At 43.8% G+C, this 72,089-nt stretch overlaps 1 protein-coding gene across 1 annotated transcript; it reads left to right on the top strand.

Moving 5' to 3' along the window:
• Nucleotides 1-56,497: 56,497 nt before the first annotated feature.
• On the top strand, nt 56,498-58,967 carry SSTR1 (somatostatin receptor 1). Its single transcript, XM_069745621.1, has one exon. The coding sequence runs from the start codon at nt 56,949-56,951 to the stop codon at nt 58,053-58,055; it is 1,107 nt and encodes a 368-aa protein (XP_069601722.1). The 5' UTR covers nt 56,498-56,948; the 3' UTR covers nt 58,056-58,967.
• The last annotated feature ends 13,122 nt before the right edge of the window (nt 58,968-72,089 follow it).

Below are 72,089 nucleotides of genomic sequence, written 5' to 3'. Positions count from 1 at the left end.
CATATATCATGCTGAAAAGAAACTTATGGGTTTATAGATCACGGAGGAAAGCAGTCTCCATGACACATATCTTCCCTCACATATCGTGCCAGTGACCCTGTCACACATTCCCCCCCCTCTGCCCAAAGCCGGGGGCTTTGGCACCTTCAGACACCAAATAGGGAATTCAGGAGAGGGCATCTGCATTCCTGTGTGACTTCCCGGGCTGGTGTTCTACATGGAACTTGAATTCCTGGAGACCTAAGAACCACCTTGTCACCCGGGTGTTTTTACCCTTTTTCACCCTTAACCATCTCAGAGGGGCATGTTCGGACTCAAGTTTGAACCTCCGGCCTAGTAGATAGTACCTCAACGTATCCACGGCCCATTTTATGGCCAGACACTCCTTCTTGATGATGGCGTAGTTCTTTTCGCATGATGAGAGCTTCCGACTCAAATACAGGATTGGATGTTCTTCTTAATTTATTACTTGAGACAGCACGGCTCCCAAGCCAACTTTTGACGCATCCGTGTGGACCACAAACTCTTTGCTGAAGTTTGGTGCGACCAGAACCGGATGTTTACACAGAGCTCTCTTCAGTCTCTGGAACGACATCTCTGTGTCATCAGACCATTTAACTATCATCGATTTTGTGCCTCTAAGAAGATCTGTCAATGGCGCGGTGATCAAAGCGAAATTCGGAAAGAATCGCCAATAGTACTCCACAATTCCAAGAAACGCCCTGACTTGCTTCTTGGAAAGTGGTTGCGGCCACTCTTGTATCACCTAGATCTTGTTGATTTGCAGCTTAATTTCTCCTCTCCCAACAACATAGCCGAGGTACTTGGCCTCTTCCTTCCCTATGGCACATTTTTTCGGATTTATTGTGAACCCCGCATTTCTTAAAACATCCAGAACCACCTGTACTTTTGGTAGATGACTAGCCCAGTCAGGGCTAAAGACCACTATGTCATCGAGGTACACTGCTGCATACTTCTGATAGGGAGCCAGGATTCAATCCTTCACCCTCTGGAATGTGGCCGGGGCCCCATGTAGACCGAAGGGCATCCTGGTGCATTGAAAACAGCCATCCGGCATTAAGAAGGCTGTCTTCTCCGTGATATTCTGGGATATGGGGATCTGTCAATAGCCCTTCTTCAGGTCTTGGGTTGTAATATATCTTGCGGGAACAAGTGTTTCAATGGATTCGTTCACACGAGGTGTTACAGAACCCCCCAGCACCAAGAATGTTATGCAGTATATGTATGTATAATAGTTTCCATGTGAAATGCATCAGTCCACAGGCTGCGCCCCTGGACAAGATATTCTCTTTCTGACCTCCCCCCACCTTTGTAATTCCCACAGCAAATATTGGCAGGCTCCGGCCCCCTGCGGCTATTGTAATGTAGGTCTGGCCTGCTGTGTTCCTATTGGCCTGCCCTGTGTATCTGTGTTATATATTCTGTGTGCTGTAAATAAAGAGTGTTCTTAGACTGGACATACGTGGGGTAGCAGTCAGCTTTTATATGCTCTCATGTAATCAAGAAATTTCAGCCAGCGTCCTTCATTCAGAATCTACATTAAAGGCAGAGTGGACTTCCTGAAACACGGGGTGGTACTGAAAGAGGTACCCCAGCTTGGTAGACCCCGTTACACTGGTGGCAGACAGCGGGATGTGATATCCCTTCTGCAGGAGGAAAGGAATGAATGGAAGACAACTACCAGAAGTTAAAGAGGACTACATTAAAAGATCTGATGGAAGCCCGAGGGTTAATCGCCAGCAACAAAACAAAAGCGGATTTGATAGCAGCCATCATGGAACACGACAGTGCAGCGCCCCCAATGTGAACGTGGAGGACACTGAATTCCAGAAGGAGGTAAAGAACAGACTGGCGTTCTATGGCCCAAACCCTGCAGTAGAGATCATACGAGAGGTGATGGCTGATGTGCGTACTGATCTGAAGGAAGAGATGGCCGAGCGGACCAGGATAGAGCTAACCAAGATGGAGATGGCAGAGCGGACCAAAGTGGAGCTGGCCAAGATGGAGATGGCAGAGCGGAGAGAGGAGAGTCAGCGAGCAAGGGGAGCTCTGGCCTCCGCCCAGGTACCTTCAACAGTAAGCCACAAAAAGATCCAGTATAATGCCTTCCGACAGTTGGGGGAGGCAGAGGAAGACATTGATGGCTTTCTGCAGGACTTTGAGCGGCAGTGTGCCCTTCATCAAGTGAAGCCGGAGGAACGGGTTCAGATTCTGGCCAGCAAGCTGACAGGCCGGGCAGCGAACGCCTATCGCACAGTACCCGATGAGGACTGTATGGACTATGAGCAGATCAAAGAAGTGATCTTGGCCCGGTATGCGCTGACACCAGAGGCATACCGCCAAAAGTTCCGCGGACTTATAAAACGAGTAACCGATACCCACGCTAAATGGGCCTGTAAATTACGGCGGTCACTGCTACAGTGGGTACAAGGGAGCCAAGCAACCACTAAGGAGGACGTCCTCCAGCTCTTCTTGTTAGAACGATTCTTTAATGGACTAAACCCCGAGACACAGGAATGGCTTCGGGACAGGCGGCCAATGACTCTTGAGGAAGCCGCTCGTCTGGTCGATGAACATCATGGCGCCAGGAGGCCTCAGTTGTCCGGATCATAGATGGTCACTAGGGGTCCGCCCATGGACCTGGAGGGCCCCAAACCACCGAAGATTGTAGGGGGACCAGCTAGAAACCCGGCCTACCACAGTTCCCCTGGGGCGCGATGCCACACCTGCCGTCAGCTGGGCCACCTGCAAAGACAATGTCCCAACCGGACTCAGCATACCCAGTGGCCAAAGGCGGGAACAGCTACCTTCCGCCGGGCCACTGTACACTGCTACCAAGGCGAAGCTGACCCGGCATTGGGGGCTACAACTAACCAAGGGGTGGAAGACATGGAGGAAGTGCTGCATGAAGTAGACCCCGTGCAGGCAGCCTGGGCAGATAATCGACAACAGCATCGGCAGGTTCTGTGAGTTAATGGGAAACGCATGCAGGGACATGACATAAGAGATTCCGGAGCAACTTTGACCCTTGTGAAGCCTCATGTCGTCCGGGACCAAGAGAAGACGGGCCTGACAGTGGCAGTCCGTGTAGCAGGGGGAGCCATACATCGACTGTCCACTGCCAGGATTCACCTGAACTGGGGAGTTGGGGATGGCCTTGTTGAGGTCGGCTTGATGGAGGATTTGCCTGCAGACGTTTTGCTGGGAAATGACTTGGGGCCCATGTTGTCTGCCTTCTCAGTTGCCCCTCTGGCTGAGACATATCCTGTGACCACCCGGAGACAGACTCGAGCTGCGGAGGCGGAATCACACTCAGAGGAGGCCCATGTAAGACATCCCAGCCCTACACGTATTCCCATAGCCAGACACATTTCTTGGGCCACCCCAGATTAATTTAAGAGGGAGTTACTTGAGGATCCTTCATTGGAGGGATATCGTGGGAAGGCACAGGAGGGGAGAGGTACTGGAAGGGGAACAGTTTATATGGAAGCAGGGACTCCTCTACCGGATCACAGAGCAGCACCACACAGGGATGAGCCCCACTATAAAACGACAGCTGGTAGTTCCCAAGAAGTATAGGCAGGAGTTACTGCGAATCTCTCATGACATACCCTTGGCCGGGCACTTCGGCGTCAGTCGCACCAGGCATCGTCTGACACAAAACTTCTTTTGGCCGGGGGTAACCTATGATGTTCGTCAATACTGCCAGACCTGTGACAGTTGCCAGCGCATTGGCAAGAGGGGAGATCGATGCAAGGCAAAATTACGCCCCCTCCCCATTGTGGAGGAACCATTTAGCCAAGTAGCGGTCGATCTGATGGGGCCGTTAGCCAAACCCAGTCCGTCAGGGAAAAGGTATATATTGACAGTGGTAGATTATGCCACACGGTATCCAGAGGCGGTTGCGTTACCTAACATACTGGCAGAGGCGGTGGCGGCTGCCCTGCTCCAGGTTTTCTCACGGGTTGGATTTCCCCGGGAGATTATCTCAGACCAGGGTATCCAGTTTACAGCAGAGGTGACCAACCAACTGTGGAAGCTGTGCGGCGTAAAGTCCATTAGAAGCGCCCCGTACCACCCGCAAACCAATGGGTTGTGTGAACGCTTTCACGGGACGTTAAAACAACTCATTGGGACTTTTACCAGGACCTACAGGGACTGGGAGAAATTCTTGCCTCACCTCCTGTTTCCTATCGAGAGATGCCCCAAGAATCCACGGGGTTCTCCCCATTCAAACTGGTATATGGGAGATGGGTAAGGGGACCTCTAGACTTAGTGCTAGAACACTGGGAAGGGGAGGGCACCATAGAAAGGGTAACTATTGTACCCTATGTGCTGGAATTTCGGGACCGCCTACAGGAGCTGACCAAGGCTGTACGTGGGAATATGCAGGTGGCCCAGCGGCGCCAGCGTGTATGGTACGATCGGAGGGCCAGAGAGCGCACCTTGGAAATAGGGCAGAAGGTCCTGGTGTTAGAGCCCACTAGGCAGAACAAGTTCCAAGCTGCATGGCAGGGGCCCTACCAGGTAGTGGGGAAAATAGCCGACACCACCTATAATGTTGCCGATTGTGACGACACCAGGGTTATCCGCATGTTCCACGTGAATATGCTGAAGCCCTATCGGGAGCGCCCTGAAGAAGTAGTGGCCATCTGTGCACCTGAAGCAGAGGATTTAGCCGGACTTCCCTTGCCTGATGTCTTAGGGGAGAGGACTCAGTCTAAAACATGGGACCAGGTATACTGGTGTGAAGACTTAGGTCCCCGGGAGAGACAGCAGGCGGAGGAGTTGTTGAGGCAGCGACAGAGGATGTTTTCTGGGAAACCCGGGTACACTCATCTGGCACAACACAAGGTTGAGACCCAGGATCAGACCCCCCTGCGACAACCCCCCTTCCGTGTCCCTGAGTCTGTACGAGAAGGGATGCGACAAGAGATACAGGAGATGTTGCATTTAGGGGTCATTGAAGAGTCAGATAGTCCCTGGGCATCCCCCGTAGTGTTAGTGCCCAAGAAGGATGGGACTACACGGTTTTGTGTAGACTATCGTAAGCTCAATGAGAAAACAGTGACGGATGCGTATCCCATGCCGCGTGTGGATGACTTGTTAGACCGGCTGGCAGGGGCAAAGTATTTGACCACCATCGATCTATGCAAAGGCTACTGGCAGATTCCCCTTAGTCCTGATGCTATTCCCAAGTCGGCATTTGTCACCCCGTTTGGCTTATTCCAGTTTCGAGTTATGTCATTCGGGATGAAGACTGCCCCGGCGACCTTCCAGAGGCTGGCTGACTGGTTTCTGGATGGTCTCCAGGACTATGCGTGTGCCTACCTGGATGACATCGCCATCTACAGCGCGACATGGGAAGAGCATCTAAATCACCTAGAGACAGTATTAGACAGGATCCACAAGGCCGGATTCACCCTGAACCCATACAAGTGTCACGTGGGCAAAGCAGAGGTTCAGTATTTAGGGCATTGGGTGGGAAGTGGGAAACAGAGACCAGAACCAGCCAAGATTGAGGCCATAGCCAAATGGCCCACCCCACGCACTAAAACCCAGGTCATGACGTTTCTAGGGACAGCGGGGTATTACAGGAAATTTGTTCCCAATTACAGCAGCGTAGCCAAGCCCCTCACTGATCTGACCCGTAAGAACCAACCCCGCCAGGTAACCTGGACCCCAGAGTGTGAGGAAGCCTTCTGCCAGCTAAAAGACGCCCTCACCAATACCCCTGTATTGGCCGCACCCGATCCAACTAAATGTGTATGTTTGGATTGAGGGCAGTACTAAGCCAAGTCGGGCCGGACAGCCAAGAACACCCGGTAGCTTACCTGAGTCGGAAACTACTGCCCCGTGAAGTGAGCTATGCGGCCATCAAGAAGGAGTGCCTGGCAATAGTATGGGCACTCAAAAAGTTACAACCATATTTGTATGGACGACAGTTTTCCCTCCTAACGGACCATAATCCCCTAGTCTGGCTTAATCGGGTCTCCGTAGACAACGCCAGATTACTGCGATGGAGTTTAGCCCTACAACCTCTGGACTTCACCATCCACTACAGACCCGGCAAACAAAACGGTAACGCCGATGGACTAAGTCGACAAACGGAACTTGTACCAACCCCATAAACTTCGGTCATCCCCAAACCGATTCGTTAAGGATCAGACTGTGTATGCCGATCGCGTCGCTGAAACGGGGAGCCGTGTTACAGAACTGTTATGATCAGGTGACCTTGGAGCAGCATGAAAAACGTTCCCTGGAGTAGGTGGTAACTATACAGACCGCAAACCCTGATCTTAACACCGCAACTAGAAGTAGCCGTGGGGTGTGCCTAACAAAACCTAGACACCTCGACACAGTCGGAGGACTAAATACCCCTATAGATGGAAATAGGAATACTATCTTGCCTCAGAGCAGAACCCCAAAGAATAGGCAGCCCCCCACAAATAATGACTGTGAGTAGTAGAGGAAAAGACACACAGAGGCAGGAAACAGGATTTAGCAAATGAGGCCACACTAGCTAAATAGGAAAGAATAGGATAGGATGCTAAGCGATCAGTAATAAAAATCCTTCCAAAAAAATCCACAGCAGAAAATACAAAAACTCCACCATCTAACTAAAGATGTGGAGTGTATATCTGCAACTCCAGAGGATCCAACAAGACTGAGAAAACACTGACACAGTCTAAGCTGGACAAGAGAAAACAAATGAATAGCACAGAATACAAGCACACTGCATGCGTGCCACGGAAAAAGAAAGAGACACTTATCTTTTGCTGAATTGGCAGCTAAGCAGGAGAAGCCAGAAAGTGATCCAACACTTCACAAGAAACATTGACAACTGGCAAGGACTAATGAGTCCTGCAAACCTAAATACCCCAGTCAGATTTGCAATCAGCAGATACACCTGTCCAGAACTGCAGGCCAGGGACAACTGCATTACCAACTACAGCCACCGAAGGGAGCCCAAAAGCAGAATTCACAACAGTACCCCCCCTTGAGGAGGGGTCACCGAACCCTCACCAGAGCCCCCAGGCCGATCAGGATGAGCCAGATGAAAGGCACGAACCAAATCAGCAGCATGTACATCAGAGGCAAAAACCCAAGAATTATCCTCCTGACCATAACCCTTCCATTTGACAAGGTACTGAAGCTTCCGCCTCGAAAAACGGGAATCCAAAATCTTCTCAACAACATATTCCAACTCCCCATCAACCAACACAGGGGCCGGAGGATCAACAGAGGGAACAACGGGCTCCACATATTTCCGCAATAAAGATCTATGGAAGACATTATGGATAGCAAAAGAGGCCGGAAGCGCCAATCGAAAAGACACCGGATTAATAATCTCAGAAATCTTATAAGGACCAATAAACCGAGGCTTAAACTTAGGGGAAGAAACCTTCATAGGAACATGACGGGAAGACAACCAGACCAGATCCCCAACCCGAAGCCGGGAACCAACACACCGACGACGGTTAGCAAAACGTTGAGCCTCCTCCTGAGACAACACCAAATTGTCCACCACATGAGCCCAAATCTGCTGCAACCTGTCAACCACAGAATCCACACCAGGACAGTCAGAAGGCTCAACCTGCCCAGAAGAAAAACGAGGATGAAAACCAAAATTACAAAAGAAAGGCGAAACCAAAGTAGCCGAACTAGCCCGATTATTAAGGGCAAACTCGGCCAATGGCAAGAAGGCCACCCAATCATCCTGATCAGCAGACACAAAGCATCTCAAATAAGTCTCCAAAGTCTGATTAGTTCGCTTGGTCTGGCCATTTGTCTGAGGATGAAATGCAGAAGAAAAAGACAAATCAATGCCCATCCTAGCACAAAAGGCCCGCCAAAACCTAGAAACAAACTGGGAACCTCTGTCGGACACAATATTTTCCGGAATACCGTGCAAACGAACCACATGCTGAAAAAACAACGGAACCAAATCAGAAGAGGAAGGCAATTTAGGCAAAGGCACCAAATGAACCATCTTAGAGAACCGGTCACAAACAACCCAGAAAACAGACATCTTCTGGGAGACCGGAAGATCAGAAATAAAATTCATCGAAATATGCGTCCAGGGCCTCTCAGGGACTGGCAATGGCAAAAGCAACCCACTAGCACGGGAACAACAAGGCTTGGCCCGCGCACAAGTCGCACAGGACTGCACAAAAGAACGCACATCACGCGACAAAGAAGGCCACCAAAAGGACCTACCAACCAAGTCTCTGGTACCAAAAATGCCAGGATGACCAGCCAACACGGAACAGTGAACCTCAGAAATCACTCTACTAGTCCATCTGTCAGGAACAAACAGTTTCCCCACAGGACAGCGGTCAGGTTTGTCAGCCTGAAACTCCTGAAGAACCCGTCCTAAATCAGGGAAAATGGCAGAACGGACCACCCCTTCTTTCAGAATACCGACCGGTTCTAAGACCTCAGGAGAATCAGGCAAAAAACTCCTAGAGAGGGCATCAGCCTTAATATTCTTAGAACCCGGAAGGTACGAGACCACAAAATAAAAACGGGAAAAAAACAAGGCCCATCGAGCCTGACTAGGATTCAACTATTTGGCAGACTCGAGGTAAATCAGATTCTTATGATCGGTCAAGACCACAATACGGTGCTTAGCTCCCTCAAGCCAATGTCGCCACTCCTCAAACGTCCACTTCATAGCCAACAACTCCCGATTGCCGACATCATAATTGCGTTCAGCAGGCGAAAACTTTCGGGAAAAGAAGGCACACGGTTTCATTAAGGAACCAACAGGATCCCTCTGAGACAAAACGGCTCCTGCCCCAATCTCAGAGGCGTCAACCTCAACCTGAAACGGAAGAGAAACATCCGGTTGGCGCAACACCGGAGCAGAAGTAAATCGACATTTAAGCTCCTGAAAGGCAGAGACAGCCGCAGAGGACCAATTCGCCACATCAGCGCCTTTCTTCGTCAAATCGGTCAAGGGTTTAACCACGCAGGAAAAATTAGCAATGAAACGGCGATAAAAATTTGCAAAACCCAAAAATTTCTGAAGACTCTTCACGGATGTGGGCTGAATCCAATCATGAATGGCCTGAACCTTAACCGGATCCATCTCTATAGACGAGGGAGAAAAAATGAAGCCCAAAAAAGAAACCTTCTGCACCCCAAAGAGACACTTAGACCCTTTCACAAACAAAGCATTGTCACGAAGGATCTGAAATACCATCCTGACCTGTTGCACATGAGACTCCCAATCATCGGAAAAAATCAAAATATTGTCCAAATATACAATCAAGAATTTATCAAGATAAGTCCGGAAGATATCATGCATGAAGGACTGAAAAACAGATGGAGCATTAGAGAGTCCGAATGGCATCACAAGGTATTCAAAATGGCCTTCGGGCGTGTTAAACGCAGTTTTCCATTCATCACCCTGCTTAATACGAACAAGATTATATGCCCCCCGAAGGTCAATCTTCGTAAACCAACTAGCTCCCTTAATCCTAGCAAACAAATCGGAAAGCAAAGGTAAGGTAAGCAAGGGTAAGCAAATCGGAAATCAAAGCAATTGAAACTTGACCGTGATCTTATTCAAGAGGCGATAATCAATACAGGGTCTCAAGGAACCATCTTTTTTAGCAACAAAAAAGAACCCCGCTCCCAACGGTGAAGAAGATGGTCGAATATGCCCTTTCTCCAAAGACTCCTTAATATAGCTCCGCATAGCGGTACGTTCAGGCACAGACAGGTTGAAAAGTCGACCCTTAGGAAACTTACAGCCTGGAATTAAGTCAATAGCACAATCGCAGTCCCTGTGCGGTGGAAGGAAACTGGACTTGGGCTCATCGAATACATCCTGAAAATCAGACAAAAACTCTGGAATTTCAGAAGAGGAAGAAGAGGAGATTGACATGAAAGGAACATCATTATGAACCCCCTGACAACCCCAACTAGTCACAGACATGGACTTCCAATCCAACACAGGATTATGTACCTGCAACCACGTAGCATCATGCAAATTATGCAACACCAGAAATAGACAATCTTCCTGATGGGCTGGCGCCATGCGCATGGTCACCTGTGTCCAAAACTGGGGCTTATTTTTAGCCAAGGGTGTAGCATCAATGCCCCTTAAAGGAATAGGGTTCTGCAAAGGCTGCAAGGGAAAACCACAACGCTTGGCAAACTCAAAGTCCATTAAGTTCAAGGTGGCGCCTGAATCCACAAACGCCATGACAGAAAATGATGACAATGAGCAGATCAGGGACACAGATAACAAAAATTTAGGTTGTACAGTACTGATGGTAATTGAACTGGCGATCCTCTTTGTCCGCTTAGGGCAGACAGAAATGACATGAGAAGCGTCGCCACAATAATAACACAACCTATTCTGACGTCTGAAACCTTGTCGTTCTGTTCTAGACAGAATCCTATCACACTGCATTGGCTCAGGAATTTGCTCTGAGGATAACGCCACAGCGCGCACAGTTCTGCGCTCCCGCAAGCGCCGGTCAATCTGAATGGCCAGACACATAAAATCACTCAGACCGGAAGGCGTGGGAAACCCCACCATAACATCTTTAACAGATTCAGAAAGACCCTTTCTGAAAATTGCCGCCAAAGCATCATTATTCCATTTAGTCAACACCGACCATTTTCTGAATTTCTGACAATACAATTCTGCCGCCTCTTGACCCTGAGACAGGGCCAACAAGGTCTTCTCAGCTTGATCCACAGAATTAGGTTCATCATATAACAATCCCAAAGCCTGAAAAAAGGAGTCTACATCAAGCAAAGCCGGATTCCCAGATTCCAGGGAAAATGCCCAATCCTGCGGGTCGCCATGCAGCAGGGAGATGACGATTTTAACCCGCTGAATGGAATCACCGGAGGATCAAGGTCTCAAAGCAAAAAACAGTTTACAGTTGGTTTTAAAACTCAAAAATTTGGACCTGTCACCAAAAAACAAATCAGAAGTAGGAATCTTCGGTTCTAAAACAGGAGTTTGAACAATATAATCAGAAATACCCTGTTGTTGTGAATTCTGTGGCAGAGCTCCCTCCTGTGGTCACAAGTGGTACTTCGGCTGATTCTCTCTGTGAGCTTCTGTTGGTGGAGGGAAGTAGTACTGCGGCTTCTGAGTTTCCTCCCTCAGGTGATCTGGTGAGGTCGTTAGGTGCTTCTCTACTTAACTCCACCTAATGCTTTGATCCTGGCTTCCTGTCAATGTTCCAGTGTTGGACTTGCTTTTCCCTGGATCATTCCTGTGGCCTGCTGCTCTGCATAGCTAAGTTCTTCTTTGCTATTTGTTTGCTATTTTTTCTGTCCAGCTTGTCTAATTTGTTGCTGGAAGCTCTGGGACGCAAAGGGTGTACCTCCGTGCCGTTAGTTCGGTACGGAGGGTCTTTTTGCCCCCTTTGCGTGGTGTTCTTTAGGGTTTTGTGTAGACCGCAAAGTTACCTTTTCTATCCTCGATCTGTTAAGAAAGTCGGGCCTCACTTTGCTGAATCTATTTCATCTCTACGTTTGTCTTTTCATCTTAACTCACAGTCATTATATGTGGGGGGCTGCCTTTTCCTTTGGGGTATTTCTCTGAGGCAAGGTAGGCTTATTTTCTATCTTCAGGCTAGTTAGTTTCTCAGGCTGTGCCGAGTTGCATAGGCAGAGTTAGGCGCAATCCACGGCTGCCTCTAGTGTTGTTTGGAGAGGATTAGGGATTGCGGTCTGCAGAGTTCCCACATCTCAGAGCTCGTTCTATGATTTTGGTTCTTGTCAGATCACTGTATGTGCTCTGACCGCTATGTCCATTGTAGTACTGAATTGCCTTTCATAACAGTACAGGAAGCCAAAAGTACTAATGATTCTCAATAGAGGGAAAAAAGAAGTTCTGAGACCATTTTTTTTTCTTTGCACTGTGTTTTGCCTATTTTTTCCCCTAGACATTTGGGTGGTTCAGTACACAGGTGTAGCGATGGACATTAGAAGTCTGTCTTCATTTGTGGATCAGCTCTCGGCAAGAGTACAAAAGATTCAAGACACTATTGATCAGAAAGCTATGTTAGAACCAAGAATTCCCATTCCTGATTTGTTTTTTTGGAGATAGAACTAAGTTTCTGAGTTTCAAAAATAATTGTAAATTATTTCTGGCCTTGAAACCTCGCTCCTCTGGTGATCCAGTTCAACAGGTTTTGATTGTTATTTCTTTTTTGCGCGGCGACCCTCAGGACTGGGCATTTTCTCTTGCGCCGGGAGATCCTGCATTGAGTAATATCGATGCGTTTTAACTGGCGCTCGGATTGCTGTACGATGAACCTAATTCAGTGGATCAGGCAGAGAAAAATTTGCTGGCTCTTTGTCAGGGTCAGGATGAGATAGAGGTATATTGTCAGAAATTTAGAAAGTGGTCCGTGCTCACTCAATGGAATGAATCTGCGCTGGCAGCTATGTTCAGAAAGGGTCTCTCTGAAGCCCTTAAGGATGTCATGGTGGGATTTCCTATGCCTGCTGGTTTGAATGAGTCTATGTCTTTGGCCATTCAGATCGGTCGACGCTTGCGTGAGCGTAAATCTGGGCACCATTTGGCGGTATTACCTGAGCTTAAACCTGAGCCTATGCAGTGCGATAGGACTTTGACCAGAGTTAAACGGCAAGAACACAGACGTCTGAATGGGCTGTGTTTCTACTGTGGTGATTCCACTCATGCTATCTCTGATTGTCCTAAGCGCACTAAGTGGTTCGCTAGGTCTGCCACCATTGGTACGGTACAGTCAAAATTTCTTCTGTCCGTTACCTTGATCTGCTCTTTGTCATCATATTCTGTCATGGCATTTGTGGATTCAGGCGCTGCCCTGAATTTGATGGACTTGGAGTATGCTAAGCGTTGTGGGTTTCTCTTAGAGCCCTTGCAGTCTCCTATTCCATTGAGAGGAATTGATGCCACGCCTTTGGCCAAGAATAAGCCTCAATACTGGACCCAGCTGACCATGTGCATGGCTCCTGCACATCAGGAGGTTATTCGCTTTCTGGTGTTGCATAATCTGCATGATGTGGTCGTGTTGGGGTTGCCATGGCTACAAGCCCATAATCCAGTATTAGATTGGAAATCCATGTCGGTGTCCAGCTGGGGTTGTCAGGGGGTACATGGTGATGTTCCATTTCTGTCAATCTCGTCATCCACCCCTTCTGAGGTTCCAGAGTTCTTATCTGATTACCGGGATGTATTTGATGAGCCCAAGTCCGATGCCCTACCTCCTCATAGGGATTGTGATTGTGCTATCAATTTGATTCCTGGTAGTAAATTCCCAAAAGGTCGACTGTTTAATTTATCCGTGCCTGAGCACGCCGCTATGCGCAGTTATGTGAAGGAATCCCTGGAGAAGGGGCATAGTCGCCCGTCATCGTCACCATTAGGAGCAGGGTTCTTTTTTGTAGCCAAGAAGGATGGTTCGCTGAGACCTTGTATAGATTACCGCCTTCTAAATAAGATCACGGTTAAATTTCAGTACCCCTTGCCATTGTTATCTGATTTGTTTGCTCGGATTAAGGGGGCTAGTTGGTTCACCAAGATAGATCTTCGTGGTGCGTATAATCTGGTGCGAATCAGGCGAGGAGATGAATGGAAAACTGCATTTAATACGCCCGAGGGTCATTTTGAATATCTAGTGATGCCATTCGGACTTGCCAATGCTCCATCAGTGTTTCAGTCCTTTATGCATGACATCTTCCGAGAGTACCTGGATAAATTCCTGATTGTGTACTTGGATGACATTTTGATCTTCTCGGATGATTGGGAGTCTCATGTGAAGCAGGTCAGAACAGTTTTTCAGGTCCTGCGTGCTAATTCTTTGTTTGTGAAGGGATCAAAGTGTCTCTTTGGTGTGCAGAAGGTTTCATTTTTGGGGTTCATCTTTTCCCCTTCTACTATCGAGATGGATCCTGTTAAGGTCCAAGCCATCCATGATTGGACTCAGCCGACATCTCTGAAAAGTCTGCAAAAGTTCCTGGGCTTTGCTAATTTTTATCGTCGCTTCATCTGCAATTTTTCTAGTATTGCCAAACCATTGACCGATTTGACCAAGAAGGGTGCTGATTTGTCAATTGGTCTTCTGCTGCTGTGGAAGCTTTTCAAGAGTTGAAGCGTCGTTTTTCTTCTGCCCCTGTGTTGTGTCAACCAGATGTTTCTCTTCCATTCCAGGTCGAGGTTGATGCTTCTGAGATTGGAGCAGGGGCTGTTTTGTCGCAGAGAGGTTCTGATTGCTCAGTGATGAAACCATGCGCTTTTTTTTTCCAGGAAGTTTTCGCCTGCTGAGCGAAATTATGATGTGGGCAACCGAAAGTTGCTGGCCATGAAGTGGGCATTCGAGGAGTGGCGTCATTGGCTTGAAGGAGCTAAGCATCGCGTGGTGGTATTGACTGATCATAAGAACTTGACTTATCTTGAGTCTGCTAAGCGGTTGAATCCTAGACAGGCTCGTTGGTCACCGTTTTTTGCCCGTTTTGACTTTGTGATTTCGTACCTTCCGGGCTCTAAAAATGTGAAGGCGGATGCTCTGTCTAGGAGTTTTGTGCCCGACTCTCCGGGTTTGTCTGAGCCGGCGGGTATCCTCAAGGAAGGAGTAATTGTGTCTGCCATCTCCCCTGATTTGCGGCGGGTGCTGCAAAAATTTCAGGCTAATAAACCTGATCGTTGTCCAGCGGAGAGACTGTTTGTCCCTGATAGGTGGACCAATAAAGTTATCTTTGAGGTTCATTGTTCGGTGTTGGCTGGTCATCCTGGAATCTTTGGTACCAGAGAGTTGGTGGCTAGATCCTTTTGGTGGCCGTCTCTGTCGCGGGATGTGCGTGTTTTTGTGCAGTCCTTTGGGATTTGTGCTCGGGCTAAGCCCTGCTGTTCTCGTGCCAGTGGGTTGCTTTTGCCCTTGCCGGTCCCGAAGAGGCCTTGGACACATATCTCTATGGATTTTATTTCTGATCTTCCCGTTTCTCAAAAGATGTCAGTCATTTGGGTGGTCTGTGATCGCTTTTCTAAGATGGTCCATCTGGTACCCTTGTCTAAATTGCCTTCCTCCTCTGATTTGGTGCCATTGTTCTTCCAGCATGGGGTTCGTTTACATGGCATTCCAGAGAATATCGTTTCTGACAGAGATTCCCAGTTTGTTTCAAGGTTTTGGCGAGCCTTTTGTGGTAGGATGGGCATTGACTTGTCTTTTTCCTCGGCTTTCCATCCTCAGACTAATGGCCAGACCGAACGAACCAATCAGACCTTGGAAACATATCTGAGATGCTTTGTTTCTGCCGATCAGGATGACTGGGTGTCCTTTTTGCCTTTGGCTGAGTTCGCCCTTAATAATCGGGCCAGCTCGGCTACCTTGGTTTCGCCATTTTTCTGCAATTCTGGGTTCCATCCTCGTTTCTCTTCAGGACAGGTTGAGTCTTCGGACTGTCCTGGTGTGGATACTGTGGTGGACAGGTTGCAGCAGATTTGGACTCATGTAGTGGACAATTTGACCTTGTCCCAGGAGAAGGCTCAACGTTTCGCTAATCGCAGACGCCGTGTGGGTCCCCGACTTCGTGTTGGGGATCTGGTTTGGTTATCTTCTCGTCATATTCCTATGAAGGTTTCCTCTCCTAAGTTTAAACCTCGTTTCATTGGTCCGTATAGGATTTCTGAGGTTCTTAATCCTGTGTCTTTTCGTCTGACCCTTCCAGATTCTTTTTCCATACATAACGTATTCCATAGGTCATTGTTGCGGAGATACGTGGCACCTATGGTTCCATCTGTTGATCCTCCTGCCCCGGTTTTGGTGGAGGGGGAATTGGAGTATATTGTGGAGAAGATTTTGGATTCTCGTGTTTCTAGACGGAAACTCCAGTATCTAGTTAAATGGAAGGGTTATGCTCAGGAAGATAATTCCTGGGTTTTTGCCTCTGATGTCCATGCTCCCGATCTTGTTCGTGCCTTTCATGTGGCTCATCCTGGTCGGCCTGGGGGCTCTGGTGAGGGTTCGGTGACCCCTCCTCAAGGGGGGGGTACTGTTGTGAATTCTGTGGCAGAGCTCCCTCCTGTGGTCACAAGTGGTACTTCGGCTGATTCTCTCTGTGAGCTTCTGTTGGTGGAGGGAAGTGGTACTGCGGCTTCTGAGTTTCCTCCCTCAGGTGATCTGGTGAGGTCGTTAGGTGCTTCTCTACTTAACTCCACCTAATGCTTTGATCCTGGCTTCCTGTCAATGTTCCAGTGTTGGACTTGCTTTTCCCTGGATCATTCCTGTGGCCTGCTGCTCTGCATAGCTAAGTTCTTCTTTGCTATTTGGTTGCTATTTTTTCTGTCCAGCTTGTCTAATTTGTTGCTGGAAGCTCTGGGACGCAAAGGGTGTACCTCCGTGCCGTTAGTTCGGTACGGAGGGTCTTTTTGCCCCCTTTGCGTGGTGTTCTTTAAGGTTTTGTGTAGACCGCAAAGTTACCTTTTCTATCCTCGATCTGTTAAGAAAGTCGGGCCTCACTTTGCTGAATCTATTTCATCTCTACATTTGTCTTTTCATCTTAACTCACAGTCATTATATGTGGGGGGCTGCCTTTTCCTTTGGGGTATTTCTCTGAGGCAAGGTAGGCTTATTTTCTATCTTCAGGCTAGTTAGTTTCTCAGGCTGTGCCGAGTTGCATAGGCAGAGTTAGGCGCAATCCACGGCTGCCTCTAGTGTTGTTTGGAGAGGATTAGGGATTGCGGTCTGCAGAGTTCCCACGTCTCAGAGCTCGTTCTATGATTTTGGGTTCTTGTCAGATCACTGTATGTGCTCTGACCGCTATGTCCATTGTAGTACTGAATTGCCTTTCATAACACCCTGTACCCTAGCAGCAAGCTGGTCTACACGAGAAGCTAATTCCTGAACATTCATGCTAGCACAAGGCTCTTCAGCCACCCAGAGATAAAGAGGGAGGAGAAGACAAAGTAGACTGAAGAAAAAAAAAATGGCTCAAGATCTTTCTTCCCTTCTTCTGAGATGCATTTAACTCATTATTGGCCAGTTGAACTGTTATGATCAGGTGACCTTGGAGCAGCATGAAAAACTTTCCCTGGAGTAGGTGGTAACTATACAGACCGCAAACCCTGATCTTAGCACCGCAACTAGAAGTAGCCGTGGGGTGTGCCTAACAAAACCTAGACACCTTGACACAGCCGGAGGACTAAATACCCCTATAGATGGAAATAGGAATACTATCTTGCCTCAGAGCAGAACCCCAAAGAATAGGCAGCCCCCCACAAATAATGACTGTGAGTAGTAGAGAAAAAGACACACAGAGGCAGGAAACAGGATTTAGCAAATGAGGCCACACTAGCTAAATAGGAAAGAACAGGACAGGATACTAAGCGGTCAGTATTAAAAATCCTTCCAAAAAAATCCACAGCAGAAAATACAAAAACTCCACCATCTAACTAAAGATGTGGAGTGTATATCTGCAACTCCAGAGGATCCAACAAGACTGAGAAAACACTGACACAGTCTAAGCTGGACAAGAGAAAAACAAATGAATAGCACAGAATACAAGCACACTGCATGTGTGCCACGGAAAAAGAAACAGACACTTATCTTTTGCTGAATTGGCAGCTAAGCAGGAGAAGCCAGAAAGTGATCCAACACTTCACACAAGAAACATTGACAACTGCCAAGGACTAATGAGTCCTGCAAACCTAAATACCCCAGTCAGATTTGCAATCAGCAGATACACCTGTCCAGAACTGCAGGCCAGGGACAGCTGCATTACCACCTACAGCCACCGGAGGGAGCCCAAAAGCAGAATTCACAACACAGAACCCCCCAGCACCAAGAATGTTATGCAGTATATGTATGTATAATAGTTTCCATGTGAAATGCATCAGTCCACAGGCTGCGCCCCTGGACAAGATATTCTCTTTCTGACCTCCCCCACCTTTGTAATTCCCACAGTAAATATTGGCAGGCCCCGGCCCCCTGCGGCTATTGTAATGTAGGTCTGGCCTGCTGTGTTCCTATTGGCCTGCCCTGTGTATCTGTGTTATATATTCTGTGTGCTGTAAATAAAGGGTGTTCTTAGACTGGAAATACGTGGGGTAGCAGTCAGCTTTTATATGCTCTCATGTAATCAAGAAGTTTCAGCCAGCGTCCTTCATTCAGAATCTACATTAAAAGCAGAGTGGACTTCCTGAAACACAGGGTGGTACTGAAAGAGGTACCCCAGCTTGGTAGACCCCGTTACACGAGGCATCGGGTAAGCATCAAAACTAGAGACTTCATTCAGCTTGTGGTAGTCGTTGCAGAACCGTCACTCACCATCAGGCTTTGGTACAAGGACGATAGGACTCAACCATCCACTTTTTGATTCCTCTATCACCCCAAGGTCTAGCATCCTCTTCACATCATTAGATATCACCTCTCTCCTTGCTTCCGGAATTTTATAGGGCTTGAGGTTCACCCTTACGTGTGGCTCTGTCAACATGTCATGCTTGACCACCTGCATATGCCCCGGCAACTCAGAGAATAGATCCCGCTTCCACTGCAACAGCTCCCAACACTGTTGCCTCTGGGATGGCGTCAGAGTCTCTGCAATGGTGACATCGTCCATGGTGACTTTGAGACTGACTGCCAGGCAAGGGGTGTCCTACGATTCTTGGTCTCTCCAGGGTTAGCAAGTTCACATGATAGACCTTGTGTGTCATCCTTCGCCCCTTTACTTTGTAATTAACTTTGCCCGGTTTTTCCACCACCTCATATGGGCCTTGCCACTTGGATAGGACTTGCTCTCCACTGTGGGGATAAGCACTAGCACGTGATCCCCTGGCTGGAACTGCATCGACCTCGCTGATCGGTTATACACCCTTGCCTGTGCCTCCTGTGCCTGGAGAAGATGCTCCTTCACAATAGGCATCAGTTTCGCCATTCTCTCCTGCAGCTGGGCAATATGCTCTATAATGCTCCGGTGCAGCATGACCTCATCTTTCCACGTTTCCTTGGCAATGTCCAGGAGCCCTCACGGATGTCGACCATACAGGAGCTCAAACGTCGAGAAGCCAGTGGAGACCTGGGGAACGTCGCTGATGGAGAAGAGCAGAAACGGAAGCAGGCAGTCCCAGCCTTGACCTTCCTTTTCAATGACCTTCTTGAGCATGGCTTTCAGGGTTTTATTAAAGCACTCTACTAGGCCATCGGTCTGTGGATGATACACTGAGGTTCGAAGCTGGGCAATCTGGAGGACCCTACAAAATTTTTTCATAACCTTGCTAATGAAGGGGCTTCCCTGGTCTTTGTCAAAATCTCCTTCAGCAGGCCCGTCCTAGCAAAAATATGGACAAGTTCCCGGGCGATATTCTTAGCCAAAGAGTTCCTTAGGGGTACTGCTTCAGGGTACAGTACCGGGTTGTATAGTCCATGACCACTAGGACATATTGGTGCCCTCATGCCGACTTAACTAATGGACCTACTAGGTCCATGGCAATTGGCTCAAATGGGATCTCTATTACCAGTAGCGGGACTAGAGGACATTGGAAGTGAAAAGAGGGAGCGGTTATCTGGCAGGTGGGGCAGGACCTACAATAATTCAGGATCTCCCGATAACATCCCAGCCAATAGAACCTCTGCAGTATTCTCTCCTGCGTTTTCTCCACCCCCAGATTTCCCCCAAAACGTGTGAATGGGCCATATCTGGAGGTCTCCGCTGACATGGTCCTGAAACCGACAACTGCTTCACTATTTTACCTCCCCTCAGTGTAGTCACTCTGTACAGCAATTCGCCGTTGACTGCAAAGTGTGGGTGCCTGGTGTCAGTCCCCGGCTCTTGAGCAACCCCATCAATTACAGATACATTGTCAAAGGCCCCTTTTAGGGTAAGATCCCACATTTGAGCAGTCCCAAAATGCGGGATCAGAAAGCTCGGCCTCTCTGGTCACTGACTTGCCTTCATCACCAGCTTGGACACAAAAGGGGAACTCCTCAACCTCTGACTGCAATGGGGATTCATCAGGGTTGCGCTGGCTCCTGCCTGAGACACTGGGCACCCCTGCTTTTTCTCACAAGTCCCAGAACAGGCTGAAGTCTCGCCCAATTATCACGAGGTGCAGCAAATCTCTGACTACCCTGACTTCATGGGACTCCATACCACGGCTCGTTTTAATCAACACTCTGGCAACAGGGTAGTCTTTGGCATCCCCGTGGATACAGTGGATACCCACAGGTTTCCCTGTGATGAACTGGTGGGGAAGCATGGCCCTTATCAGGGTCATCAAGCTCCCAGAGTCCAAGAGTACTGACACAAGTACTCCGTTTATGGTCACGGGACATGACTTCGGCCCCTCTCCGGGCTGATAGTCCACACTGCAGGCTGTGTAGGCCAAATACGAACAGCTCCTGCCCAGGCTGCAATCCATCTTCTCAGCAGACATAGGACAACGGGCTGCTATGTGTCCAGGACTGTGACCCCGCCAGCAGATCAGGTCTTTAGCAGCAGACTTTGGTTGCCCCTCAGCGGCTCCTTGGGACCTTAGACTCCCCCCAGTGGTGGCTCTATTACCCCTCTTTTGGGACTCAGGCTTCTGCTGGGTATCCCAGTATGGCCTCTTGACCTCTTGACCATCTGGTACCTTTCTAAGAGGTCCACTAGGTCATCTGCATTCCAGGCGTCTCCTTGGACAACCCAAGTCTGCAGCGGCCTGGGGAGAGAGAGAATAAATCTGAACATGATGACCTGCTCGACCATCTGGGCTGGAGTGGAGGACTCCGGCTGCAACCATTTTTGGACCAAATACAAGTCAAACATTTGTGAGCGGGGAGGTTTGTCACAACAATACGCCCAGTGATGAACCCTTTGGTTTCTGACAGACATTCTGACCCCTGAGCATGTCAATATTTCCGTTTTCAAGTTAGCATATTCCCAGGCATCCTTCAAGGTCAAGTCAAAATAGGCTTTCTGAGGTTCACCTGTCAGTTAGGGGGCCAGCACCTCCGCCCACTACCCAGGGGGCAGCCTCTCCCATTTTGCAACCCGTTCAAAAACAGTCAAAATCGACTCTATATCATCCCCTGGGGTCATCTTTTGCATGTCTCGTCTTACTGCTTTCCGGATGCAGGAGTCATCAGCTTGACAGAGTGGAGGAGAGGTTTCTCTGCTGCGGACCTCTCCCATCAGGAGTTCCATCTGCCTTTGCTGCTGCTGAATCTGTTGCATTAGGAGCTTATTAGTTTCCTGCTGTACCTGGTGCTATTGCTGCTGGCTCAGGATCAGGTGCGTGAGTAGCTCGTCCATTTTGTCTGACCGCTGTTCGATCTCCGTAGCTGCCTTAACCCAGGATATATGATTTGTCCACCGCCGCTGCACGTGTTCCTGGAATGTTTGCCCGCATCCAAAACACCACTTGTGGCAGGTCGGCTAACTTAGCTGCTCCTCGTGGTAGACACAGGTAACAGAAAAACAGCCTTTCTGGCTCAAAAGGAAATAAAAAGTTTATAAGCAGTCCTGCCCAGCACTTCTGGGTCAATACATATGGCAGCTCCCACAGGAGCGTCAGCCTAGGCTTTGCCTCTACACAACACAGACCAAAGAAACAAAAACTGGCTGGACATTTAGTTCCCCAGCCACACCCTTGAGTTGGAGATATAGTGAGTAGGCATCCCGCCCATCTCTATTCACCTAAAAGCCCGCTCATAACATGGCTGTTGAACTACTTCAGCACATATCATGCTGAAAAGAAACTTATAGGTTACTAGACCACGGAGGAAGCCATTCGCCGTGACACATATCGTGTGCCGAAAATATTACAAAAAGGCCAGGATGTAGGATATGAATCCGGATGGTCCAATAAGGAGGGGTAGCAATGTCCATGCAATGGACCTGAAACGGCAAACAACTACTATACTAAAAATAAAAATAAAAACATACAGTAAAAATCCAAGAACAGAGAGAATTACAAGAAAGGCATGAAAAACTGCTTCTCATTTAGTCCAAAAGGGGTCTTTGTGCCCAAGGTGACAATCCAATGACACTAAAGTTGTGCCAGAATGCATTTGAGGTAACCTCCTCTGGCACCAGAATGTACTTTATCAATGCAACGTATTTAACATCATTAGGATTGCAATTGTGGCACAGCTTAAAGTGTCTGGGGATGGTCTTAAGAGCTAAGATGTCATCAGTACAATGTGCTGCATATCCCGAACGTGCTAGCTAATGCAGATACATAATTTATGGGATGTAAGACCAACATACCGTATATGTTAACCCTTTTCCAACATTCAGAACGTGCAGAATTGCCCAATCTATCAATATAAAAATTGAATTAACCCGATTGCTAAACGGCGTAACAAGAAAAAAAGTAAAAATGCCAGAATTGTGTTTTTTGCTCGCCGCAACATTGCATTAAAATGCAATAATGGACGATCAAAAGATTGCATTTGCACCAAAATGGTATTATTAAAAACATCAGCTCGGCACGCAAAAAATAAGCCCTCACCCAACCCGAGATCATGAAAAATGCAGATGCTATGGGTATCGGAAAATGGCACAATTTCTGTAACAAATTTTTTTTTCACCACTTTAACCCCTTCCCGACCTTTGACGCATACGCTGCGTCATGAAAGTCGGTGCCATTCCGACCCATGACGCAGCATATGCGTCATGGAATGATCGCGTCCCTGCAGATCGGGTGAAAGGGTTAACTCCCATTTCACCCGATCTGCAGGGACAGGGGGAGTGGTAGTTTAGCCCAGGGGGGGTGGCTTCACCCCCTCGTGGCTACGATCGCTCTGATTGGCTGTTGAAAGTGAAACTGCCAATCAGAGCGATTTGTAATATTTCACCTAAAAAAATGGTGAAATATTACAATCCAGCCATGGCCGATGCTGCAATATCATCGGCCATGGCTGGACACACTAATGTGCACCCACCCCACTCCTCCGATCGCCCCCCCAGCCCCCCGATCTGTGGTCCGCTCTCCTCGGTCCTGTGCTCCGCTCCCCCGTCCTCCTGCCCGCTCCCCCCGTGCTCCAATCACACCCCCCGTGCTCTAATCAAACCCCCCCCGCACTCCGATCACCCCCCCGCACAGCGATCACCCCCCCCGCACAGCGATCCCCCCCCCGTGCTCCGATCCGCCTGCCCGCACAGCGTTCCCCCAGTCCGTGCTCCAATCCACCCCCCCCCCCGTGTTCCGATCCACCCCCCCGTGCTCCGACGCCCCCCCCGTGGTCCCCCCCCACCCCATCATACTTACCGATCCAGCCGGGGTCCCGTCCGTCTTCTGCCTGGGCGCCGTCATCTTCCAAAATGGCGGGCGCATGTGCAGTGCACCCGCCGAATCTGCCGGCCGGCAGATTCGTTCCAGAGTGAATTTTGATCACTGAGATATAATCTATCTCAGTGATCAAAATAAAAAAAAAAGTAAATGACACCCCCCCCTTTGTCACCCCCATAGGTAGGGACAATAATTTTTTTTTTTTTTTTTTTTCCACTAAGGTTGGGGTAAGAACTAGGGTTAGGGTTAGGGGTAGGGTTAGGGGTAGGGTTAGGGGTAGGGTTAGGGTTAGGGGTAGGGTTAGGGGTAGGGTTAGGGGTAGGGTTAGGGTTAGGGGTAGGGGTAGGGTTAGGGGTAGGGTTAGGGTTTCGGTATGTGCACACGTATTCTGGTCCTCTGCGGATTTTTCCGCTGCGGATTTGATAAATCCGCAGTGCTAAACCGCTGCGGATTTATGGCGGATTTACCATGTTTTTTCTGCGCATTTCAATGCGGTTTTACAACTGCGATTTTCTATTTGAGCAGTTGTAAAACCGCTGCGGAATCCGCAGAAAGAAGCGACATGCTGCGGAATGTAAACCGCTGCGTTTCCGTGCAGTTTTTCCGCAGCATGGGCACAGCGATTTTTGTTTCCCGTAGGTTTGCATTGAACTGTAAACTCATGGGAAAATGCTGCGGATCCGCAGCGTTTTCCGCAGCGTGTGCACATACCTTTAGAATTAGGCTATGTGCACACGGTGCGGATTTGGCTGCGGATTGGCCGCTGCGGATTCGCCACTGCGGATTCGCAGCAGTGTTCCATCAGGTTTACAGTACCATGTAAACATATGGAAAACCAAATCCGCTGTGCCCATGTTGCGGAAAATACCGCGCGGAAACGCTGCGTTGTATTTCCCGCAGCATGTCAATTCTTTGTGCGGATTCCGCAGCGTTTTACACCTGTTCCTCAATAGGAATCCGCAGGTGAAATCCGGACAAAAAACACTGGAAATCCGCGGTAAATCCGCAGGTAAAACGCAGTGCCTTTTACCCGCGGATTTTTCAAAAATGGTGCGGAAATATCTCACACGAATCCACAACGGGGGCACATAGCCTTAGGGCTAGGGTTGGGTTGGAATTAGGGTTGTGGTTAGGGTTAGGGGTGTGTTGGGGTTACGGGTGTGTTGGGGTTAGGGTTGTGATTAGGGTTATGGCTACAGTTGGGATAAGGGTTAGGGGTGTGTTGGAGTTAGAATTGAGGGGTTTCCACTGTTTAGGCACATCAGGGGTCTCCAAACGCAACATGGCGCCACCATTGATTCCAGCCAATCTTGTATTCAAAAAGTCAAATGGTGCTCCCTCACTTCCGAGCCCCGACGTGTGCCCAAACAGTGGTTCACCCCCACATATGGGGTACCAGCATACTCAGGACAAACTGCGCAACAATTACTGGGGTCCAATTTCTACTGTTACCCTTGAGAAAATAAAAAATTGCTTGCTAAAACATCATTTTTGAGGAAAGAAAAATGATTTTTTATTTTCACGGCTCTGCGTTGTAAACGTCTGTGAAGCACTTGGGGGTTCAAAGTGCTCACCACATATCTAGATAAGTTCCTTGGGGGGTCTAGTTTCCAAAATGGGGTCACTTATGTGGGGTTTCTACTGTTTAGGCACACCAGGGGCTCTGCAAACGCAACGTGACGCCCGCAGACCATTCCATCAAAGTCTGCATTTCAAAAGTCACTACTTCCCTTCTGAGCCCCGACGTGTGCCCAAACACTGGTTTACCCTCACACATGGGGTATCAGCTTACTCAGGAGAAACTGGACAACAACTTATGGGGTCCAATTTCTCCTGTAACCCTTAGGAAAATAAAAAATTCTGGGCTAAAAAATTATTTTTGAGGAAAGAAAACGTATTTATTATTTTCACGGCTCTGCATTATAAACTTCTGTAAAGCACTTGGGGGTTGAAAGTGCTCACCACATATCTAGATAAGTTCCTTTCGGGGTCTAGTTTCCAAAATGGGGTCACTTGTGGGGGGTTTCTACTGTTTAGCAACATCAGGGGCTCTGCAAACGCAACGTGACGCCCGAAGAGCATTCCATCAAAGTCTGCATTTCATAACGTCACTTCTTCACTTCCGAGCCCCAACATGTGCCTAAACAGTGGTTTACCCCCACATATTGGGTATCAGCGTACTCAGGAGAAACTGGACAACAACTTTTGGGGTCAAATTTCTCCTGTTACCCTTGGGAAAATAAAAAATTGCGGGCTAAAAAATCATTTTTGAGAAAAGATTTTTTTTTTTTTTCATGGCTCTGCGTTATAAACTTCTGTGAAGCACTTGAGGGTTAAAAGTGCTCACCACACATCTAGATTAGTTCCTTTGGGGGTCTAGTTTCCAAAATGGGGTCATTTGTGGGGGATCTCTAATGTTTAGGCACACAGGGGCTCTCCAAACGCGACATGGTGTCCGCTAATGATTGGAGCTAATTTTCCATTTAAAAAGCCAAATGGCGTGCCTTCCCTTCTGAGCCCTCCCGTGCACCCAAACAGTGGTTTACCCCCACATATGGGGTATCAGCATACTCAGGACAAACTGGACAACAACATTTGTGGTCCAATTTCTCCTATTACCATTGGCAAAATAGGAAATTCCAGGCTAAAAAATCATTTTTGAGAAAAGAAAAATTATTTTTTATTTTCATGGCCCTGCATTATAAACTTCTGTGAAGCACTTTGGGGTTTAAAGTGCTCAGTATGCATCTAGATAAGTTCCTTGGGGGGTCTAGTTTCCAAAATGGGGTCACTTGTGGGGGAGCTCCATTGCATAGGCACACAGGGGCTCTCCAAATGCGACATGGTGTCCGCTAACAAATGGAGCTAATTCTCCATTCAAAAAGTCAAAAGGCGCGCCTTCCCTTCCGAGCCCTGCCGTGTGCCCAAACAGTGGTTTACCCCCACATATGAGGTATCGGCGTACTCGGGAGAAATTGCTCAACAAATTTTAGGATCCATTTTATCCTATTGCCCATGTGAAAATGAAAAAATTGAGGCGAAAAGAAATTTTTTGTGAAAAAAAAAGCACTTTTTCATTTTTACGGAACAATTTGTGAAGCACCTGAGGGTTTAAAGTGCTCACTAGGCATCTAGATAAGTTCCTTGGGGGGTCCAGTTTCCAAAATGGGGTCACTTGTGGGGGAGCTCCAATGTTTAAGCACACAGGGTCTCTCCAAACGCGACATGGTGTCCGCTAACGATGGAGATAATTTTTCATTCAAAAAGTCAAATGGCGCTCCTTCCCTTCCGAGCCTTACCATGTGCCCAAACAGTGGTTTACCCCCACATGTGAGGTATCGGTGTGCTCAGGAGAAATTGCCAAACAAATTTTAGGATCCATTTTATCCTGTTGTCCATGTGAAAATGAAAAAATTGAGGCTAAAAGAATTTTTTTTGTGAAAAAATAGTACTTTTTCATTTTTACGGATCAATTTGTGAAGCAGCTGGGGGTTTAAAGCGCTCACTATGCATCTAGATAAGTTCCTTGGGGCGTCTAGTTTCCAAAATGGGGTCACTTGTGGGGGAGCTCCAATTTTTAGGCACACGGGGGCTCTCCAAACTTGACATGGTGTCCGCTAAAGAGTGCAGCCAATTTTTCATTCAAAAAGTCAAATGGCGCTCCTTCCCTTCCAAGCCCTGCCGTGTGCCCAAACAGTGGTTTACCCCCACATATGAGGTATCAGCGTACTCAGGACAAATTGGACAACAACTTTCGTGGTTCAGTTTCTCCTTTTACCATTGGGAAAATACAAAAATTGTTGCTGAAAAATAATTTTTGTGACTAAAAAGTTAAATGTTCATTTTTTCCTTCCATGTTGCTTCTGCTGCTGTGAAGCACCTGAAGGGTTAATAAACTTCTTGAATGTGGTTTTGAGCACCTTGAGGGGTGTTTTTTTTAGAATGGTGTCACTTTTGGGTATTTTCAGCCATATAGACCTCTCAAACTGACTTCAAATGTGAGGTGGTCCCTAAAAAAAATGGTTTTGTAAATTTCGTTGTAAAAATGAGAAATCGCTGGTCAAATTTTAACTCTTATAACTTCCTAGCAAAAAAAAATTTTGTTTCCAAAATTGTGCTGATGTAAAGTAAACATGTGGGAAATGTTATTTATTAACTATTTTGTGTCACATACCTCTCTGGTTTAACAGAATAAAAATTCAAAATGTGAAAATTGCGAAATTTTCAAAATTTTCGCCAAATTTCCGTTTTTATCACAAATAAACACAGAATTTATTGACCTAAATTTACCACTAACATGAAGCCCAATATGTCACGAAAAAACAATCTCAGAACCGCTAGGATCCATTGAAGCGTTCCTGAGTTATTACCTCATAAAGGGACACTGGTCAGAATTGCAAAAAACGGCAAGGTCTTTAAGGTCAAAATAGGCTGGGTCATGAAGGGGTTAAAAAAAAAGAACCCACACATGTTTGGTGTTTATGAACTCATAATGACCTGGAGAATCAAAATGAAAGGTCAGTTTTACCATTTAGCGAACATGGTAAAAACAAATGTGGGATTGCACTTTTTTTGCAATTTCTCCACACTTGGATTTTTTTTTTCCTGATTTAGGCTGTGTGCACACGTTGCGGTTTTTTTGCGTTTTTTCCCGATAAAACGCTATAAAACCGCAAAAAAAAGCATACAAAAAGCATCCCATCATTTAGAATGAATTCCGCATGTTTTGTGCACATGATGCGGTTTTTTCCACAAAAAAAACGCATCACGGTAAAAACCGCAGCATGTTCATTAATTATGCGGGTTTTTTTTGCGGATTTCCCACTACAAAATGCATTGGGAAGTGTCCGGAAAAAACCCGGCAAAAACACGTCAAAACCGCGGCACAATCGCGGCAAAAACGCATGCGGTTTTCTTGCGGATTTCTTGCAGAAAATGTCCGGTTTTTCTCAGGAATTTTCTGCGAGAAATCCTGAACGTGTGCACATAGCCTTACAGTACGCAATTTGTTAAAACCAATGGTGTTATTCAAAAGTACAACTTGTCCCGCAAAAAATCAAGCCCTCATATGGCCATTTTGACCAAAAATCAAATAGTTATGGCTCTGGGAAGAAGGGTAGCAAAGAATGAAAATGCAAAACCAAAAATACCTCTGGTCATTAACGGGTTAAATTGCAACTATATGTGTTGTAATACTCCACATGAATGGTACTGCAAGAAATATCATTTGTGAACTGAAATTCTTTACTGCCACCCACTTATGTGGGTATGTTATGAGGTATGTTTTTACACTCCACACAAGAACCACAAGGGTAACCACCCTTCTTTTGTTTCCCAGTGTTAAAAAGACTAAGAGGTTGGGCCACATAGTGGCTTCTGACTAGGATGCCCTTTAAGTTCCTATTTCTAGCCATTAACAATGGGAAGTCAGGTATTGTTTTACTCAATGTCTGGCCAATGTCTTTCTAACATGTTTCATATGGTTTTCCATTGACTATGGTAAGTTGATATGAATCTGACAGGGTGATATATATCAGGTTTCTTCTGAGCAGTGACAACAATTGATTACGAGTTGTAATTTTAGCATGATAGTATCCCTTTTTAATACTTCTGTTGCTATAACCGCATGCACAAAATCTTTCCCTAAGGTACCAAGCCTGATGTTCAAAATCCTTGTCTGTTGAATACATATGTTTCAAGCTCAAAAATTGTCCCACTGGGACAGCCCAGATATTGGAGGACGTATGTGATGAAGTAGCATGCAGTAGGGAATTCACAGCACAGATGTTTTCTTCCAGAAAACATCTGTTTGAATCAAACCACCTGCCTGCATTTCTGTTTCAATATCCAGAAAATCAATCCGTTGCTCATGGTAATTATAGGTAAGTGTGATGTTACAATGGTTCTGATTTAATCTATCAATTAAATCATGAAGATCCCCCTCCGAACCCTGCCAAATTATGAAAAAGTAATCAATATATCTGTATCAGCAATGCGTCTGGGAGGCGGCGTGCATGCCGTTACTGAAATTCTCTTCCTTCCTAAAAGCCAAGAAAAAGGTTTATGTACGTTGGCGAGCAAACTGCGCCCATTGCAGTGCCGCATTTTTGAATGAAAAACCTTTCTTTGAAGGTGAAATAGTTTTGGGTCAAAATAAACTGTCAGAGTTCAAAAATCAAAGCTTGCATGAAATCATCCAGTTTGCTCATATTAAGTTTGAACTCTACAGTTTCCAATCCATCACTATGCTTGATACCTGTATACAAAGATTCCACGTCTGCAACAACTAGAAGTATGTCTGGTTTTCAGGAGAGGCCATCAATCCTCCCAAGGACTTCCAAAGTGTGTCTGCCACAGGAGGGCAAAGTTTCAACTAATCGTTGCAAGTAGTGTTCAATGAATTTACACACAGGAACACAAATCTCTCCTATGCCAGTGACAATTGGATGGCCTGGTGGTTCCAAACGGTCCTTCTGGATCTTGAGGAGTAGGTAGAAGGTGGGAATCACTGAATGTTTTACACATAAACCTTCAAACACCTTCCTTGGGATGATATCCTGGGAAAAGGCCCCATCCAAGATCTGTTTAGATGCTTATTTTCTATTCTTCCCAACAGGCCAGATGACCGCATTTGTCCTTTTCTTCACTGATTTAAAGTCTGTGTGTGAAATTACACATATAGATCTTATGGTGGAGGAAGGATGTCAATATCTACACAGTGTGGATAAAACTCTGTACCCAATGAACCTGTTGCAGATGGAAATGGAACAAAGTGTTTTGCACTGGTTGAGAATATAAATAAGGAAATCATTGATGAAACTGTCTTTATGATGTGTGTTAGGGGAAGTGAACTGTCCCTGCAGGTTCAGGTGTTATGTGAGAGACCACAACGTACCAGAACTTAGAATAGGAAGTCATTAGCCGAACTGCACGGGGCTGATCTCAACATACCTGATAAGATGTACTGTGCTCTGTGTTTACTCAGCTCGCCGCTGTCCTCGCGCGGACCACTCATCAGGAGAGACAGATTACAGTATATAAAACATAAATTTGACCAGTCTGACAAAAAACAGTAGGCAATAAGTTAGTGAAGACAGAATAGTGACAGTGACAGCAGTAACCATCATTAGATAGTAAGGAGATTAAAGGGGCTGCCCTGTCTAAATTTATAACTCTGCAGTCAGTCTTGTGACTGCAAACTTATGAATCCCCCCCAGTACACGCACTGTGCACTGCGAGGATATGCTGATTTCTAAGCTGGGACCGGTGGGTAATTATGAGTTATACATACTCCTGGCCAAAGCCTGACTAGTGGGCATGGCCTCACTGCATGCACTTGTATACAGTAATGCGCGTCCCTTCTAGTGATATGGCTGTCCACTTGGCAAGGCTTCACTCAAAGTGTATAAAGGGAGGCTGCACCTATTGGGCTCTGTATGTATAACTCATAAGTACCCGCCGGTCCCGACTCAGAAACCGGCGAATCCTCGCAGCGCACAGTGTGTGTGCTGGGGAGAATTCATATGCCTGCTGTCACACAGAGTGACTGTAGACTTATCAATGTAGACTGAACAACCCATTTAATGCGTTTCCCACTGCTGATACGCACAACTAATGGTCTACCATATTGCAGGAAAATCATGCTATCAATTTTACATACCCTATGGCTCCGATTATTTTCATTTTTTTAAGTCCCTTTCTTTTTCTTGTAGCGTTAGTTGACATTTTTGGTGCCAAATTCATCATATTGAATAGTCAAAAATTGCACCAATATTTTAACATACTCAAAAATACACCGGGATGGGACTGGAATAAAGGTTCATCACATCTTATGACTTTTTAAAAAGTCACAAGTGATGAATCAGGCTAAAATACCTGGAATTGCTAGACTCTGCCCACAAGCAGAGACCGAAAAGCCCTATGAGCGTATATAAAATAGACTTTAAAAGAGAAACAGAATAATTACACAAAATTAGACAAAAAAACAGGAGCAAAGGTAATGATGAATCTGCGAATAGTATATAAAATATTTTTAGTTATAATGTTTAACTATTAACCATATATTATTGCACTGAACTAAATGCCTGCTATATTATAAGTAAATAGAGTACAGTGGGGGATGGGGCCAGTCTTGGTGATGGCATATTATACCTACAGAAGCTCCTATATATCGTAAAATGTCCTACTTTTTTAACATTTAAATGATCATTGTCATGTTCACAGATAAAATCTGAGTTGAGACAGATTACGACGAGTTACTGAGAAATAAAAAAAATGCGTTGCCCATAGAAATCTGTAGGCTGTGGAGCGGGGAAGAAGAGGGGAGAACAGCTGCAGAAAGAAATAAAGAGACACACTGAGATGTTGTATTTTAATAAGTGTGATGTATTCACAGCTTCTCTGCTCAGTACTGCTGTATCGTACTCCATGCTGCTGCTTATTAGGCTGCGTAGCGACAGCAAAGACAGATGAAAACATTGGAAAGTGAGTATGAGATGGAGCAGGGAACTTACATTTAAAGCGGTGAAATAGAAAAGAAAAACGCTGGAGTGGTAATTTAATTATTTTCTTAGCTTTCGCAGAGTACAATTGCACCCTTTATGATTGCAGGCTGAATAAATGTCTGCTGAACACCTCATGCATATTGGTTGGGTGACTGGTGTTATAGGTTCAGAGAACCTAAGTCTAATAAGAATTGCCACCTTTACGCCCTTTAAATAAACGCCCTGGGTTGAATATGGCTAAAAAGAGAGCAAGAGCACTGACTTATAGCCACTTACATGTTCCAGAGGCCGATATCATTGCTCCCTACTCTTCCTACCCCTCCTGTCAAGTCTTGTCCTCACAATGTCAATACGAGCTAAACAAATATGTGTTCCTGAAATATGTGTTCCTGAAATGTGTAACCAAGCAATAAGGTTATGTAAAATGAAATGTCTATTTTGATGGGAAAAATTTGCTGTTTGTGTGTCAGGAAATGAATACCTCAAATAGAGGATAACAAAAGAATAAAATCAGATCTTTCATGAATGGAAAGATCTAGGAGCTGCAGTTTCAAATAAATGTACAGTTCGAGCAGTAAATCTACCATGTGTCCCTATGTTTTAGAAGAGCTTAAGGCTCCAAGTCTCATTCTGTATTGTGTGCAAAGTTTCCTTTCTATGCTTTTCTATATGATTAGCGCTTAATTTATGGCACATTTTGTCTCTCAAATATTTCTTGTTGCTTTAGGAGACCAATTCATAGGACAATTATGTAGTACTAGATGGTGGCCCGATTCTAACGCATCGGGTATTCTAAAATATGCATGTCCACGTAGTATATTGCCCAGCCACGTAGTATATTGCCCAGCCACGTAGTATATTGCCCAGTGACGCAGTATATTGCCCAGCCATGTAGCATATTGCCCAGCTACGTAGTATATTGCCCAGCAACGTAGTATACAGCACAGAGTCACGTAGTATATTGCCCAGTGACGTAGTATATTGAACAGCGACATAGTATACAGCACAGAGCCATGTAGTATATTGCCCAGCTACGTAGTATATTGCCCAGCCACGTAGTATATTGCCCAGCCACGTAGTATATTGCCCAGTGACGTAGTATATTGCCCAGCCACCTAGTATATTGCCCAGCTACGTAGTATATTGCCCAGTGACGTAGTGTATTCCACAGCGACATAGTATACAGCACAGAGCCACGTAGTATATTGCCCAGCTACGTAGTATATTGCCCAGCCACGAAGTATATTGCCCAGCCACATAGTATATTGCCCACCCACGTAGTATATTGCCCAGCCACGTAGTATATTGTCCAGTGACGTAGTATATTGCCCAGCTACATAGTATATTGCCCAGTGACATAGTATATTGCCCAGCTACAAAGTATATTGCCCAGTCACGTAGTATATTGCCCAGCTACATAGTATATTGCCAAGTCATGTAGTGTATTGCCCAGCTACGTAGTATATTGCCCAGCCACATAGTATATTGCCTAGCCACGTAGTATATTGCCCAGCCACGTATGTCACAGGTTAAAAAATAAAAAATAAACATACTCACCTTCGGATCCGAGGGCCCATTGTAGTTCTAACATACTCACCTTCAGATCTGAGGGCTCCTTGTAGTGCGCGGCTGCCGCCATCTTCTGTTCACAGGACGCATTGCGAAATTACTCAGATGACTTAGCGGTCTCACAAGGCCGCTAAGTATTCTGGGTAATTTCGCAATGCATCGCCGGGAACTGAAGACGGCTCTGCGGACAACGGAGGGTGAGTATAGCAGGTTTTTTGTTTTTTTATTATTTTTAACATTACATTTTTTTACTATTGATGCCGCATAGGCAGCATCAATAGTAAAAAGTTGGGGACACACAGGGTTAATAGCGGTGGTGACGGAGTGCGTTACCCGCGGTATAACGCAGTCTGTTAGCGCCGGTATTAACCCTGTGTTAGCGGTGACCGGAGGGGAGTATGCAGGCACCGGGCAATGACTGCGGGGAGTAAGGAGCGGCCATTTTCTTCCAGACCGTGCCCGTCACTGATTGGTCGTGGCTGTTTTGCCGTGACCAATCAGCGACTTGGATTTCCTTGACAGACAGAGGCCGCGACCAATGAATATCCGTGACAGACAGACAGAAGGACAGAAAGGTGGAAGTGACCCTTAGACAATTATATAGTAGATAAGCTGTAAGATTTTATCATCAGAGCACATGAGTAGATTTCATTTTAGATACCCTGATGAACCTAATACCACTCTAATAATGTATGTGCGCTACTAAGGACCGGAACCTGGGAACCTTCCTACAATAAATTCCATATCTTCTTGTGGCGTTGAGTGAAGACTGGGCAATCCCTTGGTATCTGCACCCAATCTGTTCAGCGTCAAACCGATTGTATAACAAAGTCCGAAATTAGTGGAGAAATATCAGACATAGAAACTGAATTCAACCATAGAGCTTACCTGCAGAGAAACCTCTGTGCTTTATGATCAGTGGTGTCTTTATAAAAGTCAGACAGGATTTTTCTATGTATTAATTATGTTAAATATTGTTAATTCAGGTATAGTTCTTTGTAATAAATTAATGCTCAGCTGTAGTTTGCACAGAACCTAGATATCTTAACAAGTTTTTGTGCAATAAATGCATACAGGTGCTTCTCACAAAATTAGAATATCATCAAAAAGTGAATTTATTTCAGTTCTTCAATACAAACAGTGAATCTCATATATTATATAGAGTCATTTTAAACAGTGATCTATTTCAAGTGTTTATTTCTGTTAATGTTGATGATTATGGCTTACAGCCAATGAAAACCCAAAAGTCATTATCTCAGAAAATTAGAATACTTTATAACACCAGCTTGAAAAAATTATTTTAAAATCCGAAATGTTGGCCTACTGAAATGTATGTTCAGTAAATGCACTCAATACTTAGTCAGGGCTCCTTTTGCATCAATTACTGCATCAATTCGGCTTGGCATGGAGGCAATCAGCCTGTGGTACTGCTGAGGTGTTATGGAAGCTTTGATAGCAACCTTCAGCTCGTCTGCATTGTTGGGTCTGGTGTCTTTCATCTTCCTCTTGACAATACCCCATAGATTCTCTATGGGGTTAAGGTCAAGTGAGTTTTCTGGCCAATCAAACATAGTGATACTGTTGTTTTTAAACCTGGTATTGGTACTTTTGGCCATGTGGACAGGTGCCAAGTCCTGCTGGGGAATTAAATTTCCATCTCCAAAAAGCTTGCCGGCAGAGGGAAGCATGAAGTGCTCTAAAATTTCATGCTAGATGGCTGCGCTGACTTTGGTCTTGATAAAACACAGTGGACCTACACCAGCAGATGACATGGTTCCCCAAACCATCAATGATTGTGGAAACTTCACACTAGACCTCAAGCAGCTTGGATTGTGGCCTCTCCACTCTTTCTCCAGACTCTGGGACCTTGATTTCCAAATGAAATGCAAAATTTACTCTCATCTGAAAACGACACCTTGGACCACTGAGCTACAGTCCAGTTCTTTTTCTCCGTGGCCCAGGTTAGACGCTTCTGGTTTTGTTGTGGCTTGACACAAGGAATGCGACACTTGTAGCCCATGTCCTGGATACGTTTGTGTGTGGTGGCTCTTGAAGCAATGACTCCAGCAGCAGTCCACTCCTTTTGAAACGCTCCTAAATTTTGAGTGGCCTTTTCTTAGCAATCCTTTCAAGGCTGCGGTTACCCTGGTTGCTTGTGCACATTTTTCACACTTTTTCCTTCCACTCAACTTTCCATTAATATGTTTGGATATAACACTCTGTGAACAGCCAGCTTCTTTAGCAATGCAATTTTGTGGCTTACCTCCTTGTGGAGTGTGTCAATGACTGCCTTCTGACAATCTGTCAAGTCAGCAGTCTTTCCCATGATTGTGGAGCCTACTGAAGCAGACTAAGGGACCTTTTTAAACACGTATGTAGCCTTTGAAGGTGATTTTGTTAATTATTCTAATTTACTGAGATAATGACTTTTGGGTTTTCATTGGCTGTAAGACATAATAATAAACATTAACAGAAATAAACTCTTGAAATAGATCACTCTGTTTGTAATGACTCTATATAATATACAAGTTTCACTTTTTGTATTGAAAATTAAGAACTAAAATAAATTAACTTTTCTATGCTATCCAAATTTAGTGTGAAGCACCGGTACATCAACCTCTTAGATAGTTAGCTCATCCTACATGTCTTCACTAAAGAGTGCTCAAACCTAGATTGACAGCAGAATTATCACGAACTTGGACAGCCCCTTTAATACTCCTAACATAAATAAAAAACAGGAGAATTAGTATCACAAAAAGTATATAAAAAAATATTTACATGCAGGTACTTTAGATGACAGCACACTGCACCTTCTCTGAGCCGGTTGTCAGATTGAAACACTTTGATGCTAGTAGGATGGCTTTTACACTTTTTTTTAATTAAAAACACTGTTTACTAAGCTATGCTATTAATTTATATACATATGTTCATTTTGTTTCTGTCTTGGGTTTTGTCATGAAATACAGCATATTACACTCTACATGTAATATATTTTAACAATCACAGCTGTAATTTTATTACCCATTTCAGCAGAAATAGGAATTGTGTGTCTTGTGTAGAATGGGCAGCCTTTGTAGATGTGAAGAAGACTGGTATATTTCTGCCTTGTTTGTTTGTACAATAGATCATCATTGACTACTTAGCGCTGGCATTGCTCTCACATTCTTACAGACATATCACATTCTTGCTTGTTTAATTACTCGGCTTTTCCAATCCTCACTGCTAAAGGTGAAAGTCGATGAAGTGCATTATCTATAATAATTTCATGGAATAAAAGAGGTTTACTAGAGCAGAACAATCTCCCCGTTGTTCACTGCTGTGCGCTACTTTTTATTGCATTGCACTGGCAGGGAATTGTTTTAACTGGGGGACAAATCATCGTGGAGTAGATGTAATCAAAATCCGTCAAATGCAACAGGAACCTTGAATGTTTGCCATGAAATGTTTTTCTTGCCCAGGGAAAGGGATAAAACGGTGTGTTTTAAAAACAGTAATTGACAGGTTACGAATGGAGAAACTTTAGGTTAGCATTCACAGAAGTGTAAGTCTTTGTAGGAAACTTGTGATGATACTTATAATGAGAAAAATGCATTTTGTCAGTATGATTTTCTAGGAATTTCACTCTTTTTTCTTCCAAAACTGATTATTTTAGGTTATTGGGGGGTTTTTGTTAGCAGGAAATGATGTGTTTTAAAAACTAAAACTTTAAAATCTAAAAACTGAACGGGGTCTGTCCCAATTGGGGTTTACCTTGTCGCAGTGGGATAGCTTTTATGCTTTTTTTTTCAAAATAGCATTAAATAAGTACCCTTAGTGTACTATTATTATTTATTCACGTACTGCAGGGTATTTGCACATTTTGTTCTTGTCCTAGGTTCTGTGTGGTAAATGGCCACAGTGTGACTTGATGCCAACACAAAGTACTTATACCAATATACTGTATGTTCTCACTTATTCCTTTGGTTTTGTTTTTGCAACTTAACTGTACTTGTTCGATGCCGTTTATAAGACAGATGTAAAATGTCTAGAATATTAGATTTTTTTTGTTACCTTTAGATAAAAATGCAATCATAAATCTTGTACTTTACCCCAAAAGGTTAACCTCGCCCTTTTTGCTAATCAATTTTTAAGTTTTTCCATAAGTACTAAAAAAAAAGCAATTTCTGACAATGAAATGTCGATATCTGCACAAAAAATTGGCCCAGATGCAATGATAAATACCCCCTACTGTCTTACAATTGACACTTGCAGGATACAAAACTTAAAGAGGTTTTAAAATGTCTGTCGCAGTCTGTAAATGAATGAGGGCTGATGTGTTTGTTGTGTGTATGCCCTTGGAAGTATTTGCCATTTTTATTTGTAACCCTGCCCATCTGTTTTTCTTTACATGTATATTGCCTTCTGTGTAAGCCAAAATCTTCTGTAAATTGGGGTTGATCACAAATGCAGGAGACAGAAGATTCTACAGTACAATTTGTATATTATCTGTGCATATGAGTCTAATTACTGCAGTACTGCACAAACATATATATATATATTTTTTTAATCTGTATTTTTTAGATTTTCAAATATTAAACCAATATATGCAAATATCACAACAAACCATAGTCTGTCTCAATAAATCAATAAGTTCATTGATATGGAGATAAGTTCAGATTGTGAAAACGAAAAGAGGGACAAAAGAAAAACCTTATTAATCATGTAACTCAATTGGGACCCAAATCGGGACCAATGTATGTAGGGATATAACTGATGTATTTAAGAACAGTTGATGTCCAAGAAAGCGAATGACAAGGCATCATGGGTGTATGAAATGGAATTTTGAAAAAGTTTTCTTTTTTTCTCTCCTTACAAAAAGACGTTTCGACCCAATCCATATTAAGTAAGTGATCCATTTATTCCAAGAGCAGTTTTCAAAGAGATGGGTAAGGGGAGATCCATACCTGAAAACTTGTTTTCTGCGTCAGCTTTACAAAGTAGTAATTTCCTGTTGTACACAAGCATATTTAAAGATGATGTGGATGATGAAGGAAAGTAGTGTATGTGGCCAGAAAACACTATATCCTTCATATGCTTATGGCGCAAGACCTTCCAAAAGTTCTTTTTGCGAGTTATTCTACTCTCATGGGGACACAAAAGCACACATTCATGTCAGTTTATACAGTCTGGTGGAATCACTGTATTGGGTTCCTTCAACCAAAACACTTTCCTCTGGCACAGAAATTTATTGTCTCACTGCTCTTACTGTGAAGAATCCCATCCATGGTGATGTGGAGGAGAAAGAAGTGCGCTGGATCCTGGATGCTGCCAATGACAAAGGTGACTCCAGGCGTTAAGTATAAAAAATTATCAATTTATTATTGTGACACATTTTGGAGTAGATTCTACTCTTTACTCTGAAATGCTTTGCAATAATAAATTGGGAATTTTTTATACTCACCACCTCGAGCCTTTGTCCGTGGCAGTGTGAGATAGCAGGTACGGAGGATGCAGTAACGGACTGTACACAGACCAAGGGTGGTGGGGATTTATTAAACAACAGAAACTCCATGCAGGGAGAAAATGGAGGGACAATATTCCCTAATACAGTAAATGGCTAATGGGTTTAAATTAATGAAACAAGAACAAATAAAACAGACAATTCAATTAATCATAGGTTATCACTCAGACGCCAGTCATGGTCGAACTCCTGTCTGTGACTGGGGCTGCTTAGATTGCGTCGCAGTGGAAGTTTGTCACAGTCAAGAGGAAGATGGGCTAATATCTTCTGATGTTGGTAGTGTCCTCTCGTGGTCCTGACGATGGCGGCGACTCCTTGGGATCCTGATTCGGCTTTTGGGTTCAGTAGATGAGGCGATGAAGGGGGAAACGTCCTTATCCTCAGTGGGTAAGGTCCCAACAGTACAGAGACCTGCAGCACTGCCCAAACACAGTTTACAACGGGCAGCCCGGTTCGCTATGTCGTATCGTTGCGTTCCTAAGTCCCGTTCACAGATCTTGTCTCTCACGGTCAGTGCTGTCAGCGGGGGTGGCTGTGGCAGTGGTCTCAGTGAGAGCAGCGATGTCAGCGGGGACAACGGCGACTGAGCGGTACTCCATCGGTAGTCTCCTCTCCAAGCGCTTTTCCGTCCCAGGCTATGCTCTACCCTGCCCAGTCACCCCACAGTTGATTTTACCTCACAGGCATCTGATGCGCTCGTCATTCCCGCCCAAACTGTTTGAATCCTCGCGCGCGAACGTTTTCTCAGCTTGACCATGCCCCTTTTTCTCGAGTACAGGGAGCGGTCTAGCATTTTAAGCTTTTCCCCCATAATTTAGGTGACCCTTTACTGAGGGTACATGCCTAATTGGTTTCTTCTTCTTACAGCAGCATCCAGTATCCACCGCACTTCTTTCTCTTTTGCTAGCCATGCCTTCCATCCCATCGGTGTGAACACAGCGTCCACAGCAGCAGCCACGTTTGGAATACATAACAATCTTCCAGGGATTTGTGCCACGCACAACCTGTCCTAATAAGCGACCAACCCTCTATTTCATCACCTGCTGTCAGCGGTGTTACAAAAGGAGTGCCTCTTGTCTATTCTTTTGCCATCTATGGTGATGTGGAGACCTTCTTTCCTCTAGACATAGTGGGTTTCCCAAAAGGGATCGTGCTCATAACACAGTAAGGCCAAAAACCAATCACAACAGAGGATATGAATAATTAAATATTTATTTATTAAAGGGTATTTATCAAATTATAAAATTCCAAAATTAAAAACAAGAGTAATTCAATATACATGTATTTAATATAGTATATTTCATATACTAGTGCCCATATCTGTTTGGCTGCCATCGTATATATTTTATATATATACACACCCGTAAGGGCTTAAAAATACCCATTGTGGTTTGACAAAACCGTGTTTAGGGATGCAACCAAAAAGCAAAAAAACTAAAAAAAACTCTTTTTATGAAAAAGGGCAACAATGTGCGTATAGAAGAAAGAGCAAAAAAAACAAGATAAGGTGCATTCAGTGCAAAAATTGCAGGTGCATTAAGTGCAAACCAATATATCAATAAGGTGCTGATAGTTGAATAATGTATGAAGTCACTTTTAATTAATAATAATAATAATCTTTATTTTTATATAGCGCTAACATATTCCGCAGCGCAGCGCAGTTTGCACACATTATCATCGCTGTCCCCGATGGGGCTCACAATCTAAATTCCCTATCAGTATGTCTTTGGAATGTGGGAGGAAACCGGAGTGCCCAGAGGAAGCCCACGCAAACACGGAGAGAACATACAAACTCTTTGCAGATGTTGTCCTGGGTGGGATTAGAACCCAGGACTCCAGCGCTGCAAGGCTGCAGTGCTAACCACTGCGCCACCGTGCTGCCCTGTAATTATACAGGAATTTATTATATGGACCACCAGTTAGGTATGGTGCACCCCACCTAACTGGCGGTCCATATAATAAATTCCCTTATTTTGTTTTTTTTTTTGCTCTTTCTTCTAGACGCACATTGTTGCACTTTTTTATAAAAAGAGGTTTTTTTTAGATTTTTTGCTTTTTTGGTTGCATCCCTAAACACTGTTTTGTCAAACCACAATGGGTATTTTTAAGTCCTTACGGGTGTGTACATATATAAAATACATATGATGGCAGCCAAACAGCTTTGGGCACTAGTATATTAAATATATTATATAACGATGTAGAAACAATGGCAGCACTCACCAGTTTTCGCAAACAGGTACTTTATTTATACATATCTTCACGGCACGAGGGTGTGTATGATACAAAAAGTGGCAGCCGAACGACGGCCGTTTCGCTCCCACCTGGCGCTTCAACGGGTTCAACGGGAGTGCGGATGTGACTCCTAAAGTAGCGCCCAATACTGGCGCCCCTCCCCACGCCAACACCCACCCTCCCGCGGTACAAAACTAATTAAAAACAATTAAAATCAAAGCCCTTTGTAACCGGCATAAACTGGAACTAGTATTCATTACAATTTGTTGAATTTAACATTGTATTACATATTGCTATCTGAACCATATTGACTTTTGACTTTTGCGGGTGTAGAGCAGGTGAAGATCCCCAGAAGAGGGGGCGATCATCATAACGACCTGTTAAGATGTGAAGCTCTGTGGATTATGCGGACAGGCGCCACAGTTCCCGCAGGGCTTAATGACAAGATAGACATGTCTATATTCTTGTGAGTGGAGCGCAAATATATTTCTTGGGTTAAGTAGAGACCTTATGTGTACCCACATTATTTTATAAAAGAGATCAAAATATGATATGTTAGGTATACCCGGTGATGTCACGCTCAGCTGTAGTACAGGGAAAGGTGTAACGTACCTCAGCAATAGGTGAGGATCTGAGTAATTTACAACGGATAAATATACCAATATGGTTCAGATAGCAATATGTAATACAATGTTAAATTCAACAAATTAGTTTTGTACCGCTGGAGGGCGGGTGTTGGCGTGGGGAGGGGCGCCAGTATTGGGCGCTACTTCAGGCGTCACATCCGCACTCCCGTTGAACCCGTTGAAGCGCCAGGTGGGTGCGAAACGGCCGTCGTTCGGCTGCCACTTTTTGTATCATACACACCCCCGTGCCGTGAAGATATGTATAAATAAAGTACCTGTTTGCGAAGACTGGTGAGTGCTGCCATTGTTTCTACATCGTTATATCGTGGATTTTTGCTTTTCTGGCTTAAGCACCCGAAGTCTGCCGGACGGCTGCAGTTTGGGAGTCTGATGTGTTCTGGGTCCGAGGAGCGGTGGTGCGGTCAGCTGTTTCTATTTACATTGCTTTTTTAAATATATTATATTAAATACATGTATATTGAATTACTCTTGTTTTTAGTTTTGGAATTTTATAATTTGTTAAATACCATTTAATAAATAAATATTTAATTATTCATATCCTCTGTTGTGATTGGTTTTTGGCCTTACTGTGTTATGAGCATGATCCCTTTTAGTCCTTTGTAGTGTTATACTACACTATTGACACATTTGGTGGCTTCCGGGTATCTTGATTCTACCGTATATGGTTTATATTTTATATTTTGTTTCTATTTATGCCCTATATGGTATCTTGGTATAACTAAGTGTGTTTAATTAACTATAGTGGGTTTCCCCTAGGTATAAACACATTATTACACGCATCTTTGTACTATCCAATAGTATAATACTACTTCATATTAGCTCACACCTTGACAATCTGTTTTCAAACTAACCACCTTTAACATATTGATAATTTCCATGCAGACCACATTTTCTATTTATTGTTCATGTTGCCGTCTTATCACATTTTATGATCCGAGGTAATAACAACTGTTCAATTCTCTGCCCGGTTCTCTGGATATCAGCAGAAGCTCTCATGTTGGACTTATGGTCATCCACTGTGCGCCATTATCAAGGAATATTCAAAGCAAATGCCTCTGCATAACCAGCATTGCCAAGGGTCTGGGTTAGAGACAAACTTGTGTTATATACACAGGGTATGGTCATCTCCATCTTGTGTTTCTGCTAGCAGCCTTGGCTACAATGTTGTTTTAGATACTGGAATATATTGTTTCAAGTGATACATTAAATCACAGGTTACAGATTTCTCAGGTTGTAGACAAATGTTAGCTGGATTAATTAGTCCTTCACATTCCCAGCACAGTGCGCTTCGCTTCCAGATGACTTGTTATATCAACACCTTTAACTTTCATCTCTCCAGACAGTTCTTCTCTAATCTATTTTGACAGAACTGCAAATTCAATGTATTCCAGTTGCTTGTAGCTCTGATAAGTATAGAAGGATTGTGTAGGCTGGCTATCCTTTTCATCCAAATAACCTTCCTGTCTGATAAGCTTGAATATATTTTTTTGGTTGGCGTCAGAAATATTCTATTAAGGGCTAAACATGTTAGGTGTCGGAGTTTAGATTAAGTAGTACATTTTTTGTGTATATTACACTTAATATTGATAGACAAATCGCTGAAATATTCAAGTAATCAAAATGAGGTGGTGCAATCGCCCACGGGAACAGGTCTCGGATATGCACTGTCTTGATTCCCGGCTGCGATCCGGAGGATACCATTTGTTTTTCCATTTGTGAGTACGTTGGACATTAAAAACACTTTTTTTGAACTTTCCTGTGGTCACTGCCCGTCTGTCACACTGCACCAACCTCGCTGCACTACAGCACTTACATATTGCACTTGTACCAACATATGTTCTTGCTCATTTCTTTCGCTTTGCAACATCTGAAGTAGCAGAGACAAGTTGATTATCGGGTACATTTTTGCAGCGAAGATGAATGTGTGATCCACACAAGAAGTAGCAGGACTGAGGTTAGTAATACTAATAGCTAGTTCCAGGATAGCAGACAAGAGTAGCTGAACCGATATATCAACTTGCTTGAGCTGAACCAAGTGTGGCTTATCTGCAAACATGTGGTACCCCAATGCTATAGTACTTCAATGCTCAGGCAGCATAGCAACCTAATTTAACCATAAAATTTGACAATAAAATTTTTTGGGTGATAACATCAGAGTTGCTTGCTGGGTTATCATAGTAATGAAGCAGAGACGAACACAGAGTGAGGTGACTATTGTTGAAGGGAGCATAGCCTGGCACAAGAGCCAGGACAGGTGAGTAACAGTTTTTGTTCAGATGAGATTGCTTTTGCTTCATACGCTAGACCATCCATGAACCAATACAAGCGAATGGGGTAATCAAGTTAAATGCTGTTTCAGGACAAACGATGATCTATGTTTTAAAAAAAAAATTGCAGTATACATTTCTGAGCTCCGTTTTTGTGATCATACAAACCCATTAAACTCTATGGGTGCATAGGAAAAAATCAATATCATGCATACACACACCATCTGTATGAGATTCTAGCCATAACGTTTTCAACATAGTTGTATAAGGCTTTGTTTTTTTGTGACACAAATTTGTTGTTTTTAATGCCACCAATCATTTTACCATATACTGTAATGTACTGGAAAAATGGGTACAAAATTCCAAGTGGGGTGACTTGGTGAAAAAACGTTGTAATTTTGCCATTGTTTTTTGGGTGTTGCTAAATGGCTTTAATTGTGCAGTAAAAGACAGGGCAACATGATTCTTCAGGACTTGGTTTGTATCACTATTTTCTAAGACCCAAGACTTTTTCATTCAACTGTCAATTCACCTATTCACTTGTTTTTGCACATCAAGATTGTATTGATATCATTTGGATAGAATGTATTTTAAATGACAGTGGTCCCAGATGCCTTGAGATCATTAACAAGTCCCCCCTTTTAGTTTTATGCTGATCTCTCACCTTCCTTATGATCAAGGATACCCCATGAGTTGACATTTTGCATGGTGCTCCAGATCGATGTCGATTGACAGTCAATTCGTATTTCTTCCATTTTCTTACTATTGCACCAACAGTTGTCGTCTTTTCACCCAGCGTCTTACTTACGGTTTTGTAGCCCATTACTGCTTTGTACAGGTCTATGATCTTGTCCCTGACATCCTTATAAAGCTCTTTGGTCTTGCCCATGTTGTAGAGGTTAGAGTCTGACTGATTAATTGAGTCTGTGGACAGGAGTCTTTTATAAAGGTGACTATGTAAGACAGCTGTCTTTAATGCAGGTAACGAGTTGATTAGGAGCATCTAACTGGTCTGTAGGAGCCAGAACTCTTAATGGTTGGTAGGGGATCAAATACCGTATATACTTGATTATAAGCCAACCCGAGTATAAGCCGAGACCCCTAATTTTGCCACAAAAACTGGGAAAACTTAATGACTCGAGTATAAGCCTAGGGTGGAAAATGCAGCAGCTACTGTTAAATTTCAAAAATAAAAATAGGTACCAATAAAAGTAAAATTAATTGAGACATCAGTGGGCTAAGTGTTTTTGAATATTTATATTGAATCAGGAGCCCCATATAATGCTCCATACAGTTCATGATGGGCCCCATAAGATGTTCCATACAAAATACACCCCATATAATGCTCCATAAAGTTCATGATGGGCCGTATAAGATGCTCCATACAAAATACGCCCCATATAATGCTGCACAAATGTTGATTATGACCCCATAAGATGCTCCATAGAGATATTTGCCCCATATAATGCTGCACAAATGCTGATTATGGCCCCATAAGATGCTCCATAGAGATATTTGCCCCATATAATGCTGCACAAATGCTGATTATGGCCCCATAAGATGCTCCATAGAGATATTTGCCCCTTATGCTGTTGCTGCGATTAAAAAAAAGACATACTCACCTCTCGTCGCTTAGGCCCCCAGCACTTGCAATACTCACCTGTCCTCGTTCCACCGCCGGGAGCCACTGTGTCTTCCGAATCCTCTGCACTGACGTTCAGGCATAGGTTGCACACTAACCACATCATCGCGCCCTCTGACCTGAGCGTCACAGCAGAGTACGAGGAAGACTGAGCGCGGCGGTGGAACGAGGACAGGTGAATATTGCGCAATGCTGCTCACCCTCCCCATTATACTCACCCGCTCCCTGCGCGGTCCCTGGCAGCTTCCCTGATGGTCTTCCCTGGGCGCTGACAGCTTCTTCCAGCGTTGAGCGGTCACCGGTACAGCTCATTACAGCAATGAACATGCGGCTCCACCCCTATGTGAGTGGAGTCGCGTCCATATTCATTACTGTAATGAGCGGTACCATGTGACCGCTCAATGCTGGAAGAAGCTGTCAGCGCCCGGAGATCATTGGAGATGCAGGGACCACCTCAGGAGCAGGTGAGTATGTCACAGCCGCCGCTCCCCCTCCCCCACCAACCCCCCAGTGACAATGACTCGAGTATAAGACGAGAGGGGCACTTTCAGCCAAAACAAACGGTCTGAAAGTCTCGGCTTATGCTCGAGTATATACGGTACTTCTACTTGCAAAATGCAAATAAATTTATATAATTTATACAATGTGATTTTCTGGATTTTATTTTTGATATTCTATCTCTCAATGTTAAAATTAACCTACCCTAAAAATTATAGACTGTTCATGTCTTTGTCAGTGGGCAAATTTACAAAATCAGCAAGAGAACAAATACTTATTTCCCCCACTGTATATCTTACCTGGTCGTTTAGTCATAGGGGTGTACTTCATTGCATTCAGTCAGGCTTGTCCCCACAGACGCAATTTGAATTGATCCCACGGTTGTACTGATGTCACTGTATATCCCGTGCTTGCGCAGTGTGTATTGAGGAAGCCGCACTTGTGCAATATATACTTGCTTTGACACGCTTGCGCATTGTCCATCGGCGATCCACGCAAGCTCTGTGATGAGAACCAAATAGAACAAATAGGAGTAACAACGTCCAATAGAGTTGAAAAAGGTAAATTTATTACTTATAAACAAGATAATAATAAGACGGACTGGGATCAGGTAGTGAAGGCTACCAATGTCCAGAATTTAAAACTATTAACAACTATAGAAAGCGGGACAACCTTACTCCATCACAGAGACAGGCCCTTAAGGAGATTAAATCTTGGGAGGATGTGGTTATAAAACCAGTGGACAAGGGGGGTAATGTGGTGATTTGGCCAGTGGATAAGTATGAAAGGGAGGCCATGAGGCAGCTGCGCAACAAGGACACGTATGCTCTGTTGCCCCACAGACACTCTCGACTTTCCAGAAACAACTATGTAATATTTTGGAGATGGCGTATGAGAGGAATATCATCTCCAAGAAGGTCTTGGGTGGACTGTTGGTTAAGATTCCTACTGTTCCCACGTTTTACCTTCTCCCCAAGGTCCACAAGGATCCTGTCTCTCCACCTGGTCGCCCCATTGTGTCTGGTGTGGGGGGGTTATGCGATCCGGCGTGCAGGTTTATAGATTTTTATCTACAGCCTCAGGTTGAGACGCTGCCCTCTCACATCAGGGACACCAATGATATTCTGAGACGTCTTAATGGCCTATGTGTGGACGCGGATATGGTACTCGTTACAGCAGGCGTTGAATCCTTATATACCAGTATCCGTCATGAGGATGGCTTGAGGGCATCCATATTCTTCTTGAAGAATAGCAATTTAGACCCTGACATGCGTGAGTTGGTGTTGGAGCTGTTGGGGTTTGTCCTGACCCACAATTTTTTTACTTTTAAAGACAGATTTTTTCTTCAGAAACAGGGGACTGCCATTGGGGCGGCATGTGCGCCCTCTTATGCTAAATTATTTTTGGGCTACTGGGAACGTGAGATCTTCTCAGTTGGCGCACATGCCGCCCCCCAAATTGTGGGGTGGTATAGATACATCGATGATGTGTTGTTTATATGGCAGGGTCCCATTAGTGATTTACGTGATTTCATGGCAGGACTAAACTGCAATGACTCCAACATACGACTCACGTATGCCTATCATCACAAGGAGATCTCATTTTTGGATATCACACTTAGTGTACAGGAAGATGGTCTAATACATACTGATCTATATCGCAAGGAGACATCTGTAAATGCCCTCTTGCATGCCACCTCCTCACATCCGCGTTCCACACTTAGGTCCATTCCTGTGGGGCAGTTCCTCAGAGCCAGGAGGATTTGTACCACAGACACACTTTTTGAGAGGCAGGCTGTGGACCTTGGGGAGAGATTTGTGGAAAGGGGGTACAGCAGGCGCATTATTAAGAGGGGATATGCGAGGGCAAAACGGTCTTCGAGGGATGATCTGCTGGTGAGTAGGAGGAGAACAAGCATTACGGGAAGGGACGGTACTGATGGAGAATTGAGATTTATCTCTACGTACAACCATAAATGGGATCTGATGAGGTCAATACTTAATAAACATTGGTCTGTTCTCACCACCGACCCTATTTTGAGGAGGTGTCTTCCACGGCAACCACTTATGACAGCCAGAAAAAGTGATAACCTGAAAGACATGCTTGTGAAAAGCCATTATGTGGCAAGAGCCCCTAGACCGTTTGGCACAGGTACAATAAGAACAGGGTTCTTCCCATGTGGTGATTGCCTAGCGTGTAAGAACCTCAAGCCTGCTAAATTGTTTAAGTCATCAGATGGGCTTAAAGAATATAGCATCAGAGACCACATCACTTGCAGCACCACGTATGTGGTCTACTATGCGGTTTGTCCTTGTAGACTCATATACGTGGGCCTAACGTCACGCGAATTGCGTATTCACATTCGCAAACACGTTAGAGATATCGAGGCGGCTCGTGATGTGGCTGATATCAATTCCCTCAAAACAATCCCGAAGCATTTTCGTTTAAAGCATAAGTGTAATTCAGCTGGCTTTCAAGCTTGGGGGATTGATAGAGTTCATTCTGGCATAAGGGGAGGTGATATGAAGCGTGTGCTTGCTCAAAGAGAATGCAGGTGGATCGCTATACTTGATACTGTCACGCCTGCAGGTCTCAATGAGCAGCTGAGTTTTAGTTCCTTTTTGTGAAGAATAAATCCCGATTTACTACTTTGTTTGTTTGTGTGTTTATATTTTTTTGTGTTGCTTCTATTAATTTATTTTTATTTTCATTTTTGTTTTTAATTTTAGTCATTTAGTGATCAAGTTACCGTACCATCATGTGTGAAGCAATTGAACTGTCTTTGGGCCAATTTTGGAATCATTAATGCCTCCAATATTTTCAACTACCTGGTTCTGATTTGGAATCACACACCTTGCACCACTTCATCGTTATTAATTGTATTTTTATGTATATTTAATTAATATGTTATTTGTAATTATGGCTCTGTATTGTACATACAGTGGGGCAAAAAAGTATTTAGTCAGTCAGCAATAGTGCAAGTTCCACCACTTAAAAAGATGAGAGGCATCTGTAATTTACATCATAGGTAGACCTCAACTATGGGAGACAAACTGAGAAAAAAAAATACAGAAAATCACATTGTCTGTTTTTTTAACAATTTATTTGCATATTATGGTGGAAAATAAGTATTTGGTCAGAAACAAACAATCAAGATTTCTGGCTCTCACAGACCTGTAACTTCTTCTTTAAGAGTCTCCTCTTTCCTCCACTCATTACCTGTAGTAATGGCATCTGTTTAAACTTGTTATCAGTATAAAAAGACACCTGTGCACACCCTCAAACAGTCTGACTCCAAACTCCACTATGGTGAAGACCAAAGAGCTGTCAAAGGACACCAGAAACAAAATTGTAGCCCTGCACCAGGCTGGGAAGACTGAATCTGCAATAGCCAACCAGCTTGGAGTGAAGAAATCAACAGTGGGAGCTATAATTAGAAAATGGAAGACATACAAGACCACTGATAATCGCCCTCGATCTGGGGCTCCACACAAAATCCCACCCCGTGGGGTCAGAATGATCACAAGAACGGTGAGCAAAAATCCCAGAACCACGCAGGGGGACCTAGTGAATGAACTGCAGAGAGCTGGGACCAATGTAACAAGGCCTACCATAAGTAACACACTACGCCACCATGGACTCAGATCCTGCAGAGCCAGACGTGTCCCACTGCTTAAGCCAGTACATGTCCAGGCCCGTCTGAAGTTTGCTAGAGAGCATTTGGATGATCCAGAGGAGTTTTGGGAGAATGTCCTATGGTCTGATGAAACCAAACTGGAACTGTTTGGTAGAAACACAACTTGTCGTGTTTGGAGGAAAAAGAATACTGAGTTGCATCCATCAAACACCATACCTACTGTAAAGCATGGTGGTGGAAACATCATGCTTTGGGGCTGTTTCTCTGCAAAGGGGCCAGGACGACTGATCCGGGTACATGAAAGAATGAATGGGGCCATGTATCATGAGATTTTGAGTGCAAATCTCCTTCCATCAGCAAGGGCATTGAAGATGAAACGTGGCTGGGTCTTTCAACATGACAATGATCCAAAGCACACCGCCAGGGCAACGAAGGAGTGGCTTCGTAAGAAGCATTTCAAGGTCCTGGAGTGGCCTAGCCAGTCTCCAGATCTCAACCCTATAGAAAACCTTTGGATGGAGTTGAAAGTCCGTGTTGCCAAGCAAAAAGCCAAAAACATCACTGCTCTAGAGGAGATCTGCATGGAGGAATGGGCCAACATACCAACAACAGTGTGTGGCAACCTTGTGAAGACTTACAGAAAACGTTTGACCTCTGTCATTGCCAACAAAGGATATATTACAAAGTATTGAGATGAAATTTTGTTTCTGACCAAATACTTATTTTCCACCATAATATGCAAATAAATTGTTAAAAAAACAGACAATGTGATGTTCTGGATTTTTTTTTCTCAGTTTGTCTCCCATAGTTGAGGTCTACCTATGATGTAAATTACAGACGCCTCTCATCTTTTTAAGTGGTGGAACTTGCACTATTGCTGACTGACTAAATACTTTTTTGCCCCACTGTATGTCTTGTTATGATTGTCACTCAAATGTGGATGTGGTTTCCATCCTTATGTTTTCAGATTTATCGCCACTTTATTGCACTATCTTCACTTTATTACTGGGGTATACGTACCCGGTTTTATCACTCTGGTGTCCAATGTGCGCATGTCTCCGGATTGCGCGGTCCGGGGCATCCCTGAAGGCGCTGGGTAGTGATGTGTGCGTGTCAGCACTTTTGTGGGCGACGGCCCAGCTGACACGCAGTTATCGGCACGCCCTGCCGGAAGTGATGCAATACCTGGCGCGTACTTCCGGTTACATGCGCCGTAATCACGGACACCTGGAGAGGAGGTATTTATATGTGGCCCATTGTGTAGCACACTACCGCACCTTGAAAAAGCTGAGCGAAACGCGCGTCGGTGTTGGCGTGGCGCGTGTCCAGACTCAGTTACACTACGGGTAAGCAACGTTAAGATGGGGGAACGGGGGCTTTATTTACTGTGCGCGCATTCTTTCCACTGCTGTTGCGGTGTTATAATGTTTATGCCCTGCACTATTTGGTTCCCCTGGATATAATATGCACTAAGCACTTTATGTATCTGCCCATTTGTGTTTCTGCCTGTCTGGACATTGGTAGCCTTCACTACCTGATCCCAGTCCGTCTTATTATTATCTTGTTTATAAGTAATAAATTTACCTTTTTCAACTCTATTGGACGTTGTTACTCCTATTTGTTCTATTTGGTTCATAGCATTTATTGGGAGTGTCCTTGAGGTGCATTTATATTTAAGACATCCACATGGGGACTAGTCTTTGTGGCACCTTATTATATATTGGGCCCTTGGTGGCTTTGTTTTCATTCAAAGCACTGTGATAAGCGGCTCCCCACACGTGCGGACTGAAGATGGTTCACTGACTGTGTGCACATGCACTGGAGCTGCAACGTGTCATGGTCTATCAATGTTTGTGAGGACACATGGGGAGTTGCTCATCACAGTGCATGCACAGACCGCCAATGGACAGTGCGCAAGCGCGGGAAAGCAATTACATATTGAACAAGCGCTGCTCCCCCAATACACACTGCACAAGCACTGCAAAACACTAAATACTATGCAAGCTCGTGATATACAGTAACGTCGGCACAACCCCAGGAATAATTCAAACTGCGTGGCCAGGAAAATCAGGATAATGGCTGTTGGGGTTGATGACAGCTGTGATTTCCCAAAAATCACAGCTGCCATCAACCCCTGGGGTTAGCGACACCATTACTAACCTGGTAATAAGGAAAAAAAGACACAAAAAGCACTTTATTTGAATAAAGACTGTCCCCGAATATCCCTTTTTCACCTTTTTTTTTTTAAAAAGTCCCATGCAGGTCCGCCGTAATCCAACGAATCCAAAGTAGTCCAAAAATGGATAACTGAAAAATGTAAAAGAACAGAAAGAAACACAATAGACACCTCCTTCACCAACTTAATACCCAAAATGTTCCCACAAAGCTCAGCCGTAGTCCACACTCCTCGAATCTTGATCCGGCGACTCTGAATAGCAGTTAAGTGACCACTATTTACAGGCACCGGGTACTGACAACAAAGATTATTATCATTGACGGGTCTCGCTCTAATATGAACAGCACAGAGATGTCGCACTCTATGTCATCCGTGTGCGAGACGTATTGCTGTCCATGTTGCCAGAAAAAAATGGACATGTGCACAACCCCATAGAATGATTAATTGGTGTGTGTGTGTAAGTGTCTCCGGTTCGTGTTAAAATTGTCACCACACGTACTGGAGACACTGACTGTGAAGGGGGCTTGTAATTGAGTGGGCACTGTGACTGGTTGAGATTCTCAAAGTTTGTGCCATAAAAAAGTAATGGGATTCATCAAGAAAAGTTTTCATAGAAACATTCTTCTATAGATGTACTGTAACTCCGGTGCGATAATTACATCTGACTGTGTATATTACATTTCTCTTAGGCCAAATTCACCTATCCTTTGTTCTCTCATCTGCAGAAAGTGGGCCATTTTTCATCAGATTGCTAGAACAGATTTTTGTTTGTTTTTGGTCGGTGTCCTTTTTTACATCAAGTTTCAAATATTAAAAAAATTAAATAAATTAGAGGTTTCCTCGGACTCTTTTAGCTATTAGATTTCTAGAGCAAAGTAGAAATCTTTCCATTATGATTTCTTTCCGTTGTCTCCACTCCTGGTTATGGCTTGCAGATATAAAATACATGTCTGAGACCTTTTTGGTTTATCATTTGTATTGAGCCAACATTCAGAAGAGAGCTGTCTATGAATTCACTGCAATTGTGTCCCAGTGATAAGTCACGTGATTGATTGTTAATTAAATTATACGCTGCAATCTTATTAGTCCTGTTCCAATTCACAGATCACACTTACCAACAGTAAAGTTACAAATCGTTTCACAGCAGACTTCACAATCTTTATATTCACATTCCACAATAGTGCCAAGGGTTTACCACGACAGAGAGGGCCAGAAAACTGCAGCGTCTGATTTCACGTACTCCTGCACTGATTAGAAGTACGTCTCCTTCGTATTAAAAGTTGCAGGTTTCTGTTAGCAGTGTAGGGGTTAAACTGTTCGGCTTAGAGTTTCTGAAGCTTTACTGCTTGGATGATCCCAGCTGTTCAGTGTTGGCCACTTCTATCTCCTATATCTAGATTGCCAGTGTTGCTGTTGTACTGTCTGGTGTGGAGGTGTCTGTTGTTGGTAGAGGCATTTGGAGTGTTGCTATGACAGTTGCTTGGTGTTTCAGCTATGTACAATTCCCTATCCCCTCCTATTTGGTTTTGCATCATTTTCTTCCTGGTATTCTTCTCTGTTGTCTGTGAGTGCATATTTGTATGTTTGGTATTTTTGTTTATCCCTGTGCGTCCTCCCTTGTTAGTCTGGTTTGTGTGTATATGTATACTATTATTCCCCACTTCACTGGGTGGGGGAGGGGAACAGACATAGGGCTGATTCAGAAGTACAGCAAGGCATGTGGCCCCGACATCTTCAGAAGTAATCTGGGGAACAGGGATAGTTAGGGCGCCCCTAGCGTTAGGAACAGGGAAGGAGCTCCTGGCCCCGGGTATTCCAACAAAAAAATTGTGACAGACGGTCTATGATTTTCTGGACAAGGTTATGATCCTTGTGATTTTTGGCATTATATGACTGTCTGCAGTCAATCTATACTGTAAATCAGTTATAGACACTGATGCTGATTGTACGCAGCTCTATTGTACCTCCAGTGCACCTGCCAACAAGAAAATATTACATATGCATGTCATTTTATTGTGTTTCATCTCAGCAGTCTAATCATGACAGATACTGTATATGTTAGCAGGCACAGAAGTCTTTAGTGTCCAAGTTCTCACAGTAATTCCAGACTATTACATATCTGCTGATAACTTCAATTAAATTAAATGGGTTAAATCTGTGCTGCCAGTAGATCAAGGATGGAAGATAAAAATGGTATCCAGAAATGCGGTTTTTGTTAATGCGTTTTGAAGTTACAAACTTCTTCATCAGGACAAACAGAAAAGAACATTGTGGTTTGCCCTGATGAAGAAGTTTGTAACTTTGAAATGCGTTGACAATCCGCATTTCTGGATACTGTTTTTATCCACCATCCTTGATCTACTGTCGGCACAGATTTAATCCTTTCGTTTCAGTTGTTTCCAGTTGTGTTGTGGCTCTGGAGCAACCTTGAGCTTTTTTTAGTGGTGGAGGTCACACAACCATACCAGGTTAATACCATTGCCTTTGGTCTCCCCACCGTAATTCGGATATTGCTCTTCTGTATTGCATGGCACTCACAAGTGTGACCCCGGCCTAAGATCAACACCCCCTCCTAACTATACATGGACGTGCAGGTCGTTGAAATGTAAATCTACCAACAGCTTTATATCTTCTATCTGTTGATTTATTTCCAAATAATTTGTGTTTTAATTCATCCGCAAATGAGGAATGAAGTACTCTTGGTATGATTGAGCAGTTAACTAGCCTCTCCCTCCAGAGCTGCTTTCCCTGTTCAGGGCCAGCTTCTTTAGCTTGATTAATAGCTAGCTGAGTAATGCCAGACAAGGAACTCAGAAAGTGAGCTATTAATAAAGTTAAAGAGGCTGGTGTTGGGTGGGGAAACAACCTGGGGAGGCAGAGACTCTGGAAGTGCTCTGTTACGCCCAGAGCACTTAGCAACTCCTTTGCATTTGAAGTAAAACACTACTTACTCTGGAATTTAGCAGAAGATCTAAAAAGTGTCTATTGATTTACATTTCAAAGACCTGCACGCCTGTATATGTGGTTTGTGGTGGCTGATCTTACTGACATATATTCCCTTTTTTAAATCATACCTGCCTGCCTTAGTGGAGCAGAGGCTTTAGGGAGAAAATGAACTTTTATCCTCCCCATAACAGCTTGCTTCCATTTATCGGGGCGATGCAAGGAGCGATTACAGTCACCGCTCTCTATTCTGTGAGCGCAGCTGTAATCAATCCTCGGCACTTTTATTGATTGACATCCTGCACAGCAGCATGTATGTGCAGGGAAAGCTATTACTGAATGTGATGGGGAGCGATTACAGCCGCTTTCACAGTATAGAGAGCGGTGACTGTAGCTGTGTAACCACTCTCTGCACCGCTTGCAAGACTGAAAGAATTTTCGCCTTGCAGTCGCTGCTCCTCTAAGCCTGCCAGAAAATATTTTAATGCTTTTTATCTGCAGATAGATAGTTTCTGGACATCAGTTTCCCTTTAATAATGTGAGTGGTTTTCTAAGTTGGTCCCATAGACACACTAGACTGCCGCTTCTTTCAAATACTTTCTGATCATGCAGTTGGGGGTCTATTACTTTAGCAATTGGTAAGACACCAAGAGTTGAGTCAGTTTTATTTAACATTTTTCACTTACACAGTAAAAAATTGATAATACATTTTAGTCTGGATTACCCGTTTGAGGTTAAAAACTATAATTAAAGAAGATCTGACCAATTTTTTTTTTAACTTGCAGCAACTTTGAGATCTTTTGGAGAAGTGCTTTCTTGAAGTATGAACTGACTCTCTAAAGAATAACTCTATTGTACGCATTCAAGGATTTATTACACTTATATAGCGCCATTAATTCCACAGAGCTTCACAGAATGGGGACAGCAATGACAATCTACATTCCCTATCAGTATGTCTTTGGAGAGTAGGAGGAAACCGGAGTGCCGGGAGGAAACCCAAGCAAACATTGAGAGAACAGACAAACTCCTTGCAGATGTTGTCCTCTGTGGCCCAGGGCTCCAGAGCTGCAAAGCAACAGTGCTAGCCACTGAGCCACCGCGGTGCCCATACGATTAGCACAGTAGATGTACAGAGGGAGAGAGAGGGTTAAACTAGTTACTAAGGTGTCATGGTAGGACGAACCGATCACAATAGACTAGTTTTCCATTATATAAAACAACTCTGGATCTGGCTGGAGCATGCTTATGAATACACCATTACCCCGTACAGCCTCTGCGCCATTACCTGTGCACCTTGCGTCCTTCGTACTTCAGCTTGTTTGTGAAGCACAGATGAAAATGTTAATGAGAAATATATTTGTAAGTCACACAGAAGAAGAGTGAAAATAGTAGACGGTCAAGGATGACACAAATTGCAGGAGCAAGTCATTGATCTTCTGGATGACACATCAGGATGGGGGTTAAACATAAGAGAAAGCTATATAAAGGTAGGAAAGGTACCAGTCCCTAGTGAAGATATCAACCTAATGATTTCTCTCCTCCCAACTCCACAGGGCTAGAACCTCCCTGTTTTCTCCATCAGCATGTTGCACCCCTGCATCCTCCCAGTCTGCAGAGCTGGAGCCCCTGAGCTGTTCCTTCAGCTTTTGCTACAGCGTAATAACTGCTTGTGATGCTTTTAGAAGAGTGAATTACTCAGACACTGCTCCTCCTTCAGCCTTTGCTTCCTAGCTACTGAGTGGAACAAATACTGCAGCTCCACAGATTTCCTGCTGGATTGAGAGTAGGTTGTGAGCAGACCACAGAAGCTCCTTCATTGCCATGCATTCCTGAAGGTACCTGCTAGATCAGGAGTCACAACCTCTGAGCAGACTTCAACCATGGTGACCACAATCTGAGAATCTGAGCTAGGATCATCTTCTATATATCTCCTCTAGCAGGATTTAACCCTTCTGTGCTGTAAGTGACTGGTCCACAGAGATGCCATCTCTTATGTTGGCACGGATTATGTTTACCTGCAACTTTACTATGTCTTAAGCTTTTCTGGGACAAATCACAATCTTCAAATTAATTTACAAGATGCTGCAAAATGAGACATCTGTGATGATGGAGTTCCTTGAGAGTACAGCTGAGGCAACCTGGGGGAACAACTCTAGGAATAACACTTCTACAGACTCCCCTGGCATTGCCATCTTCATTTCCTTTGTGTACTCTTTAGTTTGCATCGTAGGATTGTGTGGTAACTCTATGGTCATCTACGTTATTTTGCGGTATGCCAAGATGAAAACCGCCACTAATATCTACATTTTGAACTTGGCCATTGCTGATGAACTTCTTATGCTCAGTGTTCCTTTCCTGGTGACCTCTACCCTTCTCCGTCACTGGCCATTTGGGTCACTGCTTTGTAGGCTGGTTCTTAGCTTAGATGCCATGAACATGTTCACCAGCATCTACTGCTTGGCTGTTCTCAGTTTGGACCGATATGTGGCAGTGGTACATCCCATCAGTGCTGCTCGCTACCGACGACCAAGTGTGGCAAAAATGGTGAATCTTGGAGTTTGGCTCTTCTCATTGCTCATCATCCTCCCTATTGTCATTTTCTCCAGCACTGCACCGAATAGTGATGGGACAGTGGCTTGTAATGTACATATGCCGGAGCCCTCACAGCGTTGGGTTGTGGTCTTTGTCCTCTACACCTTTCTGATGGGTTTTCTCCTGCCAATGGCTGCCATCTGCTTATGCTATATACTCATCATAACAAAAATGAGAGTTGTAGCACTCAAAGCGGGCTGGCAGCAGCGCCGCAGATCGGAGCGTAAACTAACTCTTATGGTGACTGTCGTAGTGACTGTTTTTGTGGTCTGTTGGATGCCGTTCTATGTGGTACAACTAGTGGGTGTTTTTGCTAGAAGAGGCGACACGACAGTCAGCCAACTTTCTGTTGCACTTGGCTATGCCAACAGTTGTGCCAACCCTTTCTTGTATGGCGTTCTCTCAGACAATTTTAGACGGTCTTTCCAGAAGGTTTTATGTCTCAGTTGGATGGAAAATGCCACCGAAGAACCAGTAGACTATTATGCCACTGCATTAAAAAGTAGGGCATACAGTGCTGAAGACATGCAGAATGGCATGTTGACAACTGGCAGCACCTATCGAAATGGGACCTGCAGCTCTAGGACCCACTAGAAAGAAGTTATGCAGCGACAATCTGAAACTGCTCTCCGTAATTCCACTCACCACTAAATCATCGGTCACTTGTGGCACAATGACAATTGTAAACATTTGGTTCTGGTTGGGGAAACTCAAGTATCCTTTTTCACTAAGTGGTTTAATATGTAGAAAATAACATATTGCACTGATATAGGATTTGTTGTCAATAACATTAGCTTTATATGGATTTGTCTGGTGTCCTGATCACATAGGATAATTTCCATTTCTAATTCTGCCAGCACATTCTCCCTAATCCCCATCAGCACGAAGAGCAAATCAGTGCTTGATTGATTTTTACCTTGATTGGTTAAAATGTAGACCGACATCATCCAAGTGACAGCATTTTCATTTTTTTTGTTTCTCTCCTGTTACATTCACTGTGTATTTTTTGCACCTCCGTATGGCTTTTTGTGCTGTTGTTATGTGTCAGAGGGGATTACGACCATCCTACTATTTATACCTTTTTAATTGATGCCTACAATAGGATGCCCTTTCGTCTCAGCTTCTTGTTTCTGCCGTATTTATGAAATATTGATAAAATAACATGGGCTAGTTTTGTAAAACTGAGATGTAAATTTGCACAATTCTGCTGACATATGAGCAAATTCTTGCAATTTGCTTAATTTGGTGCTTTAGTAATAGAACGTGGAAAATGTGTATTGTTTGTCTGTCGTTAGGTGCTTTATTGTGCCTCTTACTATGTGCCAACCAATCATCTGCCCCCTTCACTGTGGTTGTTTAACCTGTGTCTGCACAAACTTATCGTGTGTAAACTGGAAGCATATTTCTGTAAAAATCCTGTTATAAATTTCCCACTGAATTCTACTGCAACTTTTTTTTCTGAAACCACAGAATAATAAAGCACATTATTTAATTTTTGCTACTACATATGCAATTGGACTTTTCTTCTGTTAAATATATGAGCAGATGTGTTATTTGTCACTGCTTATTATGTAATGAGGCAGGACATGGCTATATTGGGTCAGGAGCGGAATGCTGTGAGTGGTTTCTTAGGAATATCAGAATGCTTTTCAGAGAGTAGCACAGGGTTAATCATTTCTTTGCCCTGCAGGATATATACTGTAATATTCCAGGTTGTAATGTCTTCTAGTGAGATTGAGGCTGGGGATAGAAGAGCATATGAAAAACCGTCCGAGTTTCATCTGATGTTCATCCGTGTTGTAATCCTTGTGTCATCCTTGTGTCTGTTTTCGGTTTTTTTTATGTTCATTTGTGATCCTTTTTCATATATCTGTATTAAAAAAAAATGTACATAATCAGTTACAGTTTCCAGGATTAATAATAGAAATATAACTGTAAAATTAAGACGTATATATGCCCAGGCACTGTAACTTTGTAATGTGATTTTCACTCTTATCAGTGGCCATTTCTTCTTCATTAGTATTCCGTCAGCATAAAGGTACCGTCACATTAAGCAACTTTCCAACGAGAACGACAACGATCCGTGACGTTGCAGCGTCCTGGATAGCGATCTCGTTGTGTTTCACACGCAGCAGCGATCTGGATCCCGCAGTGACATCGCTGAAAGTCTGGAACTTTATTTGGTCGTCAGGTCGGCGTGATTCGTCATGTTTAACAGCAAAAGCAACGATGCCTGCAATGTTTCTTCATGGAGCGAACAACCAGCGAGAACGATAAATACGTCACTGGATCGCTCCTGCATCGTTCTGCAGTGCCGGTGTTTGACGTCTCCTAGCGACCTAAACAGCGACGCCGCAGCGATCGGCATCGTTGTCTATATCGCTGCAGCGTTGCTAAATGTGACGGTACCTTTAGTCTTGAAACTTCCTTTTTCCTCACTTCTTAGCATACACTGCTACCATTATCCAGTGGTTTGGCTGCAATAAACTGATTTTTTTTATTGAAGCAACATCCAAGGCTCTGAAAAATGTGACCGAAGTTACACCAAAACAGTGCATAAGGTGAGGATTCATGTGGATCCTTCACGGAGGAGAGGGTTCCCAATAAACCATCCCCATCCCCCCAAGCTAGAAGGCCACAGCAAGGGTCTGGGATCTTCAATGCTCTCCCTAGCCCAGGCTGGATAAGAGCTGCTTTCATACTTCCAGTGTCCAACCAGACTCTCACCCTAGTGGAGTTGGGAGCCCTATTTCATGTTGGTTTCTCAGCCCAATACTGAGCGGACCTTCGACTGGATTTATAAAGATTCTCCTTCCTGACCTGATGGCCAGAAATAGGGGTGGGGTGCTCAAGAAAGTATGAAAGGCTAGGTGCGGCTCGTTATGGAGTCCAATACTTAATTTGTAAAGCGCTGCGGAATATGTTGGCGCTATATAAATAAAAATTATTATTATTATTATTAATACTTACCTGGGATCTCACTCTAAGTAAGCTCAGACTTCCACCAGGATGACCACTCCTGGGGAACATTGTACCAAAAGCCCTCACATTTACACAGCCTAGTGACTTCGATCCTGGGGGGGGGTAAGATTTCCATCAGATGACTGTATGAGCTACCTGGTGTACTAGCTAATGCACCAACCCAGTGTGTATTGTGTATCAATGTAATAGGGTGGTAGGAGCAGGCCACCTTTTTGAAAGATACTATACTATACCAAAAGGCCGAGAAGCGATACTGATAGGTCGACTGTCTTTTACTTCTGTTTGCAGATTGACAAATCAAAGAGCAGTAGTACGGACAGAAAGGGATCTAAGGAGTAAAGTGTCTCCTTATAGAGATACAGGAAAGATATATATCTTGGTACCGTGTTAGCAAGTGGATAGAAAAATATTTACAATTGAGAGCCCTCAGTGGTTGATACCTGTGTAGCTTACAATTTGTTACCATCTTTTCATTAAAAGGTATCAACCACTGAGGGCTCTCATTTCTAAATATTTTCCTTATAGAGAGTTACATGCCAGGCTTGACATGACAGTGTAAGCAGACTTCTAAGCATTGCAATGCTCCTCTGGGAAATTAAATATGCAAATTGGTTCTTCAGGAAGGAAGATAACTTTATCTCTTGCTCCACCTATTGGAAGTAACAATCCTAAAAGTCAATATCGATCCTTTAATGAGCCTTGCCACATGAATTAGGATAAAAGGCAAACAAGAATCTCGATTTGCAGATACTGTGATTCGGAGTGTTGTTTCTCGTCAGTGGAAAGCATGAGATCTGATTTGGCTAGGTGAGATGCTTCGGACTGGGATCTAAGGGACAATGTTTCTCCTTCTGGAGAGTGAAATGCTTGACATGTCAGTGTAAAGATTTTTATATGCTTAGCTTCCAGCCAGAATCCTCTCACCTAGCCAAATCAGATATCATGCCTTGCACTGATGAGGGGCAACACCCCGAAATACTGTGAGAATATTGAGGTTGTTTTGTAGCTCAGCGCTACTAAACGAAAACATCTGAGCTACAATACTGCATGAATGTGGACAGGTGTGTAATTTTTTTATGTGATAAAGTAGCCAAAGTAGATTACATAGAGCTGGCTTAATACAAAAACTGTTTGTGTACCATTGCATTCTTTGTGTTTACGCTGTTGAGCCCTTAGGCCTCATTCAGACATTTTGATTTTTTTAATGGATTTTCATCAGTGTTTGGTCAGGTTTTACAGTTTCCTTCGTGATATTTATGCCCACCCCCCCTTAAAATATATATATATATATTGCCAGGTTTCTTCTACCCATTTAAATGTTCAAAATGGACAGAATACGGATTGCATTCGAATAGCATCTGTGATTTTCATGGAACCATAGACTTTAATAGATGAATTTAAAAAAATGACTTCTATAAAAAAAAGTCATGTTACCTTAATTTGTTATCAGATGCACAGTCTGCAAAGAAACATGTCAAAGCATAGACTAAGTGTGAACAGGTGCTGAACCTAGAGTCGCCAACTCGTATATAGTTAAATAAATAAGACAGCACACTGCAGCGCTAGAACATACAAACTTGAAATACGAAATTTGAACTGCATTACTGCACTAGAAATATGAAAAATGAGAGCGTTTAGCGCATAAAAATGGCCAATTTTATGTGTACCTGGTAGCCACTTTACGGCATCTCTCTTATACCAGGTCCTACGCTTGCCTTACCTCGCTGAGAACAAACGTCTACATCTGAATGGGTACATGTGAAACCTCTTCCTAGACTAAAATTCTCTCTCTCTATGGAGGGGTATTGGACCTGCTGTAATTAAAACACCTGTGGCTAGAAGGCGGAGTGCACGATTAGAAGGCTAGAGAATACATTTCAAAAACCTGACCTGCACATCCAAACATAGACTAAGTGTGAACAGGTGCTGAACCTAGAGTCGCCAACTCGTATATAGTTAAATAAATAAGGCAGCACACTGCAGCGCTAGAACATACAAACTTGAAATACGAAATTTGAACTGCATTACTGCACTAGAAATATGAAAAATGAGAGCGTTTAGCGCATAAAAATGGCCAATTTTATGTGTACCTGGTAGCCACTTTACGGCATCTCTCTTATACCAGGTACTACGCTTGCCTTACCTCGCTGAGAACAAACGTCTACATCTGAATGGGTACATGTGAAACCTCTTCCTAGACTAAAATTCTCTCTCTCTATGGAGGGGTATTGGACCTGCTGTAATTAAAACACCTGTGGCTAGAAGGCGGAGTGCACGATCAGAAGGCTAGAGAATACATTTCAAAAACCTGACCTGCACATCCAAACATAGACTAAGTGTGAACAGGTGCTGAACCTAGAGTCGCCAACTCGTATATAGTTAAATAAATAAGTTAGCACACTGCAGCGCTAGAACATACAAACTTGAAATACGAAATTTGAACTGCATTACTGCACTAGAAATATGAAAAATGAGAGCGTTTAGTGCATAAAAATGGACAATTTTATGTGTACCTGGTAGCCACTTTACGGCATCTCTCTTATACCAGGTCCTACGCTTGCCTTACCTCGCTGAGAACAAACGTCTAAATCTGAATGGGTACATGTGAAACCTCTTCCTAGACTAAAATTCTCTCTATGGAGGGGTATTGGACCTGCTGTAATTAAAACACCTGTGGCTAGAAGGCGGAGTGCACGATCAGAAGGCTAGAGAATATATTTCAAAAACCTGACCTGCACATCCAAACATAGACTAAGTGTGAACAGGTGCTGAACCTAGAGTCGCCAACTCGTATATAGTTAAATAAATAAGGCAGCACACTGCAGCGCTAGAACATACAAACTTGAAATACGAAATTTGAACTGCATTACTGCACTAGAAATATGAAAAATGAGAGCGTTTAGCGCATAAAAATGGCCAATTTTATGTGTACCTGGTAGCCACTTTACGGCATCTCTCTTATACCAGGTCCTACGCTTGCCTTACCTCACTGAGAACAAACGTCTACATCTGAATGGGTACATGTGAAACCTCTTCCTAGACTAAAATTCTCTCTCTCTATGGAGGGGTATTGGACCTGCTGTAATTAAAACACCTGTGGCTAGAAGGCGGAGTGCACGATCAGAAGGCTAGAGAACTAAAACCTAATCCGGAAAACTTTAATACAAAATTAGAACTTGCCCTGTTGGGCGAGGAAGTTGATCTTTACCTCTGGTCATCCTTCAATCGCCCACGTAAAAAACTTGATGAGATCTTACATAACACCTTATCTATAAGACGCTCCCTTATACCAAATCAGCTCCCATTCTGTTACTTTCTTGATAGTATTCCGATTGGGATCATTCCATGGTTGGTAGACCCCACATATGAAGACATCTATGGACTCTGGGCATCACTCCCAGACATCCCAATTTCTCATTTCTTGTCAAATCAAATACCCTGCAAAGATAACTGGCCGATTAATGCTACTAAACAACCCACTAATTTCCTCCAAAAATACCACATACATCGAATACTGACAAATTTCAGAATTAAGGTTAGTCACTCTCCAGACTGGCTCTGGCTCGATTTGCTGGTGAGGCTAAAATCCCCAATTACCAAAATAGTCTCTAAACTTTATGTGAATCTCCTCAATAACTCAACTCAATTCAAACCTTTATATCTCTCTTCTTGGGAAACGGAGTTAGGAGTGACATTGTCTCCCCGGGAGACCCAACAGATACTCGTCAATTCTCACGGGTTCTCCAGATGCATCCTATTACAAGAAAACTCATTTAAAATCCTTTCTAGGTGGTATAGAACCCCAGAAAGATTGTTTCATTGGGGATTAACGGATTCCCCGATGTGTTGGAGATGCTCTCGACACGTGGGTTCCTTAGCTCATATCTTTTGGTTTTGTCCGGACTTAAAACAATTCTGGACGGACATAAACAAATCTCTACACAGCATGGGGTTAATGGATCGTGACCTAACACCCCAAGATGTCTTACTCTCCCTTCCATCTCTCTCCTTTACACCAAAGAAGCACGATTTACTACCTATTCTACTAGCAGCTGCAAAACATTTGATATCAATGCACTGGAAGAAAACAACCCCTCCATCGCTTAATGAGTGGAGCCTGAAAGTTCAAGACTTATACCGCTTAGAGGAACTGTCCAGTTGGGAAACGCGATCCCATGAGAAATTTTGTGAAACTTGGCGCCCTTGGATTTCTTTTTCATCTCCCACTTCTAGGTCTTGTTGAATAGGATGCGATGACCGACCCGCCTCCGCGTCTGCACCAACTTTTTAGCACACTTCAACCACTTTTTCTGCCATCCACTCCTCCTCTTTCTCATTTAATAATAACTTCATTTAAGATGTTAGTCACCTTTGCTACACCCCCTAGCCTTACTATTTTCTTGTACAGCTAAATGTGATATCTAAGGCTGATTTTCATGGACCTGAAATTTGTTCTGTTTTACATACTCAACTGTTATTTTCTAACGAGTGTATATCGATTATAAAATCTCTCTTGATTATCTTACGACTTGTTGTAATGCAACAAAACATATGTACTTATGACACGAGAGTCTGTTTACTTCAATTTGTTCTTTCTTATGTTTATTGAAATTATAAATAAAGAATTTAAAAAAAAAAAAAAAAAGAAGGCTAGAGAATACATTTCAAAAACTTGACCTGCACATCCAAACATAGACTAAGTGTGAACAGGTGCTGAACCTAGAGTCGCCAACTCGTATATAGTTAAATAAATAAGGCAGCACACTGCAGCGCTAGAACATACAAACTTGAAATACGAAATTTGAACTGCATTAATGCACTAGAAATATGAAAAATGAGAGCGTTTAGCGCATAAAAATGGCCAATTTTATGTGTACCTGGTAGCCACTTTACGGCATCTCTCTTATACCAGGTCCTACGCTTGCCTTACCTCGCTGAGAACAAACGTCTACATCTGAATGGGTACATGTGAAACCTCTTCCTAGACTAAAATTCTCTCTCTCTATGGAGGGGTATTGGACCTGCTGTAATTAAAACACCTGTAGCTAGAAGGCGGAGTGCACGATCAGAAGGCTAGAGAATACATTTCAAAAACCTGACCTGCACATCCAAACATAGACTAAGTGTGAACAGGTGCTGAACCTAGAGTCGCCACAGGTGTTTTAATTACAGCAGGTCCAATACCCCTCCATAGAGAGAGAGAATTTTAGTCTAGGAAGAGGTTTCACATGTACCCATTCAGATGTAGATGTTTGTTCTCAGCGAGGTAAGGCAAGCGTAGGACCTGGTATAAGAGAGATGCCGTAAAGTGGCTACCAGGTACACATAAAATTGGCCATTTTTATGCGCTAAACGCTCTCATTTTTCATATTTCTAGTGCAGTAATGCAGTTCAAATTTCGTATTTCAAGTTTGTATGTTCTAGCGCTGCAGTGTGCTGCCTTATTTATTTAACTATATACGAGTTGGCGACTCTAGGTTCAGCACCTGTTCACACTTAGTCTATGTTTGGATGTGCAGGTCAGGTTTTTGAAATGTATTCTCTAGCCTTCTGATCGTGCACTCCGCCTTCTAGCCACAGGTGTTTTAATTACAGCAGGTCCAATACCCCTCCATAGAGAGAGAGAATTTTAGTCTAGGAAGAGGTTTCACATGTACCCATTCAGATGTAGACGTTTGTTCTCAGCGAGGTAAGGCAAGCGTAGGACCTGGTATAAGAGAGATGCCGTAAAGTGGCTACCAGGTACACATAAAATTGGCCATTTTTATGCGCTAAACGCTCTCATTTTTCATATTTCTAGTGCAGTAATGCAGTTCAAATTTCGTATTTCAAGTTTGTATGTTCTAGCGCTGCAGTGTGCTGTCTTATTTATTTAACTATATACGAGTTGGCGACTCTAGGTTCAGCACCTGTTCACACCTAGTCTATGTTTGGATGTGCAGGTCAGATTTTTGAAATGTATTCTCTAGCCTTCTGATCGTGCACTCCGCCTTCTAGCCACAGGTGTTTTAATTACAGCAGGTCCAATACCCCTCCATAGAGAGAGAGAATTTTAGTCTAGGAAGAGGTTTCACATGTACCCATTCAGATGTAGACGTTTGTTCTCAGCGAGGTAAGGCAAGCGTAGGACCTGGTATAAGAGAGATGCCGTAAAGTGGCTACCAGGTACACATAAAATTGGCCATTTTAATGCGATAAACGCTCTCATTTTTCATATTTCTAGTGCAGTAATGCAGTTCAAATTTCGTATTTCAAGTTTGTATGTTCTAGCGCTGCAGTGTGCTGCCTTATTTATTTAACTATATACGAGTTGGCGACTCTAGGTTCAGCACCTGTTCACACGTAGTCTATGTTTGGATGTGCAGGTCAGGTTTTTGAAATGTATTCTCTAGCCTTCTGATCGTGCACTCCGCCTTCTAGCCACAGGTGTTTTAATTACAGCAGGTCCAATACCCCTCCATAGAGAGAGAGAATTTTAGTCTAGGAAGAGGTTTCACATGTACCCATTCAGATGTAGACGTTTGTTCTCAGCGAGGTAAGGCAAGCGTAGGACCTGGTATAAGAGAGATGCCGTAAAGTGGCTACCAGGTACTCATAAAATTGGCCATTTTTATGCGCTAAACGGTCTCATTTTTCATATTTCTAGTGCAGTAATGCAGTTCAAATTTCGTATTTCAAGTTTGTATGTTCTAGCGCTGCAGTGTGCTGCCTTATTTATTTAACTATATACGAGTTGGCGACTCTAGGTTCAGCACCTGTTCACACTTAGTCTATGTTTGGATGTGCAGGTCAGGTTTTTGAAATGTGTTCTCTAGCCTTCTGATCGTGCACTCCGCCTTCTAGCCACAGGTGTTTTAATTACAGCAGGTCCAATACCCCTCCATAGAGAGAGAGAATTTTAGTCTATGAAGAGGTTTCACATGTACCCATTCAGATGTAGACGTTTGTTCTCAGCGAGGTAAGGCAAGCGTAGGACCTGGTATAAGAGAGATGCCGTAAAGTGGCTACCAGGTACACATAAAATTGGCCATTTTAATGCGATAAACGCTCTCATTTTTCATATTTCTAGTGCAGTAATGCAGTTCAAATTTCGTATTTCAAGTTTGTATGTTCTAGCGCTGCAGTGTGCTGCCTTATTTATTTAACTATATACGAGTTGGCGACTCTAGGTTCAGCACCTGTTCACACTTAGTCTATGTTTGGATGTGCAGGTCAGGTTTTTGAAATGTATTCTCTAGCCTTCTGATCGTGCACTCCGCCTTCTAGCCACAGATGTTTTAATTACAGCAGGTCCAATACCCCTCCATAGAGAGAGAGAATTTTAGTCTAGGAAGAGGTTTCACATGTACCCATTCAGATGTAGACGTTTGTTCTCAGCGAGGTAAGGCAAGCGTAGGACCTGGTATAAGAGAGATGCCGTAAAGTGGCTACCAGGTACTCATAAAATTGGCCATTTTTATGCGCTAAACGCTCTCATTTTTCATATTTCTAGTGCAGTAATGCAGTTCAAATTTCGTATTTCAAGTTTGTATGTTCTAGCGCTGCAGTGTGCTGCCTTATTTATTTAACTATATACGAGTTGGCGACTCTAGGTTCAGCACCTGTTCACACTTAGTCTATGTTTGGATGTGCAGGTCAGGTTTTTGAAATGTATTCTCTAGCCTTCTGATCGTGCACTCCGCCTTCTAGCCACAGGTGTTTTAATTACAGCAGGTCCAATACCCCTCCATAGAGAGAGAGAATTTTAGTCTATGAAGAGGTTTCACATGTACCCATTCAGATGTAGACGTTTGTTTTCAGCGAGGTAAGGCAAGCGTAGGACCTGGTATAAGAGAGATGCCGTAAAGTGGCTACCAGGTACACATAAAATTGGCCATTTTTATGCGCTAAACGCTCTCATTTTTCATATTTCTAGTGCAGTAATGCAGTTCAAATTTCGTATTTCAAGTTTGTATGTTCTAGCGCTGCAGTGTGCTGCCTTATTTATTTAACTATATACGAGTTGGCGACTCTAGGTTCAGCACCTGTTCACACTTAGTCTATGTTTGGATGTGCAGGTCAGGTTTTTGAAATGTATTCTCTAGCCTTCTGATCGTGCACTCCGCCTTCTAGCCACAGATGTTTTAATTACAGCAGGTCCAATACCCCTCCATAGAGAGAGAGAATTTTAGTCTAGGAAGAGGTTTCACATGTACCCATTCAGATGTAGACGTTTGTTCTCAGCGAGGTAAGGCAAGCGTAGGACCTGGTATAAGAGAGATGCCGTAAAGTGGCTACCAGGTACACATAAAATTGTACATTTTTATGCGCTAAACGCTCTCATTTTTCATATTTCTAGTGCAGTAATGCAGTTCAAATTTCGTATTTCAAGTTTGTATGTTCTAGCGCTGCAGTGTGCTGCCTTATTTATTTAACTATATACGAGTTGGCGACTCTAGGTTCAGCACCTGTTCACACTTAGTCTATGTTTGGATGTGCAGGTCAGGTTTTTGAAATGTATTCTCTAGCCTTCTGATCGTGCACTCCGCCTTCTAGCCACAGGTGTTTTAATTACAGCAGGTCCAATACCCCTCCATAGAGAGAGAGAATTTTAGTCTAGGAAGAGGTTTCACATGTACCCATTCAGATGTAGACGTTTGTTCTCAGCGAGGTAAGGCAAGCGTAGGACCTGGTATAAGAGAGATGCCGTAAAGTGGCTACCAGGTACTCATAAAATTGGCCATTTTTATGCGCTAAACGCTCTCATTTTTCATATTTCTAGTGCAGTAATGCAGTTCAAATTTCGTATTTCAAGTTTGTATGTTCTAGCGCTGCAGTGTGCTGCCTTATTTATTTAACTATATACGAGTTGGCGACTCTAGGTTCAGCACCTGTTCACACTTAGTCTATGTTTGGATGTGCAGGTCAGGTTTTTGAAATGTGTTCTCTAGCCTTCTGATCGTGCACTCCGCCTTCTAGCCACAGGTGTTTTAATTACAGCAGGTCCAATACCCCTCCATAGAGTGAGAGAATTTTAGTCTAGGAAGAGGTTTCACATGTACCCTTTCAGATGTAGACGTTTGTTCTCAGCGAGGTAAGGCAAGCGTAGGACCTGGTATAAGAGAGATGCCGTAAAGTGGCTACCAGGTACACATAAAATTGGCCATTTTTATGCGCTAAACGCTCTCATTTTTCATATTTCTAGTGCAGTAATGCAGTTCAAATTTCGTATTTCAAGTTTGTATGTTCTAGCGCTGCAGTGTGCTGCCTTATTTATTTAACTATATACGAGTTGGCGACTCTAGGTTCAGCACCTGTTCACACTTAGTCTATGTTTGGATGTGCAGGTCAGGTTTTTGAAATGTATTCTCTAGCCTTCTGATCGTGCACTCCGCCTTCTAGCCACAGGTGTTTTAATTACAGCAGGTCCAATACCCCTCCATAGAGAGAGAGAATTTTAGTCTAGGAAGAGGTTTCACATGTACCCATTCAGATGTAGACGTTTGTTCTCAGCGAGGTAAGGCAAGCGTAGGACCTGGTATAAGAGAGATGCCGTAAAGTGGCTACCAGGTACTCATAAAATTGGCCATTTTTATGCGCTAAACGCTCTCATTTTTCATATTTCTAGTGCAGTAATGCAGTTCAAATTTCGTATTTCAAGTTTGTATGTTCTAGCGCTGCAGTGTGCTGCCTTATTTATTTAACTATATACGAGTTGGCGACTCTAGGTTCAGCACCTGTTCACACTTAGTCTATGTTTGGATGTGCAGGTCAGGTTTTTGAAATGTGTTCTCTAGCCTTCTGATCGTGCACTCCGCCTTCTAGCCACAGGTGTTTTAATTACAGCAGGTCCAATACCCCTCCATAGAGTGAGAGAATTTTAGTCTAGGAAGAGGTTTCACATGTACCCATTCAGATGTAGACGTTTGTTCTCAGCGAGGTAAGGCAAGCGTAGGACCTGGTATAAGAGAGATGCCGTAAAGTGGCTACCAGGTACACATAAAATTGGCCATTTTTATGCGCTAAACGCTCTCATTTTTCATATTTCTAGTGCAGTAATGCAGTTCAAACTTCGTATTTCAAGTTTGTATGTTCTAGCGCTGCAGTGTGCTGCCTTATTTATTTAACTATATACGAGTTGGCGACTCTAGGTTCAGCACCTGTTCACACTTAGTCTTGTTTGGATGTGCAGGTCAGGTTTTTGAAATGTATTCTCTAGCCTTCTGATCGTGCACTCCGCCTTCTAGCCACAGGTGTTTTAATTACAGCAGGTCCAATACCCCTCCATAGAGAGAGAGAATTTTAGTCTAGGAAGAGGTTTCACATGTACCCATTCAGATATAGACGTTTGTTCTCAGCGAGGTAAGGCAACCGTAGGACCTGGTATAAGAGAGATGCCGTAAAGTGGCTACCAGGTACACATAAAATTGGCCATTTTTATGCGCTAAACGCTCTCATTTTTCATATTTCTAGTGCAGTAATGCAGTTCAAATTTCGTATCTCAAGTTTGTATGTTCTAGCGCTGCAATGTGCTGCCTTATTTATTTAACTATATACGAGTTGGCGACTCTAGGTTCAGCAACTGTTCACACTTAGTCTATGTTTGGATGTGCAGGTCAGGTTTTTGAAATGTATTCTCTAGCCTTCTGATCGTGCACTCCGCCTTCTAGCCACAGGTGTTTTAATTACAGCAGGTCCAATACCCCTCCATAGAGAGAGAGAATTTTAGTCTAGGAAGAGGTTTCACATGTACCCATTCAGATGTAGACGTTTGTTCTCAGCGAGGTAAGGCAAGCGTAGGACCTGGTATAAGAGAGATGCCGTAAAGTGGCTACCAGGTACACATAAAATTGGCCATTTTTATGCGCTAAACGCTCTCATTTTTCATATTTCTAGTGCAGTAATGCAGTTCAAATTTCGTATTTCAAGTTTGTATGTTCTAGCGCTGCAGTGTGCTGCCTTATTTATTTAACTATATACGAGTTGGCGACTCTAGGTTCAGCACCTGTTCACACTTAGTCTATGTTTGGATGTGCAGGTCAGGTTTTTGAAATGTATTCTCTAGCCTTCTGATCGTGCACTCCGCCTTCTAGCCACAGGTGTTTTAATTACAGCAGGTCCAATACCCCTCCATAGAGAGAGAGAATTTTAGTCTAGGAAGAGGTTTCACATGTACCCATTCAGATGTAGACGTTTGTTCTCAGCGAGGTAAGGCAAGCGTAGGACCTGGTATAAGAGAGATGCCGTAAAGTGGCTACCAGGTACTCATAAAATTGGCCATTTTTATGCGCTAAATGCTCTCATTTTTCATATTTCTAGTGCAGTAATGCAGTTCAAATTTCGTATTTCAAGTTTGTATGTTCTAGCGCTGCAGTGTGCTGCCTTATTTATTTTGCAAAGAAACATGGACATATCTGAATGAGGCCTAACTTTTACAATAATATGCATTTACACCCTTGAGCAAGTCCCTCACTTTTCTTTATCACTTGCCACCATTGTAAAAAGTTATTGGCACCAGTATGCCTGTTCGCAGTGATGGAACAAGGAAAATGGCCATTAGTCCCCAGTGCTGAGGCCTAAAGTTTTGATTTGTGTATTGATCTTTGTTTTTAAAAGGGTTCTCCAAAAAATGTAATTATATAAATTATGCACTTTTATATATTAAAC

Source organism: Ranitomeya imitator, chromosome 1, assembly GCF_032444005.1.
Source record: "Ranitomeya imitator isolate aRanImi1 chromosome 1, aRanImi1.pri, whole genome shotgun sequence".
Taxonomy (NCBI): Eukaryota; Metazoa; Chordata; class Amphibia; order Anura; family Dendrobatidae; genus Ranitomeya; species Ranitomeya imitator.
This window is presented reverse-complemented; position numbering and strand designations above follow the sequence as displayed.

What these genes read in the sequence shown, in the direction of transcription:
- SSTR1 (XM_069745621.1), top strand. Translation starts at nt 56,949, where the DNA reads ATGCTGCAAAATGAGACATCTGTGATGATGGAGTTCCTTGAGAGTACA.